The sequence below is a fragment of the Phasianus colchicus genome, chromosome 36, assembly GCF_987193195.1.
Source record: "Phasianus colchicus chromosome 36, bPhaCol1.hap1.1, whole genome shotgun sequence".
NCBI classification, from domain to species: domain Eukaryota; kingdom Metazoa; phylum Chordata; class Aves; order Galliformes; family Phasianidae; genus Phasianus; species Phasianus colchicus.
In genome coordinates, this window is record NC_143471.1 from 787,091 (window position 1) to 848,038 (window position 60,948).

Below are 60,948 nucleotides of genomic sequence, written 5' to 3' on the forward strand. Positions count from 1 at the left end.
CCAATAAACGCCATTTGCCGTCCACCACATTGGTGTCAGCGAGCTGATGGACCGAGCGACCTGGGATTGGTCGCCGTGCCGTTCCCGAACCGGGTCGCCACGCCTACGATAGGCAACACCACCTCAGCAGCAAGGAGCCCGTGGCCAAACTCCCGTCCCTGCAGAGGCAGAAGGGCAGAGCTTTGGCCTCTGCCGCACACCGCGGCACTGACCTGCGGGACGTCGCTTCTCCAAGCTGCCAATATCCAGAGGAAGGCTCCAGCTGTGGGGGACATCAGTCGGGACAGGCCATTAGTTTGCTCAGAGCGCTGTGAGCCCCGCAGCCCCGTTTTCCTCCTCCAGACCCAGCGGGGACACGCCGTGCGGGACAGTCCCGCTCCCCAGCTCTGCTGGGGTGGCTTTGGGTGGGGAACGCTCACCAGAAAGCACTGCTAGAAGCAGGACGGGGCTCCTCCTTCCCCTCTCTTGGGCGACGCCTTGCCTAAGGGAGAGATCAGACAGCGGTTATCACGGCCCAGAGCGGGAGCAGGGCTGTGCCCACGGCAGGGGATTTGGGGCCGCCCGGCTGCAGAAAGCCCGGCAGCACGCGCTGCTCCTGGCTTCCCCTCCCTGCATTCTGGGCCCTGCCGCACCCACCTGCCCAGCTTGTGAAGGGGGAAGTGAGAATAGCCTCTGCTGAGGTCTAGGAAACCCGAAATCCCAGTGTTAGCACTGGAAGCCGCTGGAGAGGAGGAGGTAAAACTGAAATATGATGTTAGTAGTTTATGTAACGATGAGAGTTTGGAAAGCGAAAAGTTTGGGAAGGACACAGGCTGAGGAAGGCAAGGATGAGCAGGGTGTGACAGGGATGTAGAGGTGAGCGATATGGAGGAAAAACAAACAAACAAAAAACTGATTGAGAAACAGAGATGGTAAGGAAGTTGGGGATAACAGCAGCTGTTACTGTCGCAGCACTAGAGTAGGGCGTAGGACCCAGGGATCCACTCAGAGATAGGGGGGTGGGGGGGCTGGAAGAGCCCGGGGAGGGCTCTGCCCCACTGCAATGAAAGTAATGTGTGAATTACTGAGAAAGAGGGAACCGCCTCTGGTTGCAAAAATGAAGGATGGGAATTTGGGAAGTTTACCCTAGCAGATCCACTGGTTAAATTACAGCTAGGGAAGCAGAATAAAGAGGTAAAGAGATTAAATTCAGTAGAGACAATTGAAGCTAAGTGTCAAGCAAGACCAATTGATGGAAAATTTTAAGTCTGGCTTTAACACAAACTGGGAAAAGCAATGTTGTACCCATAGAAGTTAGGTAAATCCTAAATCAGGTATACACAGGATTGTAGGCATCAGGAATGCCTGGCAGAGCCAAAAATGCAGCCCAATAAAAGTTAAGTTAAAGACGGGAGCCAGCCCAACCAGGGTAAAGCAGTGCCCTTTGAGGATACAAGACTGTAGGAGGATAAAAGAAATAATAAATAACTTTATGAATTTTGGATTATTAATTGGATAGAAATCCAACTAGAACACCCCAATCTTGCAAATGAAAAATTGGATGGCAAGAGCTATAGTTTGGTACAAGATTTGAGGGCAATTAATAGAAATGTTGAATATATACAACCAGTGGTGTATATCTTTATTAACCAAGTTAAGGAATAAGTAGGTGGGGTTTACCGTTCTGGATTTGAAGTACACCTTTTTCTGCCTGGTTTTGCCAAAGAAAGTCTAAAATTATTTGCCTTTGAATAGGAAAACTCCAATAAGGGAAGAAGAAAATAATAATAATAATAATAATAATAATAATAATAATAATAATAATAATAATAATAATTTAAACAAAATAATAATAAAGATATAAGAAAACCTAGAGAGTGTTACATAGGGTTGTGAGAACAGCCCAGTGATTTTTGAGAACTGGTCAACTCGTGAGCCTGAGATTTGGGTTCCTCCATCTCACAGTGGAACTTTACTGCAGTACGTGGATGCCACAGTAACCAAGGAGGACTGTGTACAGTGGACTGTGAGTTTGCTGAATTTCTTGATTTAAATGGCTATCAAGTTTCTCAACAGAAAGCACAACTGATCAAAGAGAAGGAAGCAATTTGCTGAACACCCAGAACACCAATGCAGAGCTGCCTCCAAGTCAGCAGTGTGCACTGCATGGAGGCTGTCTGTGCCAGTTGGTCAGACCTACAGGAGGAACCGTTGGACAACGCTGAGGATTCCTGGATTCATCGACAGAAGCAGTTTTGTGAGACAAGGAAACTGTAAGGCAGGACATGCAGCAACTGCTACTGATAAGGTAACTGAAGCAAAACCATCACCTGTGGGGACTTCCGCTCAGAAGGCTGAAATAACTGCCTTGACAAGAACCTTAAACATATGGACAGATGCTAAATATGCTTTTGGGGTGGTACCCACTCATGGTACCATCTGCAAAGAGCGAGGTTTTCTTACACACATGGAAAACAAATTCGGCATGATGTAAATCTACCAAAGAGCAGCATGGCTGTTATACATTGTAAAGGACAGCAGAAGAGTGACACTGTACAGGAAACTGGGAATATGATGGTGGATCAGGGGGCAGAACAGGCAGCTGAAGGAAAAGAAATTGGTGAACTGGCTTTAATTCCAGACAGTAAACTTAAAATACCTGAACCTTAATCAGAACCTATAAGATATTGTAGAGAGGATAGGAATCTAATTAATGATTTAGAAGGGAAGAGAGCAAGCTGACAGGTGGGTGCATACCCAGATGGACACATTGCTGTGCCCTTTATTATTTTATAGAAATCGGTTCTAAGGGAACATAATAAAACATATGGGGGTACAGACATCAGAAAGTAACTGTACAATCCTAGTACCAGGAACAGGGTGCAAGTGGGGCTTGTTGGGAAAGAGAATCTTTTAGGACAACAATTGTAAATTGATTTTTTTCAGAACTGCCAGGAAAAAGGAGGGTTTCGGTATATGCTGGTTCTAAGAAATACCCTTTTCAGGATGGCCAGAAGCATTCCCTTGCAGGACCAATAAAGCCAAAGAAATAACCAAGGTATTGCTGCAGGAGATTATACCAAGGTTTGGATGTCCTGCAACAATACCTTCAACCAGGGAACTCACTTTACTGCAGAGATTGTCCAATAGGTCAGTAAGCATTGGGAATAAATTGGAATTAAATCGCAGGTTGTAAAACTGGGCCAGGAAGCTGGACTACCCTGCCCACAGTTGTTGCCTTTGGCTCTCCTTAGGAAACCTAGAGCCAAAGAGGGGTTAAGTCTTTCAAAATACGGTACAAAAGGCCTTATGTTGTACAAACAGGATCTCTACCCAGGTAGGGAGTGAAATACCGAGCATGTGGTAAGTCTACAAGACTAGCGTCAGGAAATAGAGAAACTGGTTCTAGGAACTAGAGCCCAAGGCCTTGACGGCTTGATCCCTCAAATACAATGGGAACTGAAGTCAGCTGGACCCTTAAAATTGTGAATCCAGAGACAGTAATGTGGGCTCTTATAATTGTTAGAAATGTTAATTTGATTAAGTGCAGCATTTGATGTAAATGCTTATGTATCTCTGGTGGAAAACATCATTGCAAAGTGTACTTGTATCAGTAATTGTTTGGTATGTGGGCTCTGTACATAGGTGTATATATGTATATTTTGTCTTACACGTTGCAAGAAGATCCTGCACGAGATCAAACCAGAGAACAAGGCATGGCATGCCTGAGGAAGCGCCTGAAGAAGATGGTCCGACCACAGTGGACTGCGAGGAGAAAGGACCCCTCCGGCTAACAATTAAGAAAAATGGATAAACTGTGCATTGTAATTAACCCCATAAGATTTGCTTTAGCCTGGGAAGGTAGTAGCTACTCGGGCAGTGGCCCAAAATTTTAACCTAACAAATTGTTGGATATGTACGGCCCTCCCCAGAGCAGGGGGGGTGCCAGTCTATGGGGTAGTAGCGCTTAATTGGACAATTCCAAATTGGGTGCAACATGGGGAATGTAAGTATGGAATAGAGGATAAATTACAAAAGGGCCCCAAGTTTGATCTGTTGATTATTAATTCCTCTAAATCTATCTTTGTGGATAGGGAAAATTAGTGTGAAAGTCGGGTGGTGAAATTTAACAGGTATAGGATGTAGCTGGGAGTATGGGAATTCGAGAACAGTATCAGGACTCAACGAAACTACAAGGTGGAAGCAGGGCATAGGGTGCGATCCTAGCACAAGTGAAAATTCATCTTGGCCTACAGATAAGAATGTACTTGGGATTGTGAGAACGGGAACGTCTTTTACCCAACAAGAGGGTACGTCTAATCCATGCAGATTACCTTATGGATACTGGTGGTTATGTGGGGATGGGCAGGCACAAAAAGCACTGCCTCCCAATTGCATTGGAACATGCTCTGCAGGATACTTGGTACCTCAGACCACGGTGCATAAGGAAATACCACGGGGACTCTTGAGAACATCCTGGAGACGGGTGAGAAGAGTACTAAATCCTTTGGTGGAAAAACCCACTGGTTTCCACAGCTTTGTGAGATGGCTCATCCCATCTCTTGGAGTAAGTGAGCTGGAGAAAGCAATTGTTAATATTTCAGCCACTCTAAAGGTAATAGAGAACGCTACTGCTGATGCAGTCAAAGCATTACAAGTTGAGATTTCAATGCTTAGTAAGGTTGTATTACAAAATAGAATGGCATTGGATCTCCTAACAGCCAAAGAGGGAGGGGTTCGTGTGATAATTAATCAGAGTTGTTGTGCTTATGTAGATAAGACTCAAGGGATAGAGACTGATCTACAGGCAATATGGGAGCACACTAAATTACTTCATCAGGTAACGAGGGATGATAGCTCATTAGGATTCACAGAATTGTGGGAAAAGCTTACCAGCTGGTTACCTAACTTTGCGTGGCTAAAGCAACTCTCTGTGGCTTGTATTATTATAATCATCTTGCTCTGTTTATGTGTGTTGCAATGAGATGTGCATTATGGATATGTAAAACTTCTGGGGATAGTTATGAGGAATGGAAAAAGCACAAGCTAAGGCAGAGAGTGGAAAGCGGGAGTTATTTCAAAACTTCCCTTTTCCCGAATGGAGCAATTTAGCAAAAGAATTTGCTAGGTTCAAGAAAAAGGGGGGAATTGAGTAAGGAGAGGACAAGATAAGGATTAACTCTTGTTTAGGAATGTAGCTAAGCAGGATGTGTGGTCAGATAAGAAGAGGACATCTGGAAACTGTTGCAACATTACACAAGGAATGGGTCAGGATCGGAATACTTCTGTCAGAGACAATGGGTCTTCTCACCATCAAAGGAGACCCCCACTGCTCATGGCGATAAGTCAGGAATGTCATGAATATGGATGCGAATTCCACTGATGGTCTATTCCTTCGGCCTGTATCTGTACCAAGCTTCTTCCTTACATTGGGCAAGATAGGTGGAAATATCCCCCTTGCACCCCGTGCCCGCGCAGCACTGATTAAAACGTACCTGCTTCATAATCTCACTTCGGCTTGTGGAGTCTGATTCCGCGAGTCAACCTTGTCAGAGAACGAAATCAGCTTCGCCAGACAGGACCTGCCTTCAGGAACCCGTGCTGACCGGGCCCGACCCTGTGCGAGCACAAGAACGACTGCTCAGAGCAGCAGCTGTGCAGCAACACCAACGGCACGAGAAAGCAACGCTGAGAGCCAAGGACATCTCCAGAAGGAAGAGAAAAGCGAGTCAAGTAAGCCGTGCCACGGCCGCGTGATAATGACCTGCAGGGCCGATTCTGCTCCCCATCCCTACCCAGCAGCACGAGGGGCTGCGTGCCCAGGGAACAACCAGCAAAGCCTGCAGGCAAAGAAGGCGCTGAGCACCTCAGCCTGATCCTGATCCTGATCTGCCCGACCCCTCCCCACCTCCCCAGGAGATCCCCGAGGGCTCTCCGTTCCCCCCCTCCCATCTTCCTCGCCCCCCGCTGCCCCTCGAGCCCCACTCGGGCTTCAGGCCGCGCGTGCGGGCCGCGTTGCCATGGCGACGGCGCGCCCTGCCTCCGTGCGGCGCGTGCAGCCGTCCCCGCGGCGACGGCGCATGCGTGACGGCGTCTCCATGCCGACGGCGCCTGAGCGCGCCCGCGCCGCTCCGCGGTTGTGGCTGCGGCGCCGCCCCCGGCCCCGGCCCCGGCCCCGGCCCCGGCCCGGCCGAGTGACGTCATCACGCTGCGACCCGAGCAGCCGGCCACGCGGAAGTCGTGCCGGGTCCCGCACCGCTCCGGCGCCGCGGGGCACCTCGGGGCTCCGAGCGCCGCCTCGGCTCCTACAGGTGGGTGATCGGGGGGCAGCGGGCCGGGCTTAAGGTGCTGGGGGGCCGCGTGCTGCTCTGCCTCGGCCCCGCGGCGTCTCTGCGGTGCTCGGGGCTTCCGCTCGGCGGGGGCCGCTGCCCTGTGTCTCCCCGCCTCCCCCAGCCCGTGTATTTCGCTGCCCTCCGCCCCTCCCCCCGCTGCTGATCGCCCACCCCCCCAGTCCCTCTGTGTCACTGCCGGGGTTACACCCTCTCCCCGTTCCCCCCTCCCCTCCAGTTCCCCCATTCTGATCGCTATAGTCCTCTTCCACCCCTCTCTCCGTGCCGTCCCCATTCTGACCCCCAAGGTCCCCTTGACTGTCCCCGACCCCCCCGCTCAATCCCTCGTCCCTCCCCATTCTGATCCCCAGTGTCCCTCCCCCCCCTACTCATTCTGTTCCCTAGATTCCCCCCCCTTTCCCAGTCCCCTCTGTCTGACCCATAGAATCCCCTCTCCTCCCCCCAGGTACCCCCACTCCATTTCCCCCATTCTGATCCCTAGAGTCTCCAACCACGCCCCAGTCCCCTGTATTTGACTGCCAAGGTCCCCTGTCCTCCCTTCTCCCCCCACCTCCTCACCCCTTTTTCTGACCCCTGTACCCCCCCGTGCGCTCTTCCCTGACCCCTGGAGTCCGTTCCCCCATTTTGACTTCTAGTCCCCCCAGTCGGACACCTTTTGTGTCCCATAGAAGCCCCTCACAACTCCTGGCTCTCCTCTCCCACTACTCCGTCTGCCCTCAGATGTCCTTTCTGCCTCGTAGAGACTCTGTTCACCTCTTTCCCCCACACAAGCCACTAAGTTCCCCCCAGACTCTCTTTCAACACCACTGAGACCTCATTCCCCTCTTTCCCCCTGCCCAGTGTCCCCCTAAGGTCTGTCCCCAGACTCCCTTTACACAGCATGGAAGCCTCAGTAACCCCTGTTTTCCTCCCACAGCCTCTCCTATCCACTCCTGGAGTCGTGCAGAAGAATCTGGAGATGTCCTAGAAGGGTCTGGGGGTGCGCAGGGGGTCCCCCGGTGGGTGCTGGGGGTCTTTGGATTCATACAGAAGGGTCTGGAGATGTCTTGGAGGGGTCTTGGAGTTGTCCAGGGGGTCCCCAGGATGGTCCTGGAGGTCCATTGAAGGATCAGGAAGCTCCCAGGATGTGTCCAGGAGCTCTGAGGAGCCACTGGGATGTCCCAGTAGAGTCTGGTAGGGTCCAGGGAGTTCTCATGTGGGTCTGATGTTCTCCAGTGGTCCTGGAGTCATCCAGAAGGGTCTGGGGATGTTCCAGAATGGTCCTGTAGGGTCTAGGGAGTTCTCAGGTGGGTTCAAAGGGTCCTGTTGTCTTCTGGAAGGGTCTGGAGATGTTTCAGAGTTGTCTTGTGGTGTCCAGGAAGGTCCTGGAGTCATCCAGAAGGGTTGGAGATGTCCCAGAGGGGTCTCTGGGAGACCAGTGTGTCCCCAGGGGTTCCCGGAGTCCGGCAGAGGTCTCCAATGGGGATTTTGAGGACAACCTCACATAGCGACACGTTCTCGCTCTGCTTTGTCTCCGTGGGATCGCCCCCAAAAATGTCTGCTTCCCTTAAAATCAGTACTGTGTCAATTTAGTTGTATTTTTTTCCGCACTTCCTTTCAGAAATGGATGGTTCTCACCAAATCCCCGTGCAAAGCCCCACGGAAACATCTCCCCCCAGGGCCTCAGGGTGACACCGGGACAACCGCCCGTCCCCGAAGTTCTGAAGTTCTCACTGTCACTGTAACCATGGAACCTGGGGCCGTACCAACCCGTCTACCTCGAGAGCCCCATCAGCGCTCTGCAGCTCCTGGAGCCGGGTGATGCTGTCACCCTGGCTGTCTATGACCGTCCCACGCTGTCCCCCCTGCCATGGTGGCACAACTGCAGCGCGGTGCCATCCTCATTGAAGAGGTGACGAGGAGAGGTACAGGGAGGGGGTCTGGGGACAGTCGGGGACACGTGGGGTCTGGTGTGGGTGTGACATGGGGTCGCTGGTGTCACTGTGGTTGGGTGTCACCTTCACTGGACGATATTGGGTGTCTCTGAGTGTCACTGCCTTCAGGTGGGCCGGGCTTAAGGTGCTGGGGGGCCGCGTGCTGCTCTGCCTCGGCCCCGCGGCATCTCTGCGGTGCTCGGGGCTTCCGCTCGGCGGGGGCCGCTGTATTTGACTGCCAAGGTCCCCTGTCCTCCCTTCTCCCCCTTTTTCTGACCCCTGTACCCCCCTGTGTGCTCCTTCCTTACCCCTGGAGTCCTTTCCCCCATTTGACTTCTAGTCCCCCCCAGTCGGACACCTTTTGTGTCCCATAGAAGCCCCTCACAACTCCTGGCTCTCCTGTCCCACTCCTCCCTTTGCCCCCAGATGTCCTTCCTGCCTCATAGAGAGTCTGTTCACCTCTTTTCCCCACACAACCACAGGGCCAAAGGGTGTGCCCTATTGCTATAGGGGGTGGGATATGGGATTGGGATTGACAGGTGGGAGATGGGGTTGGGATGTGGGATTGGGAATGAGGTTTGGAATTGGAATTGGCATGTTGGATGTGGGATTGGGATGTGAAATTTAGGATTGGGGTGTGAGGATGTGGATATGGGATGGATACGGGATGAGTTTAGGATGGAGATGGGATCAATATGGGAAGAACATGGGATGGATTGGGGATGGGATATAGATATGGGATGGGACTGGGATGAGAATGCATTGGGGTAAGTATATGGAATGGACATGGGATGGATGTGCGGATACGGATTTGGGATAGATATGGATATGGGGTACGGGATGGGGATAGGATGTTGGGGTCAGGTAATGACATGACAACAGTACAGCGCGGACAATTGTGGTGGTACTTTCTATTTATTGGCACAGCACAGCCTGGAAAGCCCCGGCTGATGCCAGCAGTGGTTCTCTGGCCTGCAGATGATGCCCCCAAACCCACACGCCGGGGGTGCTCCCACCTCCTGACTGATGGTGGAGAGAAGTGGGAGGGCAGAGGTGATGCTGGGGGGGGCGGGGGGAAGAGGGGAGCTCAGGGGCCTGCTGTGCCTGTCCTACTTCCCCCAGGCAGTGGTTTTACAGGTGTTGCATGGTGCCCCCCCCATGGGTGCCGCTCCCACCTCTTGATGGATGACAGAGAGGAGTGGGAGGGCAGAGGTGGTGCTTTGCTGGGGGGCTGGGGGCTGCAGGGCCTGGTATCCTTCTCCCTGGCATTCTGGGTGGTTTTCTGGGTGTTGGATAATGCCCCCAAACTGGGTGTTGGATAATGCCCCCAAACTGACAACCTGGAGGGACCGCTCCCGACCCCTGAAGGATGGATGTTGCTGGGGGACGGGGGTTGGTGTTGATGCCCCCGCTCTGCAGAGCCTGGGCTGGTGGGCTGTGGGGGCCGCGGCAGGGGCAGCAGAGCCCGGCTGCTGTCAGGCCTGGCAGGGGCCGCCCTGGTGGTGCCATGCGGCCGCTGGGCAGTGGTCGTGATTATTGCCTTTTAAGAAATCTCTGCTGTCTTTTACAAATTTCCATGAATTTCCACTTGGTACACACAGGTGTGTTCTGCGTTTCCCCAGTTGCTCCGCACCTCCAATTTGACACGGCCGAAGGCTTTGCGGGGCTCCTCCTGCCAACACAAAGAGGAGAGGCTTCGTGACGCACATGGGAAGAGCCACGGCGCATCCGCACAGCTCCCTTTGCCAGCTGCCCAACTCTGGCTTGCTCTGCTCCGCTCCCTGGGCTGCCGGGGGATGCCAGAATGGCACTGCTGATGGAGGAAGGCAGCTGCACTGCTCCCTCCCACCAGCAATCGCCGCTCCACACCCACAGGGAGACAGTTTCCCTCCCACAGCGCCTTCCTGTGCTGCTCTCTCTGCCCTAGCAGAAAGAATAATTGCTTCCAAATTGCTGGGCTGCCTCGTCTGTCTTCCCCGTAGGAGTCAGCCGCGTTGGAGAACAGAGCAGAGCCTGGCTGATCAGGCAAACCCTTTCTTGCCAGGACTTGCAGGCAGCCCGGCCTTCCTGCCTGGCAGCCTGGCGCACGCGCTTGCCGTACCTGCACGTGGAAGGTCTGGGCGATGTCTCCGTCCACGTCATAAACGAATAACCCCAGGAGAGTTTCACTTTCATCCTCATCCAGTCCCTGAAAGGCAAGAGATGATTTCGGTCACATTTAGGCAGGCAGTGTGAAAAGGAACCCGTCGAGGCCAAAGGTGGGAGCCCTTCCCCCCTCCTCGGTTCTGGCAGGATTGGAGCACAAAGGAGGGTGAAGCTAAGTCGGGGCACGTGGAGCAATAGCTCCTAGCTGCTCGGCCACGAAGAGCAGCAGAGGCCTCCAGAGATGTGTAACCACCCCGAGGGTCTCCGTCCCTTGGGCAGGATGCCGCGCTCTGCAGCAGCCCACCACAGCTCTCTGGGAGCTGCCACCGCTATGGGGTCTTCTGGGGCTCTATGCCAAAGCTTTTCCCCGGGGCCCTCCAGAAGAAGCAGCAGGCAGAGACTTACCAAGACAGCAAACTCTCTGGGGGCACTGCTGACTTCCCCGGAGGGAGAGACCGCCTTGGAGATGTGCCAGATGGTGAAAGCTGTGGGCCAGATTTTCTCCGGCAGCCGGATGACCACGTGGCCCCGAGATCCTTGGAAAGCCCAGCAGTTGCCAGGAGAAATATCGGGCTGAAATGAGAAAGACGCGTCTCTCAGCGCTGAGGCAAAGAGCCGCCAGAGCTGGCTGTTGGGCAAGGAGCACAGAGCTTGCCTTCTCTGTGGGCTGCTGTTCTCCTCGTAATGCAATGCTAGTCAAGGGACGGTAGGGGAATGTGCAAAGGTTTGGACAACAGCTCTGGAGTCAACCGCCTTTCCCTGCTCGCCCAGAGCCAGCAGGGCAGCCCTCCCAGCATCTGTCGGCCCATCACCTATCTATAACCCATCCATCACCCATCGGCCGTAGCGCTGGTGCCAGTAATGTGGGGAAGAGTGTGGGCTGAGCAGTGCAGCTGGGCCAAGGAAATTGCTGCGCGCTTGCTCCTGCAGCCAGAAGGCAAGGCAGTGAACACACAGCCACCATTTCTCCTGCCATACCTTCAAGAGCGTCTCGGGAGGCTTGGCGGCGGAAAAGAGTGGAGAAAGCCAGCGGTTCTTCCAGCCTTTCCCACCAAAGCTCTTGGATGTCCTCTCTGCATCAACAGTGGCACCTGAAATAAGGATGGGAAGACGTGCACTGGGGCAGCCCAGAGATGAGCTGAAGGAGTGAATGCTCATTCCTGAAGCTCTGGGTGGGGCTCTGCGGTGCAAAATCCCTCCCGCTGTGTCTGGGAACTGTTGAGTCCCAGCCTGAGCCACTGATTGTGCACCTGGGGAAAGGAGCCGCTCAGCCCTAGGAGCACAGGTGAAGGCTTTTTAAGTTCTCAGAGAGGGGAGATTCAGATGGGATGTCAGGAGGAAATTCTTGACCGGCAGTGGGCGGAGAGGCCCTGCAATGTGCTACCCACAGAAGCCATGGATGGAAGCCATGGATGGAAGCCCCATTCCTGGAGGCGATGGAGACCAGGTGGGATGGGGCCCTGAGCACCTGATGGAAAGGGTGGCAGCCCTGTCAACGGCAGGCAGTTGGACTGGGATGCTCTGTAAGGTCCCCTCAGACCTCAGCCACTCTGAAACTCTATGAGATAACTCTGACAGAAAGCAGAGCTTGGCAGGTGTTGGGGAGTGCCAGACGCAAAGCTGAGGGCAGTGAAGCTGTCCGTCTGTCTACATACCCATGGTTTCCAGAGCCCAGTTGGGCATCCAGACGCCGTTTTCCATGACTTTCTCAATGGCGTGCTGTGTCAGCTGCAGAATTTCCTGGCAACAAATAGGGAATGGAGAGACAGCAGTGAGCACAGATGCAGAGGAGATCGGTGTGAGCAGGGAGTCCTATCCAAAAGCTAGGGGAGGGCTCCATGTCTTTCCAGAAATCCGGCAAGACCTTCCACAAAGCGTGCCTTGATGAGCCGCGGGACTCCAGAGCCACAACAAAGATGGACCTTGGGCTCTGCCTGACCCCCCTGCTGCCAGCCTCGTGCCATCTCCAGAACAGCCTGGGCAGCCAGAGCACAGAGCTGTCTCTGGCAAGGGCTGAGAGCAAACAGGAGGGAGCAGCACCATTACCTCTCTTCAATCCATTGATCCCGTTCTCTTGGAGGACATCAAGCACTGACTGGATAATCAGGTCCTTCCCGGACGATAGCTGAGTTTTTCACGTTCAGCTCCCGCCTCTTCCCCGCCAGCCAAACCGGTGAGCTCCTGAAGGCAAAGGCAAAGAGTCTTGTTCGGCACTGCTCAGCCCGCAGCTCAAAGCTCCATTGCCACGAGGTGAAGGGTCCTGGGGCTTTGTGCCCTTCCTTATCCCCCAGCCCCTTTCATTCCTTCGCTTTGCCCAGGGCTGCCTTCCCCCGTACGGATGGCAAAGGCTGGAGCCCTGGACACGAGGCGAAGGCGTGCCAAGAGCGCGCAGCCAGCTGAGGCCACGCTACAGACAAGGTGCGGGGCAAGGAAGCGTTCTTACCCCAGAGACGGGAGCTCACGCACAGGCTCTGCTGACGCCACCTGGAAGAGAAAGGCATTCCATGGCAGGAAGTGCACGGAGCATGGCCAGGGCTTCCAAAGGAGCTTCCCAGGGAACTGCTGGCAGAATTTCCTGCTGCTTCCCAGCGGTTTGCAGAGCAGCGCTGCCCAAAGTCGGGCTCTTAAGCCCTCTCCGTGCTGCAGAGCATCTGCTGCTTCTCCGTTTGCTTTCCCAGCCCCTCCACACTCCCCAGTGCCAGGGATGGGCCAAAGGCCCATTCTTCTCACGCGCTGCCGCCTTCAGCCCGAGCTCCGAGCTGGGCACTGGGAAGGTGCTTCCACACCCGAAGCGCACCCTGCTGCCAAGGCGACCCCAGCCCGGCTCAAGGTCCGCCCTCCACCTGTAGGTAGTGAGGGTCTGGCGCCCGGAAGATATCGCGTTGTACAGGAAGACAGGGTCCCTCTCCTGATAGCCGATAGCGTTCAGTGCCCAGGTGATATAAGGCCGTTTTTCCCGCCAATAAACGCCATTTGCCGTCTACCACATTGGTGTCAGCGAGCTGATGGACCGAGCAACCTGGGATTGGTCGCCGTGCCGTTCCCGAACCAGGTCGCCACGCCTACGATAGGCAATAAGTGGTGCCGAAACCCGGGATTGTCACCTGGATGGGTGAACGGCAGCCGGAGCGGCCGGACCAGCCTGGCGGGGAAGACGCTCCCGGACCAACAAGGAGGATGGAAGTCCTTGTGAAGGTCGTATCACAGTTAGATAAGCGGTGGGGTATCGATCGTAAGCCCAAAGATTTTACTCTCACTATTGCGAGGCTTTTGCAAATGAGGGTCATTGACCAGCTGGTGGATATTCTCCACCCCGAAGTGTGGGGTAAGCGCACTAAAGCGTTAACTGAGGAGACGATGTCCTCGGGCTGTGAGAGAAGCCTAGAGTCGTGGGGGAGAGTCGTGCGGGCCCTGCGCAGGGCCATGCAGGAGCGGGAGACCTGGAGGGCGGTGGAGAGCCGTTTGTTGGCCACCCCGGGACTGGGAGTCGGGGCGGCCACGCGGACTTTGCACCCCTCTGACGGTGATGATGACATGTCCTCTCAGTCGAACCCCGACCCGCCCACGGGTTCTGTCCACGGAGGGACAGAAACGAGCGAAGTCCTTCTGGGGTGGGTTAATCGAGGAGGCCAGGGCTGCCGCGGGGAAATCAGAGCCCGAGGAAGTGTGGGCTCGACCGCCCCCCTATGCGCCCCAAGATGGCGCCGAGCCAGAAGAGGGAGGGCGGGGGGAGGACGCCCTTGGCGGGAACATCGAGGAGGTGTTAGATAAAGGCGGTGGGAGCGACCGGGAAGGTGAGGGCAGCGTGAGTGAAGGGTGGAAAGCCAATCAGAGCGGCCGTCTGAAGAAATGCCGCTGTGGGGCGAACATCCCGCCGAGCAGAGGGCGGGACGAACCAAGAGGGAGGGAACGGCCTGCCCGCAAGGGAGGCGGGCGGGGCCGGAGCCTAACAAAGAGGTACGGGAAACCGGAAGTGGCCGCTCAGTCGGGCTCTGACTCCGGATCAGACAGTGGCTGGGACGAGTGGTTCGCAATTAAACTCAGAGGAGGAGGGAATGAATACGAACAGAGTTAAGAGCCGAAATATTCCCATCCAAATTAAAGAGAAACCGCGAGGGGGCGAAATCCCTCTTACAGACTGGAGGAAAATAAAGATTGCATGCGCCGACTGGGCCCCATCGGCCGCACTAGCGTTCCCGGTCCGGGTGATGGATGGGGGACAGAGGGTCCACTCGCCGATAAACCCTAGGGATATACAAGCAATTGTTAAGGCAATTGCAGATAAAGGGCTTCACTCAGCTATGGTCTCCACCCTTATAGATGGTGTTGTTGGGGGCTCCCATTTGACAAAAAACAAACCTGTAGACTAATTTTTGACGGAGCCCTGCCGTTAAAATTGTTAAGCCATCGCCATGGTCCACCATAAGACAAAATGAAAGGGAGAGCTTTACACAATTTGTAGATTGCCTCCAGGCAGCAGTCGACTCCTCGACCCTGCCCGCGGAAGCGAAAGGCCCGGTTGCCACCAAGGCAGCCCACAAGAGCGCGCCGCTACCAGAAGTCCACGGAGCTGCTGATCCGCAAGCTTCCCTTCCAGCGCCTGGTGTGCGAGATCACGCAGGACTCCAAGACCGACCTGCGCTTCCAGAGCCCGGCCGTAGGCAAGCGAGGCCTACCTGGTGGGGCTCTTCGAGGACATCCAGCTCACCCAGCGCACCCGTGGGGAGCGCGCCTGAGGCCGCAGCTCATCCCCCTTTTCTTCCTATTAGAAAAGACTAACATCATGTTGGTAGAGCACCAACAACTGTTATAAGAATGTTCTTGTTCAGAGCACCTTATGTTTTCTATTCGAGTTTTCTATTGAAGATTGTTTTATTCAAGTTTTCTACTGAAGATTGTTATCTATTGTTATATTTTACCTAATTTAATTGTGCATAGGGAGGGGGGAAATGTAGGTAGTGAGGGTCTGGCGCCCGGAAGATATCGCGTTGTATGGGAAGACAGGGTCCCTCTCCCGATAGCCGATAGCGTTCAGTGCCCAGGTGATGTAAGGCCGTTTTTCCTGCCAATAAACGCCATTTGCCGTCCACCACATTGGTGTCAGCGAGCTGATGGACCGAGCGACCTGGGATTGGTCGCCGTGCCGTTCCCGAACCGGGTCGCCACGCCTACGATAGGCAACACCACCTCAGCAGCAAGGAGCCCGTGGCCAAACTCCCGTCCCTGCAGAGGCAGAAGGGCAGAGCTTTGGCCTCTGCCGCACACCGCGGCACTGACCTGCGGGACGTCGCTTCTCCAAGCTGCCAATATCCAGAGGAAGGCTCCAGCTGTGGGGGACATCAGTCGGGACAGGCCATTAGTTTGCTCAGAGCGCTGTGAGCCCCGCAGCCCCGTTTTCCTCCTCCAGACCCAGCGGGGACACGCCGTGCGGGACAGTCCCGCTCCCCGGCTCTGCTGGGGTGGCTTTGGGTGGGGAACGCTCACCAGAAAGCACTGCTAGAAGCAGGACGGGGCTCCTCCTTCCCCTCTCTTGGGCAACGCCTTGCCTAAGGGAGAGATCAGACAGCGGTTATCACGGCCCAGAGCGGGAGCAGGGCTGTGCCCACGGCAGGGGATTTGGGGCCGCCCGGCTGCAGAAAGCCCGGCAGCACGCGCTGCTCCTGGCTTCCCCTCCCTGCATTCTGGGCCCTGCCGCACCCACCTGCCCAGCTTGTGAAGGGGGAAGTGAGAATAGCCTCTGCTGAGGTCTAGGAAACCCGAAATCCCAGTGTTAGCACTGGAAGCCGCTGGAGAGGAGGAGGTAAAACTGAAATATGATGTTAGTAGTTTATGTAACGATGAGAGTTTGGAAAGCGAAAAGTTTGGGAAGGACACAGGCTGAGGAAGGCAAGGATGAGCAGGGTGTGACAGGGATGTAGAGGTGAGCGATATGGAGGAAAAACAAACAAACAAAAAACTGATTGAGAAACAGAGATGGTAAGGAAGTTGGGGATAACAGCAGCTGTTACTGTCGCAGCACTAGAGTAGGGCGTAGGACCCAGGGATCCACTCAGAGATAGGGGGGTGGGGGGGCTGGAAGAGCCCGGGGAGGGCTCTGCCCCACTGCAATGAAAGTAATGTGTGAATTACTGAGAAAGAGGGAACCGCCTCTGGTTGCAAAAATGAAGGATGGGAATTTGGGAAGTTTACCCTAGCAGATCCACTGGTTAAATTACAGCTAGGGAAGCAGAATAAAGAGGTAAAGAGATTAAATTCAGTAGAGACAATTGAAGCTAAGTGTCAAGCAAGACCAATTGATGGAAAATTTTAAGTCTGGCTTTAACACAAACTGGGAAAAGCAATGTTGTACCCATAGAAGTTAGGTAAATCCTAAATCAGGTATACACAGGATTGTAGGCATCAGGAATGCCTGGCAGAGCCAAAAATGCAGCCCAATAAAAGTTAAGTTAAAGACGGGAGCCAGCCCAACCAGGGTAAAGCAGTGCCCTTTGAGGATACAAGACTGTAGGAGGATAAAAGAAATAATAAATAACTTTATGAATTTTGGATTATTAATTGGATAGAAATCCAAATAGAACACCCCAATCTTGCAAATGAAAAATTGGATGGCAAGAGCTATAGTTTGGTACAAGATTTGAGGGCAATTAATAGAAATGTTGAATATATACAACCAGTGGTGTATATCTTTATTAACCAAGTTAAGGAATAAGTAGGTGGGGTTTACCGTTCTGGATTTGAAGTACACCTTTTTCTGCCTGGTTTTGCCAAAGAAAGTCTAAAATTATTTGCCTTTGAATAGGAAAACTCCAATAAGGGAAGAAGGAAATAATAATAATAATAATAATAATAATAATAATAATAATAATAATAATAATAATAATTTAAACAAAATAATAATAAAGATATAAGAAAACCTAGAGAGTGTTACATAGGGTTGTGAGAACAGCCCAGTGATTTTTGAGAACTGGTCAACTCGTGAGCCTGAGATTTGGGTTCCTCCATCTCACAGTGGAACTTTACTGCAGTACGTGGATGCCACAGTAACCAAGGAGGACTGTGTACAGTGGACTGTGAGTTTGCTGAATTTCTTGATTTAAATGGCTATCAAGTTTCTCAACAGAAAGCACAACTGATCAAAGAGAAGGAAGCAATTTGCTGAACACCCAGAACACCAATGCAGAGCTGCCTCCAAGTCAGCAGTGTGCACTGCATGGAGGCTGTCTGTGCCAGTTGGTCAGACCTACAGGAGGAACCGTTGGACAACGCTGAGGATTCCTGGATTCATCGACAGAAGCAGTTTTGTGAGACAAGGAAACTGTAAGGCAGGACATGCAGCAACTGCTACTGATAAGGTAACTGAAGCAAAACCATCACCTGTGGGGACTTCCGCTCAGAAGGCTGAAATAACTGCCTTGACAAGAACCTTAAACATATGGACAGATGCTAAATATGCTTTTGGGGTGGTACCCACTCATGGTACCATCTGCAAAGAGCGAGGTTTTCTTACACACATGGAAAACAAATTCGGCATGATGTAAATCTACCAAAGAGCAGCATGGCTGTTATACATTGTAAAGGACAGCAGAAGAGTGACACTGTACAGGAAACTGGGAATATGATGGTGGATCAGGGGGCAGAACAGGCAGCTGAAGGAAAAGAAATTGGTGAACTGGCTTTAATTCCAGACAGTAAACTTAAAATACCTGAACCTTAATCAGAACCTATAAGATATTGTAGAGAGGATAGGAATCTAATTAATGATTTAGAAGGGAAGAGAGCAAGCTGACAGGTGGGTGCATACCCAGATGGACACATTGCTGTGCCCTTTATTATTTTATAGAAATCGGTTCTAAGGGAACATAATAAAACATATGGGGGTACAGACATCAGAAAGTAACTGTACAATCCTAGTACCAGGAACAGGGTGCAAGTGGGGCTTGTTGGGAAAGAGAATCTTTTAGGACAACAATTGTAAATTGATTTTTTTCAGAACTGCCAGGAAAAAGGAGGGTTTCGGTATATGCTGGTTCTAAGAAATACCCTTTTCAGGATGGCCAGAAGCATTCCCTTGCAGGACCAATAAAGCCAAAGAAATAACCAAGGTATTGCTGCAGGAGATTATACCAAGGTTTGGATGTCCTGCAACAATACCTTCAACCAGGGAACTCACTTTACTGCAGAGATTGTCCAATAGGTCAGTAAGCATTGGGAATAAATTGGAATTAAATCGCAGGTTGTAAAACTGGGCCAGGAAGCTGGACTACCCTGCCCACAGTTGTTGCCTTTGGCTCTCCTTAGGAAACCTAGAGCCAAAGAGGGGTTAAGTCTTTCAAAATACGGTACAAAAGGCCTTATGTTGTACAAACAGGATCTCTACCCAGGTAGGGAGTGAAATACCGAGCATGTGGTAAGTCTACAAGACTAGCGTCAGGAAATAGAGAAACTGGTTCTAGGAACTAGAGCCCAAGGCCTTGACGGCTTGATCCCTCAAATACAATGGGAACTGAAGTCAGCTGGACCCTTAAAATTGTGAATCCAGAGACAGTAATGCGGGCTCTTATAATTGTTAAATGTTAATTTGATTAAGTGCAGCATTTGATGTAAATGCTTATGTATCTCTGGTGGAAAACATCATTGCAAAGTGTACTTGTATCAGTAATTGTTTGGTATGTGGGCTCTGTACATAGGTGTATATATGTATATTTTGTCTTACACGTTGCAAGAAGATCCTGCACGAGATCAAACCAGAGAACAAGGCATGGCATGCCTGAGGAAGCGCCTGAAGAAGACGGTCCGACCACAGTGGACTGCGAGGAGAAAGGACCCCTCCGGCTAACAATTAAGAAAAATGGATAAACTGTGCATTGTAATTAACCCCATAAGATTTGCTTTAGCCTGGGAAGGTAGTAGCTACTCGGGCAGTGGCCCAAAATTTTAACCTAACAAATTGTTGGATATGTACGGCCCTCCCCAGAGCAGGGGGGGTGCCAGTCTATGGGGTAGTAGCGCTTAATTGGACAATTCCAAATTGGGTGCAACATGGGGAATGTAAGTATGGAATAGAGGATAAATTACAAAAGGGCCCCAAGTTTGATCTGTTGATTATTAATTCCTCTAAATCTATCTTTGTGGATAGGGAAAATTAGTGTGAAAGTCGGGTGGTAAAATTTAACAGGTATAGGATGTAGCTGGGAGTATGGGAATTCGAGAACAGTATCAGGACTCAACGAAACTACAAGGTGGAAGCAGGGCATAGGGTGCGATCCTAGCACAAGTGAAAATTCATCTTGGCCTACAGATAAGAATGTACTTGGGATTGTGAGAACGGGAACGTCTTTTACCCAACAAGAGGGTACGTCTAATCCATGCAGATTACCTTATGGATACTGGTGGTTATGTGGGGATGGGCAGGCACGAAAAGCACTGCCTCCCAATTGCATTGGAACATGCTCTGCAGGATACTTGGTACCTCAGACCACGGTGCATAAGGAAATACCACGGGGACTCTTGAGAACATCCTGGAGACGGGTGAGAAGAGTACTAAATCCTTTGGTGGAAAAACCCACTGGTTTCCACAGCTTTGTGAGATGGCTCATCCCATCTCTTGGAGTAAGTGAGCTGGAGAAAGCAATTGTTAATATTTCAGCCACTCTAAAGGTAATAGAGAACGCTACTGCTGATGCAGTCAAAGCATTACAAGTTGAGATTTCAATGCTTAGTAAGGTTGTATTACAAAATAGAATGGCATTGGATCTCCTAACAGCCAAAGAGGGAGGGGTTCGTGTGATAATTAATCAGAGTTGTTGTGCTTATGTAGATAAGACTCAAGGGATAGAGACTGATCTACAGGCAATATGGGAGCACACTAAATTACTTCATCAGGTAACGAGGGATGATAGCTCATTAGGATTCACAGAATTGTGGGAAAAGCTTACCAGCTGGTTACCTAACTTTGCGTGGCTAAAGCAACTCTCTGTGGCTTGTATTATTATAATCATCTTGCTCTGTTTATGTGTGTTGCAATGAGATGTGCATTATGGATATGTAAAACTTCTGGGGATAGTTATGAGGAATGGAAAAAGCACAAGCTAAGGCAGAGAGTGGAAAGCGGGAGTTATTTCAAAACTTCCCTTTTCCCGAATGGAGCAATTTAGCAAAAGAATTTGCTAGGTTCAAGAAAAAGGGGGGAATTGAGTAAGGAGAGGACAAGATAAGGATTAACTCTTGTTTAGGAATGTAGCTAAGCAGGATGTGTGGTCAGATAAGAAGAGGACATCTGGAAACTGTTGCAACATTACACAAGGAATGGGTCAGGATCGGATTACTTCTGTCAGAGACAATGGGTCTTCTCACCATCAAAGGAGACCCCCACTGCTCATGGCGATAAGTCAGGAATGTCATGAATATGGATGCGAATTCCACTGATGGTCTATTCCTTCGGCCTGTATCTGTACCAAGCTTCTTCCTTACATTGGGCAAGATAGGTGGAAATATCCCCCTTGCACCCCGTGCCCGCGCAGCACTGATTAAAACGTACCTGCTTCATAATCTCACTTCGGCTTGTGGAGTCTGATTCCGCGAGTCAACCTTGTCAGAGAACGAAATCAGCTTCGCCAGACAGGACCTGCCTTCAGGAACCCGTGCTGACCGGGCCCGACCCTGTGCGAGCACAAGAACGACTGCTCAGAGCAGCAGCTGTGGAGCAACACCAACGGCACGAGAAAGCACCGCTGAGAGCCAAGGACATCTCCAGAAGGAAGAGAAAAGCGAGTCAAGTAAGCCGTGCCACGGCCGCGTGATAATGACCTGCAGGGCCGATTCTGCTCCCCATCCCTACCCAGCAGCACGAGGGGCTGCGTGCCCAGGGAACAACCAGCAAAGCCTGCAGGCAAAGAAGGCGCTGAGCACCTCAGCCTGATCCTGATCCTGATCTGCCCGACCCCTCCCCACCTCCCCAGGAGATCCCCGAGGGCTCTCCGTTCCCCCCCTCCCATCTTCCTCGCCCCCCGCTGCCCCTCGAGCCCCACTCGGGCTTCAGGCCGCGCGTGCGGGCCGCGTTGCCATGGCGACGGCGCGCCCTGCCTCCGTGCGGCGCGTGCAGCCGTCCCCGCGGCGACGGCGCATGCGTGACGGCGTCTCCATGCCGACGGCGCCTGAGCGCGCCCGCGCCGCTCCGCGGTTGTGGCTGCGGCGCCGCCCCCGGCCCCGACCCCGGCCCGGCCGAGTGACGTCATCACGCTGCGACCCGAGCAGCCAGCCACGCGGAAGTCGTGCCGGGTCCCGCACCGCTCCGGCGCCGCGGGGCACCTCGGGGCTCCGAGCGCCGCCTCGGCTCCTACAGGTGGGTGATCGGGGGGCAGCGGGCCGGGCTTAAGGTGCTGGGGGGCCGCGTGCTGCTCTGCCTCGGCCCCGCGGCGTCTCTGCGGTGCTCGGGGCTTCCGCTCGGCGGGGGCCGCTGCCCTGTGTCTCCCCGCCTCCCCCAGCCCGTGTATTTCGCTGCCCTCCGCCCCTCCCCCCGCTGCTGATCGCCCACCCCCCCAGTCCCTCTGTGTCACTGCCGGGGTTACACCCTCTCCCCGTTCCCCCCTCCCCTCCAGTTCCCCCATTCTGATCGCTATAGTCCTCTTCCACCCCTCTCTCCGTGCCGTCCCCATTCTGACCCCCAAGGTCCCCTTGACTGTCCCCGACCCCCCCGCTCAATCCCTCGTCCCTCCCCATTCTGATCCCCAGTGTCCCTCCCCCCCCTACTCATTCTGTTCCCTAGATTCCCCCCCTTTCCCAGTCCCCTCTGTCTGACCCATAGAATCCCCTCTCCTCCCCCCAGGTACCCCCACTCCATTTCCCCCATTCTGATCCCTAGAGTCTCCAACCACGCCCCAGTCCCCTGTATTTGACTGCCAAGGTCCCCTGTCCTCCCTTCTCCCCCCACCTCCTCACCCCTTTTTCTGACCCCTGTACCCCCCCGTGTGCTCTTCCCTGACCCCTGGAGTCCGTTCCCCCATTTTGACTTCTAGTCCCCCCTGTCGGACACCTTTTGTGTCCCATAGAAGCCCCTCACAACTCCTGGCTCTCCTCTCCCACTACTCCGTCTGCCCTCAGATGTCCTTTCTGCCTCGTAGAGACTCTGTTCACCTCTTTCCCCCACACAAGCCACTCAGTTCCCCCCAGACTCTCTTTCAACACCACTGAGACCTCATTCCCCTCTTTCCCCCTGCCCAGTGTCCCCCTAAGGTCTGTCCCCAGACTCCCTTTACATAGCATGGAAGCCTCAGTAACCCCTGTTTTCCTCCCACAGCCTCTCCTATCCACTCCTGGAGTCGTGCAGAAGAATCTGGAGATGTCCTAGAAGGGTCTGGGGGTGCGCAGGGGGTCCCCCGGTGGGTGCTGGGGGTCTTTGGATTCATACAGAAGGGTCTGGAGATGTCTTGGAGGGGTCTTGGAGTTGTCCAGGGGGTCCCCAGGATGGTCCTGGAGGTCCATTGAAGGATCAGGAAGCTCCCAGGATGTGTCCAGGAGCTCTGAGGAGCCACTGGGATGTCCCAGTAGAGTCTGGTAGGGTCCAGGGAGTTCTCATGTGGGTCTGATGTTCTCCAGAAGGGTCCTGGAGTCATCCAGAAGGGTCTGGGGATGTTCCAGAATGGTCCTGTAGGGTCTAGGGAGTTCTCAGGTGGGTTCAAAGGGTCCTGTTGTCTTCTGGAAGGGTCTGGAGATGTTTCAGAGTTGTCTTGTGGTGTCCAGGAAGGTCCTGGAGTCATCCAGAAGGGTTGGAGATGTCCCAGAGGGGTCTCTGGGAGACCAGTGTGTCCCCAGGGGTTCCCGGAGTCCGGCAGAGGTCTCCAATGGGGATTTTGAGGACAACCTCACATAGCGACACGTTCTCGCTCTGCTTTGTCTCCGTGGGATCGCCCCCAAAAATGTCTGCTTCCCTTAAAATCAGTACTGTGTCAATTTAGTTGTATTTTTTTCCGCACTTCCTTTCAGAAATGGATGGTTCTCACCAAATCCCCGTGCAAAGCCCCACGGAAACATCTCCCCCCAGGGCCTCAGGGTGACACCGGGACAACCGCCCGTCCCCGAAGTTCTGAAGTTCTCACTGTCACTGTAACCATGGAACCTGGGGCCGTACCAACCCGTCTACCTCGAGAGCCCCATCAGCGCTCTGCAGCTCCTGGAGCCGGGTGATGCTGTCACCCTGGCTGTCCATGACCGTCCCACGCTGTCCCCCCTGCCATGGTGGCACAACTGCAGCGCGGTGCCATCCTCATTGAAGAGGTGACGAGGAGAGGTACAGGGAGGGGGTCTGGGGACAGTCGGGGACACGTGGGGTCTGGTGTGGGTGTGACATGGGGTCGCTGGTGTCACTGTGGTTGGGTGTCACCTTCACTGGACGATATTGGGTGTCTCTGAGTGTCACTGCCTTCAGGTGGGCCGGGCTTAAGGTGCTGGGGGGCCGCGTGCTGCTCTGCCTCGGCCCCGCGGCATCTCTGCGGTGCTCGGGGCTTCCGCTCGGCGGGGGCCGCTGTATTTGACTGCCAAGGTCCCCTGTCCTCCCTTCTCCCCCTTTTTCTGACCCCTGTACCCCCCTGTGTGCTCCTTCCTTACCCCTGGAGTCCTTTCCCCCATTTGACTTCTAGTCCCCCCCAGTCGGACACCTTTTGTGTCCCATAGAAGCCCCTCACAACTCCTGGCTCTCCTGTCCCACTCCTCCCTTTGCCCCCAGATGTCCTTCCTGCCTCATAGAGAGTCTGTTCACCTCTTTTCCCCACACAACCACAGGGCCAAAGGGTGTGCCCTATTGCTATAGGGGGTGGGATATGGGATTGGGATTGACAGGTGGGAGATGGGGTTGGGATGTGGGATTGGGAATGAGGTTTGGAATTGGAATTGGCATGTTGGATGTGGGATTGGGATGTGAAATTTAGGATTGGGGTGTGAGGATGTGGATATGGGATGGATACGGGATGAGTTTAGGATGGAGATGGGATCAATATGGGAAGAACATGGGATGGATTGGGGATGGGATATAGATATGGGATGGGACTGGGATGAGAATGCATTGGGGTAAGTATATGGAATGGACATGGGATGGATGTGCGGATACGGATTTGGGATAGATATGGATATGGGGTACGGGATGGGGATAGGATGTTGGGGTCAGGTAATGACATGACAACAGTACAGCGCGGACAATTGTGGTGGTACTTTCTATTTATTGGCACAGCACAGCCTGGAAAGCCCCGGTTGATGTCAGCCATAGTTCTCTGGCTGGCAGATGATGCCCCCAAACCCACACGCCGGGGGTGCTCCCACCTCCTGACTGATGGTGGAGAGAAGTGGGAGGGCAGAGGTGATGCTGGGGGGGGCAGGGGGAAGAGGGGAGCTCAGGGGCCTGCTGTGCCTGTCATACTTCCCCCAGGCAGTGGTTTTACAGGTGTTGCATGGTGCCCCCCCCATGGGTGCCGCTCCCACCTCTTGATGGATGACAGAGAGGAGTGGGAGGGCAGAGGTGGTGCTTTGCTGGGGGCTGCAGGGCCTGGTATCCTTCTCCCTGGCATTCTGGGTGGTTTTCTGGGTGTTGGATAATGCCCCCAAACTGGGTGTTGGATAATGCCCCCAAACTGACAACCTGGAGGGACCGCTCCCGACCCCTGAAGGATGGATGGTGCTGGGGGACGGGGGTTGGTGTTGATGCCCCCGCTCTGCAGAGCCTGGGCTGGTGGGCTGTGGGGGCCGCGGCAGGGGCAGCAGAGCCCGGCTGCTGTCAGGCCTGGCAGGGGCCGCCCTGGTGGTGCCATGCGGCCGCTGGGCAGTGGTCGTGATTATTGCCTTTTAAGAAATCTCTGCTGTCTTTTACAAATTTCCATGAATTTCCACTTGGTACACACAGGTGTGTTCTGCGTTTCCCCAGTTGCTCCGCACCTCCAATTTGACACGGCCGAAGGCTTTGCGGGGCTCCTCCTGCCAACACAAAGAGGAGAGGCTTCGTGACGCACATGGGAAGAGCCACGGCGCATCCGCACAGCTCCCTTTGCCAGCTGCCCAACTCTGGCTTGCTCTGCTCCGCTCCCTGGGCTGCCGGGGGATGCCAGAATGGCACTGCTGATGGAGGAAGGCAGCTGCACTGCTCCCTCCCACCAGCAATCGCCGCTCCACACCCACAGGGAGACAGTTTCCCTCCCACAGCGCCTTCCCGTGCTGCTCTCTCTGCCCTAGCAGAAAGAATAATTGCTTCCAAATTGCTGGGCTGCCTCGTCTGTCTTCCCCGTAGGAGTCAGCCGCGTTGGAGAACAGAGCAGAGCCTGGCTGATCAGGCAAACCCTTTCTTGCCAGGACTTGCAGGCAGCCCGGCCTTCCTGCCTGGCAGCCTGGCGCACGCGCTTGCCGTACCTGCACGTGGAAGGTCTGGGCGATGTCTCCGTCCACGTCATAAACGAATAACCCCAGGAGAGTTTCACTTTCATCCTCATCCAGTCCCTGAAAGGCAAGAGATGATTTCGGTCACATTTAGGCAGGCAGTGTGAAAAGGAACCCGTCGAGGCCAAAGGTGGGAGCCCTTCCCCCCTCCTCGGTTCTGGCAGGATTGGAGCACAAAGGAGGGTGAAGCTAAGTCGGGGCACGTGGAGCAATAGCTCCTAGCTGCTCGGCCACGAAGAGCAGCAGAGGCCTCCAGAGATGTGTAACCACCCCGAGGGTCTCCGTCCCTTGGGCAGGATGCCGCGCTCTGCAGCAGCCCACCACAGCTCTCTGGGAGCTGCCACCGCTATGGGGTCTTCTGGGGCTCTATGCCAAAGCTTTTCCCCGGGGCCCTCCAGAAGAAGCAGCAGGCAGAGACTTACCAAGACAGCAAACTCTCTGGGGGCACTGCTGACTTCCCCGGAGGGAGAGACCGCCTTGGAGATGTGCCAGATGGTGAAAGCTGTGGGCCAGATTTTCTCCGGCAGCCGGATGACCACGTGGCCCCGAGATCCTTGGAAAGCCCAGCAGTTGCCAGGAGAAATATCGGGCTGAAATGAGAAAGACGCGTCTCTCAGCGCTGAGGCAAAGAGCCGCCAGAGCTGGCTGTTGGGCAAGGAGCACAGAGCTTGCCTTCTCTGTGGGCTGCTGTTCTCCTCGTAATGCAATGCTAGTCAAGGGACGGTAGGGGAATGTGCAAAGGTTTGGACAACAGCTCTGGAGTCAACCGCCTTTCCCTGCTCGCCCAGAGCCAGCAGGGCAGCCCTCCCAGCATCTGTCGGCCCATCACCTATCTATAACCCATCCATCACCCATCGGCCGTAGCGCTGGTGCCAGTAATGTGGGGAAGAGTGTGGGCTGAGCAGTGCAGCTGGGCCAAGGAAATTGCTGCGCGCTTGCTCCTGCAGCCAGAAGGCAAGGCAGTGAACACACAGCCACCATTTCTCCTGCCATACCTTCAAGAGCGTCTCGGGAGGCTTGGCGGCGGAAAAGAGTGGAGAAAGCCAGCGGTTCTTCCAGCCTTTCCCACCAAAGCTCTTGGATGTCCTCTCTGCATCAACAGTGGCACCTGAAATAAGGATGGGAAGACGTGCACTGGGGCAGCCCAGAGATGAGCTGAAGGAGTGAATGCTCATTCCTGAAGCTCTGGGTGGGGCTCTGCGGTGCAAAATCCCTCCCGCTGTGTCTGGGAACTGTTGAGTCCCAGCCTGAGCCACTGATTGTGCACCTGGGGAAAGGAGCCGCTCAGCCCTAGGAGCACAGGTGAAGGCTTTTTAAGTTCTCAGAGAGGGGAGATTCAGATGGGATGTCAGGAGGAAATTCTTGACCGGCAGTGGGCGGAGAGGCCCTGCAATGTGCTACCCACAGAAGCCATGGATGGAAGCCATGGATGGAAGCCCCATTCCTGGAGGCGATGGAGACCAGGTGGGATGGGGCCCTGAGCACCTGATGGAAAGGGTGGCAGCCCTGTCAACGGCAGGCAGTTGGACTGGGATGCTCTGTAAGGTCCCCTCAGACCTCAGCCACTCTGAAACTCTATGAGATAACTCTGACAGAAAGCAGAGCTTGGCAGGTGTTGGGGAGTGCCAGACGCAAAGCTGAGGGCAGTGAAGCTGTCCGTCTGTCTACATACCCATGGTTTCCAGAGCCCAGTTGGGCATCCAGACGCCGTTTTCCATGACTTTCTCAATGGCGTGCTGTGTCAGCTGCAGAATTTCCTGGCAACAAATAGGGAATGGAGAGACAGCAGTGAGCACAGATGCAGAGGAGATCGGTGTGAGCAGGGAGTCCTATCCAAAAGCTAGGGGAGGGCTCCATGTCTTTCCAGAAATCCGGCAAGACCTTCCACAAAGCGTGCCTTGATGAGCCGCGGGACTCCAGAGCCACAACAAAGATGGACCTTGGGCTCTGCCTGACCCCCCTGCTGCCAGCCTCGTGCCATCTCCAGAACAGCCTGGGCAGCCAGAGCACAGAGCTGTCTCTGGCAAGGGCTGAGAGCAAACAGGAGGGAGCAGCACCATTACCTCTCTTCAATCCATTGATCCCGTTCTCTTGGAGGACATCAAGCACTGACTGGATAATCAGGTCCTTCCCGGACGATAGCTGAGTTTTTCACGTTCAGCTCCCGCCTCTTCCCCGCCAGCCAAACCGGTGAGCTCCTGAAGGCAAAGGCAAAGAGTCTTGTTCGGCACTGCTCAGCCCGCAGCTCAAAGCTCCATTGCCACGAGGTGAAGGGTCCTGGGGCTTTGTGCCCTTCCTTATCCCCCAGCCCCTTTCATTCCTTCGCTTTGCCCAGGGCTGCCTTCCCCCGTACGGATGGCAAAGGCTGGAGCCCTGGACACGAGGCGAAGGCGTGCCAAGAGCGCGCAGCCAGCTGAGGCCACGCTACAGACAAGGTGCGGGGCAAGGAAGCGTTCTTACCCCAGAGACGGGAGCTCACGCACAGGCTCTGCTGACGCCACCTGGAAGAGAAAGGCATTCCATGGCAGGAAGTGCACGGAGCACGGCCAGGGCTTCCAAAGGAGCTTCCCAGGGAACCGCTGGCAGAATTTCCTGCTGCTTCCCAGCGGTTTGCAGAGCAGCGCTGCCCAAAGTCGGGCTCTTAAGCCCTCCCCGTGCTGCAGAGCATCTGCTGCTTCTCCGTTTGCTTTCCCAGCCCCTCCACACTCCCCAGTGCCAGGGATGGGCCAAAGGCCCATTCTTCTCACGCGCTGCCGCCTTCAGCTCGAGCTCCGAGCTGGGCACTGGGAAGGTGCTTCCACACCCGAAGCGCACCCTGCTGCCAAGGCGACCCCAGCCCGGCTCAAGGTCCGCCCTCCACCTGTAGGTAGTGAGGGTCTGGCGCCCGGAAGATATCGCGTTGTACAGGAAGACAGGGTCCCTCTCCCGATAGCCGATAGCGTTCAGTGCCCAGGTGATATAAGGCCGTTTTTCCCGCCAATAAACGCCATTTGCCGTCTACCACATTGGTGTCAGCGAGCTGATGGACCGAGCGACGTGGGATTGGTCGCCGTGCCGTTCCCGAACCAGGTCGCCACGCCTACGATAGGCAATAAGTGGTGCCGAAACCCGGGATTGTCACCTGGATGGGTGAACGGCAGCCGGAGCGGCCGGACCAGCCTGGCGGGGAAGACGCTCCCGGACCAACAAGGAGGATGGAAGTCCTTGTGAAGGTCGTATCACAGTTAGATAAGCGGTGGGGTATCGATCGTAAGCCCAAAGATTTTACTCTCACTATTGCGAGGCTTTTGCAAATGAGGGTCATTGACCAGCCGGTGGATATTCTCCACCCCGAAGTGTGCGGTAAGCGCACTAAAGCGTTAACTGAGGAGACGATGTCCTCGGGCTGTGAGAGAAGCCTAGAGTCGTGGGGGAGAGTCGTGCGGGCCCTGCGCAGGGCCATGCAGGAGCGGGAGACCTGGAGGGCGGTGGAGAGCCGTTTGTTGGCCACCCCGGGACTGGGAGTCGGGGCGGCCACGCGGACTTTGCACCCCTCTGACGGTGATGATGACATGTCCTCTCAGTCGAACCCCGACCCGCCCACGGAGGGACAGAAACGAGCGAAGTCCTTCTGGGGTGGGTTAATCGAGGAGGCCAGGGCTGCCGCGGGGAAATCAGAGCCCGAGGAAGTGTGGGCTCGACCGCCCCCCTATGCGCCCCAAGATGGCGCCGAGCCAGAAGAGGGAGGGCGGGGGGAGGACGCCCTTGGCGGGAACATCGAGGAGGTGTTAGATAAAGGCGGTGGGAGCGACCGGGAAGGTGAGGGCAGCGTGAGTGAAGGGTGGAAAGCCAATCAGAGCGGCCGTCTGAAGAAATGCCGCTGTGGGGCGAACATCCCGCCGAGCAGAGGGCGGGACGAACCAAGAGGGAGGGAACGGCCTGCCCGCAAGGGAGGCGGGCGGGGCCGGAGCCTAACAAAGAGGTACGGGAAACCGGAAGTGGCCGCTCAGTCGGGCTCTGACTCCGGATCAGACAGTGGCTGGGACGAGTGGTTCGCAATTGACTTAAACTCAGAGGAGGAGGGAATGAATACGAACAGAGTTAAGAGCCGAAATATTCCCATCCAAATTAAAGAGAAACCGCGAGGGGGCGAAATCCCTCTTACAGACTGGAGGAAAATAAAGATTGCATGCGCCGACTGGGCCCCATCGGCCGCACTAGCGTTCCCGGTCCGGGTGATGGATGGGGGACAGAGGGTCCACTCGCCGATAAACCCTAGGGATATACAAGCAATTGTTAAGGCAATTGCAGATAAAGGGCTTCACTCAGCTATGGTCTCCACCCTTATAGATGGTGTTGTTGGGGGAGACGATATGCTCCCATTTGACAAAAAACAAACCTGTAGACTAGTTTTTGACGGAGCCCTGCAGCCCACAAGAGCGCGCCGGCCACAGGCGGCGTGACCACAGTGGTGCTGTGCAAGATCCGCCGCTACCAGAAGTCCACGGAGCTGCTGATCCGCAAGCTTCCCTTCCAGCGCCTGGTGTGCGAGATCACGCAGGACTCCAAGACCGACCTGCGCTTCCAGAGCCCGGCCGTAGGCAAGCGAGGCCTACCTGGTGGGGCTCTTCGAGGACATCCAGCTCACCCAGCGCACCCGTGGGGAGCGCGCCTGAGGCCGCAGCTCATCCCCCTTTTCTTCCTATTAGAAAAGACTAACATCATGTTGGTAGAGCACCAACAACTGTTATAAGAATGTTCTTGTTCAGAGCACCTTATGTTTTCTATTCGAGTTTTCTATTGAAGATTGTTTTATTCAAGTTTTCTACTGAAGATTGTTATCTATTGTTATATTTTACCTAATTTAATTGTGCATAGGGAGGGGGGAAATGTAGGTAGTGAGGGTCTGGCGCCCGGAAGATATCGCGTTGTATGGGAAGACAGGGTCCCTCTCCCGATAGCCAATAGCGTTCAGTGCCCAGGTGATGTAAGGCCGTTTTTCCTGCCAATAAACGCCATTTGCCGTCCACCACATTGGTGTCAGCGAGCTGATGGACCGAGCGACCTGGGATCGGTCGCCGTGCCGTTCCCGAACCGGGTCGCCACGCCTACGATAGGCAACACCACCTCAGCAGCAAGGAGCCCGTGGCCAAACTCCCGTCCCTGCAGAGGCAGAAGGGCAGAGCTTTGGCCTCTGCCGCACACCGCGGCACTGACCTGCGGGACGTCGCTTCTCCAAGCTGCCAATATCCAGAGGAAGGCTCCAGCTGTGGGGGACATCAGTCGGGACAGGCCATTAGTTTGCTCAGAGCGCTGTGAGCCCCGCAGCCCCGTTTTCCTCCTCCAGACCCAGCGGGGACACGCCGTGCGGGACAGTCCCGCTCCCCGGCTCTGCTGGGGTGGCTTTGGGTGGGGAACGCTCACCAGAAAGCACTGCTAGAAGCAGGACGGGGCTCCTCCTTCCCCTCTCTTGGGCAACGCCTTGCCTAAGGGAGAGATCAGACAGCGGTTATCACGGCCCAGAGCGGGAGCAGGGCTGTGCCCACGGCAGGGGATTTGGGGCCGCCCGGCTGCAGAAAGCCCGGCAGCACGCGCTGCTCCTGGCTTCCCCTCCCTGCATTCTGGGCCCTGCCGCACCCACCTGCCCAGCTTGTGAAGGGGGAAGTGAGAATAGCCTCTGCTGAGGTCTAGGAAACCCGAAATCCCAGTGTTAGCACTGGAAGCCGCTGGAGAGGAGGAGGTAAAACTGAAATATGATGTTAGTAGTTTATGTAACGATGAGAGTTTGGAAAGCGAAAAGTTTGGGAAGGACACAGGCTGAGGAAGGCAAGGATGAGCAGGGTGTGACAGGGATGTAGAGGTGAGCGATATGGAGGAAAAACAAACAAACAAAAAACTGATTGAGAAACAGAGATGGTAAGGAAGTTGGGGATAACAGCAGCTGTTACTGTCGCAGCACTAGAGTAGGGCGTAGGACCCAGGGATCCACTCAGAGATAGGGGGGTGGGGGGGCTGGAAGAGCCCGGGGAGGGCTCTGCCCCACTGCAATGAAAGTAATGTGTGAATTACTGAGAAAGAGGGAACCGCCTCTGGTTGCAAAAATGAAGGATGGGAATTTGGGAAGTTTACCCTAGCAGATCCACTGGTTAAATTACAGCTAGGGAAGCAGAATAAAGAGGTAAAGAGATTAAATTCAGTAGAGACAATTGAAGCTAAGTGTCAAGCAAGACCAATTGATGGAAAATTTTAAGTCTGGCTTTAACACAAACTGGGAAAAGCAATGTTGTACCCATAGAAGTTAGGTAAATCCTAAATCAGGTATACACAGGATTGTAGGCATCAGGAATGCCTGGCAGAGCCAAAAATGCAGCCCAATAAAAGTTAAGTTAAAGACGGGAGCCAGCCCAACCAGGGTAAAGCAGTGCCCTTTGAGGATACAAGACTGTAGGAGGATAAAAGAAATAATAAATAACTTTATGAATTTTGGATTATTAATTGGATAGAAATCCAAATAGAACACCCCAATCTTGCAAATGAAAAATTGGATGGCAAGAGCTATAGTTTGGTACAAGATTTGAGGGCAATTAATAGAAATGTTGAATATATACAACCAGTGGTGTATATCTTTATTAACCAAGTTAAGGAATAAGTAGGTGGGGTTTACCGTTCTGGATTTGAAGTACACCTTTTTCTGCCTGGTTTTGCCAAAGAAAGTCTAAAATTATTTGCCTTTGAATAGGAAAACTCCAATAAGGGAAGAAGGAAATAATAATAATAATAATAATAATAATAATAATAATAATAATAATAATAAAGATATAAGAAAACCTAGACAGTGTTACATAGGGTTGTGAGAACAGCCCAGTGATTTTTGAGAACTGGTCAACTCGTGAGCCTGAGATTTGGGTTCCTCCATCTCACAGTGGAACTTTACTGCAGTACGTGGATGCCACAGTAACCAAGGAGGACTGTGTACAGTGGACTGTGAGTTTGCTGAATTTCTTGATTTAAATGGCTATCAAGTTTCTCAACAGAAAGCACAACTGATCAAAGAGAAGGAAGCAATTCGCTGAACACCCAGAACACCAATGCAGAGCTGCCTCCAAGCCAGCAGTGTGCACTGCATGGAGGCTGTCTGTGCCAGTTGGTCAGACCTACAGGAGGAACCGTCGGACAACGCTGAGGATTCCTGGATTCATCGACAGAAGCAGTTTTGTGAGACAAGGAAACTGTAAGGCAGGACATGCAGCAACTGCTACTGACAAGGTAACTGAAGCAAAACCATCACCTGTGGGGACTTCCGCTCAGAAGGCTGAAATAACTGCCTTGACAAGAACCTTAAACATATGGACAGATGCTAAATATGCTTTTGGGGTGGTACCCACTCATGGTACCATCTGCAAAGAGCGAGGTTTTCTTACACACATGGAAAACAAATTCGGCATGATGTAAATCTACCAAAGAGCAGCATGGCTGTTATACATTGTAAAGGACAGCAGAAGAGTGACACTGTACAGGAAACTGGGAATATGATGGTGGATCAGGGGGCAGAACAGGCAGCTGAAGGAAAAGAAATTGGTGAACTGGCTTTAATTCCAGACAGTAAACTTAAAATACCTGAACCTTAATCAGAACCTATAAGATATTGTAGAGAGGATAGGAATCTAATTAATGATTTAGAAGGGAAGAGAGCAAGCTGACAGGTGGGTGCATACCCAGATGGACACATTGCTGTGCCCTTTATTATTTTATAGAAATCGGTTCTAAGGGAACATAATAAAACATATGGGGGTACAGACATCAGAAAGTAACTGTACAATCCTAGTACCAGGAACAGGGTGCAAGTGGGGCTTGTTGGGAAAGAGAATCTTTTAGGACAACAATTGTAAATTGATTTTTTTCAGAACTGCCAGGAAAAAGGAGGGTTTCGGTATATGCTGGTTCTAAGAAATACCCTTTTCAGGATGGCCAGAAGCATTCCCTTGCAGGACCAATAAAGCCAAAGAAATAACCAAGGTATTGCTGCAGGAGATTATACCAAGGTTTGGATGTCCTGCAACAATACCTTCAACCAGGGAACTCACTTTACTGCAGAGATTGTCCAATAGGTCAGTAAGCATTGGGAATAAATTGGAATTAAATCGCAGGTTGTAAAACTGGGCCAGGAAGCTGGACTACCCTGCCCACAGTTGTTGCCTTTGGCTCTCCTTAGGAAACCTAGAGCCAAAGAGGGGTTAAGTCTTTCAAAATACGGTACAAAAGGCCTTATGTTGTACAAACAGGATCTCTACCCAGGTAGGGAGTGAAATACCGAGCATGTGGTAAGTCTACAAGACTAGCGTCAGGAAATAGAGAAACTGGTTCTAGGAACTAGAGCCCAAGGCCTTGACGGCTTGATCCCTCAAATACAATGGGAACTGAAGTCAGCTGGACCCTTAAAATTGTGAATCCAGAGACAGTAATGCGGGCTCTTATAATTGTTAAATGTTAATTTGATTAAGTGCAGCATTTGATGTAAATGCTTATGTATCTCTGGTGGAAAACATCATTGCAAAGTGTACTTGTATCAGTAATTGTTTGGTATGTGGGCTCTGTACATAGGTGTATATATGTATATTTTGTCTTACACGTTGCAAGAAGATCCTGCACGAGATCAAACCAGAGAACAAGGCATGGCATGCCTGAGGAAGCGCCTGAAGAAGATGGTCCGACCACAGTGGACTGCGAGGAGAAAGGACCCCTCCGGCTAACAATTAAGAAAAATGGATAAACTGTGCATTGTAATTAACCCCATAAGATTTGCTTTAGCCTGGGAAGGTAGTAGCTACTCGGGCAGTGGCCCAAAATTTTAACCTAACAAATTGTTGGATATGTACGGCCCTCCCCAGAGCAGGGGGGGTGCCAGTCTATGGGGTAGTAGCGCTTAATTGGACAATTCCAAATTGGGTGCAACATGGGGAATGTAAGTATGGAATAGAGGATAAATTACAAAAGGGCCCCAAGTTTGATCTGTTGATTATTAATTCCTCTAAATCTATCTTTGTGGATAGGGAAAATTAGTGTGAAAGTCGGGTGGTGAAATTTAACAGGTATAGGATGTAGCTGGGAGTATGGGAATTCGAGAACAGTATCAGGACTCAACGAAACTACAAGGTGGAAGCAGGGCATAGGGTGCGATCCTAGCACAAGTGAAAATTCATCTTGGCCTACAGATAAGAATGTACTTGGGATTGTGAGAACGGGAACGTCTTTTACCCAACAAGAGGGTACGTCTAATCCATGCAGATTACCTTATGGATACTGGTGGTTATGTGGGGATGGGCAGGCACGAAAAGCACTGCCTCCCAATTGCATTGGAACATGCTCTGCAGGATACTTGGTACCTCAGACCACGGTGCATAAGGAAATACCACGGGGACTCTTGAGAACATCCTGGAGACGGGTGAGAAGAGTACTAAATCCTTTGGTGGAAAAACCCACTGGTTTCCACAGCTTTGTGAGATGGCTCATCCCATCTCTTGGAGTAAGTGAGCTGGAGAAAGCAATTGTTAATATTTCAGCCACTCTAAAGGTAATAGAGAACGTTACTGCTGATGCAGTCAAAGCATTACAAGTTGAGATTTCAATGCTTAGTAAGGTTGTATTACAAAATAGAATGGCATTGGATCTCCTAACAGCCAAAGAGGGAGGGGTTCGTGTGATAATTAATCAGAGTTGTTGTGCTTATGTAGATAAGACTCAAGGGATAGAGACTGATCTACAGGCAATATGGGAGCACACTAAATTACTTCATCAGGTAACGAGGGATGATAGCTCATTAGGATTCACAGAATTGTGGGAAAAGCTTACCAGCTGGTTACCTAACTTTGCGTGGCTAAAGCAACTCTCTGTGGCTTGTATTATTATAATCATCTTGCTCTGTTTATGTGTGTTGCAATGAGATGCATTATGGATATGTAAAACTTCTGGGGATAGTTATGAGGAATGGAAAAAGCACAAGCTAAGGCAGAGAGTGGAAAGCGGGAGTTATTTCAAAACTTCCCTTTTCCCGAATGGAGCAATTTAGCAAAAGAATTTGCTAGGTTCAAGAAAAAGGGGGGAATTGAGTAAGGAGAGGACAAGATAAGGATTAACTCTTGTTTAGGAATGTAGCTAAGCAGGATGTGTGGTCAGATAAGAAGAGGACATCTGGAAACTGTTGCAACATTACACAAGGAATGGGTCAGGATCGGATTACTTCTGTCAGAGACAATGGGTCTTCTCACCATCAAAGGAGACCCCCACTGCTCATGGCGATAAGTCAGGAATGTCATGAATATGGATGCGAATTCCACTGATGGTCTATTCCTTCGGCCTGTATCTGTACCAAGCTTCTTCCTTACATTGGGCAAGATAGGTGGAAATATCCCCCTTGCACCCCGTGCCCGCGCAGCACTGATTAAAACGTACCTGCTTCATAATCTCACTTCGGCTTGTGGAGTCTGATTCCGCGAGTCAACCTTGTCAGAGAACGAAATCAGCTTCGCCAGACAGGACCTGCCTTCAGGAACCCGTGCTGACCGGGCCCGACCCTGTGCGAGCACAAGAACGACTGCTCAGAGCAGCAGCTGTGCAGCAACACCAACGGCACGAGAAAGCAACGCTGAGAGCCAAGGACATCTCCAGAAGGAAGAGAAAAGCGAGTCAAGTAAGCCGTGCCACGGCCGCGTGATAATGACCTGCAGGGCCGATTCTGCTCCCCATCCCTACCCAGCAGCACGAGGGGCTGCGTGCCCAGGGAACAACCAGCAAAGCCTGCAGGCAAAGAAGGCGCTGAGCACCTCAGCCTGATCCTGATCCTGATCCTGATCTGCCCGACCCCTCCCCACCTCCCCAGGAGATCCCCGAGGGCTCTCCGTTCCCCCCCTCCCATCTTCCTCGCCCCCCGCTGCCCCTCGAGCCCCACTCGGGCTTCAGGCCGCGCGTGCGGGCCGCGTTGCCATGGCGACGGCGCGCCCTGCCTCCGTGCGGCGCGTGCAGCCGTCCCCGCGGCGACGGCGCATGCGTGACGGCGTCTCCATGCCGACGGCGCCTGAGCGCGCCCGCGCCGCTCCGCGGTTGTGGCTGCGGCCCCGGCCCCGGCCCCGGCCCCGGCCCCGGCCCGGCCGAGTGACGTCATCACGCTGCGACCCGAGCAGCCGGCCACGCGGAAGTCGTGCCGGGTCCCGCACCGCTCCGGCGCCGCGGGGCACCTCGGGGCTCCGAGCGCCGCCTCGGCTCCTACAGGTGGGTGATCGGGGGGCAGCGGGCCGGGCTTAAGGTGCTGGGGGGCCGCGTGCTGCTCTGCCTCGGCCTCGCGGCGTCTCTGCGGTGCTCGGGGCTTCCGCTCGGCGGGGGCCGCTGCCCTGTGTCTCCCCGCCTCCCCCAGCCCGTGTATTTCGCTGCCCTCCGCCCCTCCCCCCGCTGCTGATCGCCCACCCCCCCAGTCCCTCTGTGTCACTGCCGGGGTTACACCCTCTCCCCGTTCCCCCCTCCCCTCCAGTTCCCCCATTCTGATCGCTATAGTCCTCTTCCACCCCTCTCTCCGTGCCGTCCCCATTCTGACCCCCAAGGTCCCCTTGACTGTCCCCGACCCCCCCGCTCAATCCCTCGTCCCTCCCCATTCTGATCCCCAGTGTCCCTCCCCCCCCTACTCATTCTGTTCCCTAGATTCCCCCCCCTTTCCCAGTCCCCTCTGTCTGACCCATAGAATCCCCTCTCCTCCCCCCAGGTACCCCCACTCCATTTCCCCCATTCTGATCCCTAGAGTCTCCAACCACGCCCCAGTCCCCTGTATTTGACTGCCAAGGTCCCCTGTCCTCCCTTCTCCCCCCACCTCCTCACCCCTTTTTCTGACCCCTGTACCCCCCCGTGCGCTCTTCCCTGACCCCTGGAGTCCGTTCCCCCATTTTGACTTCTAGTCCCCCCCAGTCGGACACCTTTTGTGTCCCATAGAAGCCCCTCACAACTCCTGGCTCTCCTCTTCCACTACTCCGTCTGCCCTCAGATGTCCTTTCTGCCTCGTAGAGACTCTGTTCACCTCTTTCCCCCACACAAGCCACTCAGTTCCCCCCAGACTCTCTTTCAACACCACTGAGACCTCATTCCCCTCTTTCCCCCTGCCCAGTGTCCCCCTAAGGTCTGTCCCCAGACTCCCTTTACACAGCATGGAAGCCTCAGTAACCCCTGTTTTCCTCCCACAGCCTCTCCTATCCACTCCTGGAGTCGTGCAGAAGAATCTGGAGATGTCCTAGAAGGGTCTGGGGGTGCGCAGGGGGTCCCCCGGTGGGTGCTGGGGGTCTTTGGATTCATACAGAAGGGTCTGGAGATGTCTTGGAGGGGTCTTGGAGTTGTCCAGGGGGTCCCCAGGATGGTCCTGGAGGTCCATTGAAGGATCAGGAAGCTCCCAGGATGTGTCCAGGAGCTCTGAGGAGCCACTGGGATGTCCCAGTAGAGTCTGGTAGGGTCCAGGGAGTTCTCATGTGGGTCTGAGTGGTCCTGGAGTCATCCAGAAGGGTCTGGGGATGTTCCAGAATGGTCCTGTAGGGTCTAGGGAGTTCTCAGGTGGGTTCAAAGGGTCCTGTTGTCTTCTGGAAGGGTCTGGAGATGTTTCAGAGTTGTCTTGTGGTGTCCAGGAAGGTCCTGGAGTCATCCAGAAGGGTTGGAGATGTCCCAGAGGGGTCTCTGGGAGACCAGTGTGTCCCCAGGGGTTCCCGGAGTCCGGCAGAGGTCTCCAATGGGGATTTTGAGGACAACCTCACATAGCGACACGTTCTCGCTCTGCTTTGTCTCCGTGGGATCGCCCCCAAAAATGTCTGCTTCCCTTAAAATCAGTACTGTGTCAATTTAGTTGTATTTTTTTCCGCACTTCCTTTCAGAAATGGATGGTTCTCACCAAATCCCCGTGCAAAGCCCCACGGAAACATCTCCCCCCAGGGCCTCAGGGTGACACCGGGACAACCGCCCGTCCCCGAAGTTCTCACTGTCACTGTAACCATGGAACCTGGGGCTGTACCAACCCGTCTACCTCGAGAGCCCCATCAGCGCTCTGCAGCTCCTGGAGCCGGGTGATGCTGTCACCCTGGCTGTCCATGACCGTCCCACGCTGTCCCCCCTGCCATGGTGGCACAACTGCAGCGCGGTGCCATCCTCATTGAAGAGGTGACGAGGAGAGGTACAGGGAGGGGGTCTGGGGACAGTCGGGGACACGTGGGGTCTGGTGTGGGTGTGACATGGGGTCGCTGGTGTCACTGTGGTTGGGTGTCACCTTCACTGGACGATATTGGGTGTCTCTGAGTGTCACTGCCTTCAGGTGGGCCGGGCTTAAGGTGCTGGGGGGCCGCGTGCTGCTCTGCCTCGGCCCCGCGGCATCTCTGCGGTGCTCGGGGCTTCCGCTCGGCGGGGGCCGCTGTATTTGACTGCCAAGGTCCCCTGTCCTCCCTTCTCCCCCTTTTTCTGACCCCTGTACCCCCCTGTGTGCTCCTTCCTTACCCCTGGAGTCCTTTCCCCCATTTGACTTCTAGTCCCCCCCAGTCGGACACCTTTTGTGTCCCATAGAAGCCCCTCACAACTCCTGGCTCTCCTGTCCCACTCCTCCCTTTGCCCCCAGATGTCCTTCCTGCCTCGTAGAGAGTCTGTTCACCTCTTTTCCCCACACAACCACAGGGCCAAAGGGTGTGCCCTATTGCTATAGGGGGTGGGATATGGGATTGGGATTGACAGGTGGGAGATGGGGTTGGGATGTGGGATTGGGAATGAGGTTTGGAATTGGAATTGGCATGCTGGATGTGGGATTGGGATGTGAAATTTAGGATTGGGGTGTGAGGATGTGGATATGGGATGGATACGGGATGAGTTTAGGATGGAGATGGGATCAATATGGGAAGAACATGGGATGGATTGGGGATGGGATATAGATATGGGATGGGACTGGGATGAGAATGCATTGGGGTAAGTATATGGAATGGACATGGGATGGATGTGCGGATACGGATTTGGGATAGATATGGATATGGGGTACGGGATGGGGATAGGATGTTGGGGTCAGGTAATGACATGACAACAGTACAGCGCGGACAATTGTGGGGGTACTTTCTATTTATTGGCACAGCACAGCCTGGAAAGCCCCGGTTGATGTCAGCCATAGTTCTCTGGCTGGCAGATGATGCCCCCAAACCCACACGCCGGGGGTGCTCCCACCTCCTGACTGATGGTGGAGAGAAGTGGGAGGGCAGAGGTGATGCTGGGGGGGGCAGGGGGAAGAGGGGAGCTCAGGGGCCTGCTGTGCCTGTCCTACTTCCCCCAGGCAGTGGTTTTACAGGTGTTGCATGGTGCCCCCCCCATGGGTGCCGCTCCCACCTCTTGATGGATGACAGAGAGGAGTGGGAGGGCAGAGGTGGTGCTTTGCTGGGGGCTGCAGGGCCTGGTATCCTTCTCCCTGGCATTCTGGGTGGTTTTCTGGGTGTTGGATAATGCCCCCAAACTGGGTGTTGGATAATGCCCCCAAACTGACAACCTGGAGGGACCGCTCCCGACCCCTGAAGGATGGATGGTGCTGGGGGACGGGGGTTGGTGTTGATGCCCCCGCTCTGCAGAGCCTGGGCTGGTGGGCTGTGGGGGCCGCGGCGGGGGCAGCAGAGCCCGGCTGCTGTCAGGCCTGGCAGGGGCCGCCCTGGTGGTGCCATGCGGCCGCTGGGCAGTGGTCGTGATTATTGCCTTTTAAGAAATCTCTGCTGTCTTTTACAAATTTCCATGAATTTCCACTTGGTACACACAGGTGTGTTCTGCGTTTCCCCAGTTGCTCCGCACCTCCAATTTGACACGGCCGAAGGCTTTGCGGGGCTCCTCCTGCCAACACAAAGAGGAGAGGCTTCGTGACGCACATGGGAAGAGCCACGGCACATCCGCACAGCTCCCTTTGCCAGCTGCCCAACTCTGGCTTGCTCTGCTCCGCTCCCTGGGCTGCCGGGGGATGCCAGAATGGCACTGCTGATGGAGGAAGGCAGCTGCACTGCTCCCTCCCACCAGCAATCGCCGCTCCACACCCACAGGGAGACAGTTTCCCTCCCACAGCGCCTTCCTGTGCTGCTCTCTCTGCCCTAGCAGAAAGAATAATTGCTTCCAAATTGCTGGGCTGCCTCGTCTGTCTTCCCCGTAGGAGTCAGCCGCGTTGGAGAACAGAGCAGAGCCTGGCTGATCAGGCAAACCCTTTCTTGCCAGGACTTGCAGGCAGCCCGGCCTTCCTGCCTGGCAGCCTGGCGCATGCGCTTGCCGTACCTGCACGTGGAAGGTCTGGGCGATGTCTCCGTCCACGTCATAAACGAATAACCCCAGGAGAGTTTCACTTTCATCCTCATCCAGTCCCTGAAAGGCAAGAGATGATTTCGGTCACATTTAGGCAGGCAGTGTGAAAAGGAAACCGTCGAGGCCAAAGGTGGGAGCCCTTCCCCCCTCCTCGGTTCTGGCAGGATTGGAGCACAAAGGAGGGTGAATCTAATTTGGGGCACGTGGAGCAATAGCTCCTAGCTGCTCGGCCACGAAGAGCAGCAGAGGCCTCCAGAGATGTGTAACCACCCTGAGGGTCTCCGTCCCTTGGGCAGGATGCCGCGCTCTGCAGCAGCCCACCACAGCTCTCTGGGAGCTGCCACCGCTATGGGGTCTTCTGGGGCTCTATGCCAAAGCTTTTCCCCGGGGCCCTCCAGAAGAAGCAGCAGGCAGAGACTTACCAAGACAGCAAACTCTCTGGGGGCACTGCTGACTTCCCCGGAGGGAGAGACCGCCTTGGAGATGTGCCAGATGGTGAAGGCTGTGGGCCAGATTTTCTCCGGCAGCCGGATGACCACGTGGCCCCGAGATCCTTGGAAAGCCCAGCAGTTGCCAGGAGAAATATCGGGCTGAAATGAGAAAGACGCGTCTCTCAGCGCTGAGGCAAAGAGCCGCCAGAGCTGGCTGTTGGGCAAGGAGCACAGAGCTTGCCTTCTCTGTGGGCTGCTGTTCTCCTCGTAATGCAATGCTAGTCAAGGGACGGGAGGGGAATGTGCAAAGGTTTGGACAACAGCTCTGGAGTCAACCGCCTTTCCCTGCTCGCCCAGAGCCACAGGGCAGCCCTCCCAGCATCTGTCGGCCCATCACCTATCTATAACCCATCCATCACCCATCGGCCGTAGCGCTGGTGCCAGTAATGTGGGGAAGAGTGTGGGCTGAGCAGTGCAGCTGGGCCAAGGAAATTGCTGCGCGCTTGCTCCTGCAGCCAGAAGGCAAGGCAGTGAACACACAGCCACCATTTCTCCTGCCATACCTTCAAGAGCGTCTCGGGAGGCTTGGCGGCGGAAAAGAGTGGAGAAAGCCAGCGGTTCTTCCAGCCTTTCCCACCAAAGCTCTTGGATGTCCTCTCTGCATCAACAGTGGCACCTGAAATAAGGATGGGAAGACGTGCACTGGGGCAGCCCAGAGATGAGCTGAAGGAGTGAATGCTCATTCCCCGAAGCTCTGGGTGGGGCTCTGCGGTGCAAAATCCCTCCCGCTGTGTCTGGGAACTGTTGAGTCCCAGCCTGAGCCACTGATTGTGCACCTGGGGAAAGGAGCCGCTCAGCCCTAGGAGCACAGGTGAAGGCTTTTTAAATTCTCAGAGAGGGGAGATTCAGATGGGATGTCAGGAGGAAATTCTTGACCGGCAGTGGGCGGAGAGGCCCTGCAATGTGCTACCCACAGAAGCCATGGATGGAAGCCATGGATGGAAGCCCCATTCCTGGAGGCGATGGAGACCAGGTGGGATGGGGCCCTGAGCACCTGATGGAAAGGGTGGCAGCCCTGTCAACGGCAGGCAGTTGGACTGGGATGCTCTGTAAGGTCCCCTCAGACCTCAGCCACTCTGAAACTCTATGAGATAACTCTGACAGAAAGCAGAGCTTGGCAGGTGTTGGGGAGTGCCAGACGCAAAGCTGAGGGCAGTGAAGCTGTCCGTCTGTCTACATACCCATGGTTTCCAGAGCCCAGTTGGGCATCCAGACGCCGTTTTCCATGACTTTCTCAATGGCGTGCTGTGTTAGCCGCAGAATTTCCTGGCAACAAATAGGGAAAGGAGAGACAGCAGTGAACACAGATGCAGGAGGAGATCGGTGTGAGCAGGGAGTCCTATCCAAAAGCTAGGGGAGGGCTCCATGTCTTTCCAGAAATCCGGCAAGACCTTCCACAAAGCGTGCCTTGATGAGCCACGGGACTCCAGAGCCAAAACAAAGATGGAGCTTTGGCACTGCCTTACCCCCCTGCTGCCAGCCTCGTGCCATCTCCAGAACAGCCTGGGCAGCCAGAGCACAGAGCTGTCTCTGGCAAGGGCTGAGAGCAAACAGGAGGGAGCAGCACCTTTACCTCTCTCTTCAATCCATTGATCCCGTTCTCTTGGAGGACGTCAAGCACTGACTGGAGAATCAGGTCTTTCCCGGCCGACAGCTGAGTTTTCACGTTCAGCTCCCGCCTCTTCCCCTCCAGCCAAACCGGTGAGCTCCTGAAGGCAAAGGCAAAGAGTCTTGTTCGGCACTGCTCAGCCCGCAGCTCAAAGCTCCATTGCCATGAGGTGAAGGGTCCTGGGGCTTTGTGCCCTTCCTTATCCCCCAGCCCCTTTCATTCCTTCGCTTTGCCCAGGGCCGCCTTCCCCCGTACGGATGGCAAAGGCTGGAGCCCTGGGCACGAGGCGAAGGCGTGCCAAGAGCGCGCAGCCAGCTGAGGCCACGCTACGGACCAGGTGCAGGGCAAGGAAGTGTTCTTACCCCAGGGACGGGAGCTCACGCACAGCCTCTGCTGAAGCCACCTGGAAGAGAAAGGCATTCCATGGCAGGAAGCGCACGGAGCACGGCCAGGGCTTCCAAAGGAGCTTCCCAGGGAACCGCTGGCAGAATTTCCTGCTGCTTCCCAGCGGTTTGCAGAGCAGCGCTGCCCAAAGTCGGGCTCTTAAGCCCTCCCCGTGCTGCAGAGCATCTGCTGCTTCTCCGTTTGCTTTCCCAGTCCCTCCAGACTCCCCAGTGCCAGGGATGGGCCAAAGGCCCATTCTTCCCACGCGCTGCCGCCTTCAGCCCAAGCTCCGAGCTGGGCACCGGGAAGGTGCTTCCAGACCGAAGCCCACTCTGCTGCCAAGGCGACCCCAGCTCGGCTCAAGGTCCGCCCTCTGCCTCAGCAGTGAGGAGCCCGTGGCCAAACTCCCGTCCCTGCAGAGGCAGAAGGGCAGAGCTTTGGCCTCCGCCGCACACCGCGGCACTGACCTGCGGGACGTCGCTTCTCCAAGCTGCCAATATCCAGAGGAAGGCTCCAGCTGTGGGGGACATCAGTCGGGACAGGCCGTTAGTTTGCTCAGACCGCTCCGAGCCCCGCAGCCTCATTTTCCTCCTCCAGACACAGCGGGGACACGCCGTGCGGGACAGTCCCGCTCCCCAGCTCTGCTGGGGTGGCTTTGGGTGGGGAACGCTCACCAGAAAGCACTGCTAGAAGCAGGACGGGGCTCCTCCTTCCCCTCTCTTGGGCGACGCCTTGCCTAAGGGAGAGATCAGACAGCGGTTATCACGGCCCAGAGCGGGAGCAGGGCTGTGCCCACGGCAGGGGATTTGAGGCCGCCTGGCTGCAGAAAGCCCGGCAGCACGCGCTGCTCCTGGCTTCCCCTCCCTGCATTCTGGGCCCTGCCGCACCCACCTGCCCAGCTGGGCTGGCATTTTGGCACCTTCACTCCAGCAGACACAGGGAACAGCTCGCTCTCCTCCCAGGACACGAGCACCTCTTCCCACTCGCCTGCTCTGCAATCCTGGCGGGACTGCACTGCTGCACAGCTCTGCGGCGTGGCTGAGTAGGACGGTGGGTTCTGATGTCATAATAGCTGACAGCTGCCGAGGCCGAGGGACGCCTTCTAGGCCCTCCCAGGGCGTGCCCAGGAGGCACAGAGCCCATGGCTGTGAGCCCAGCCCGGGGTGAAATTGCCAGAAACACCTCCGAGCGCAGAGAGGAGCCGCGGTGAGGATGTCTGTGCTGTTGCACAGCTGCTCCCATCCTGGGCACGGACAGGCTGAGTGCTCCTGGCTGTGAAAGTCACAGACTCATGGAATGCCTGGTGTTGAAAAGGACTACGATGCTCATCCAGTCCCAACCCCCTGCTGTGTGCAGGTCGCCAACCAGCAGAGCAGGCTGTTTAGAGCCACATCCAGCCTGGCCTCGAACGCCTGCAGGGATGGTGCATCCACAGCCTCCTTGGGCAAGCTGTCCCAGTGCCTCCACGCCCTCCAAGTAAAAAACTTCCTCCTAATACCCAACCTAAGTCTGCTGTCTCAGTTTAAGCCCATTCCCCCTTGTCCTATCACCATCTGCTCACAAACAGCCGTTCCCCCTCCTGTTCATACGCTCCCTTCACGCACGGGAAGGCCACAGTCAGGTCTCCCCAGAGCCTTCTCTTCTCCAGGCTAAACAAGCCGAGCAGAGGAGGACAATCACCTCCCTCTCCCTGCTGGCCCCCCCTTTTTTCATGCAGCCCAGCACACAGTTGGCTGCAAGCGCACGCTGCTGGCCCGCGGCCAGCTTCTCATCCACCAGGACCCCCGAGTCCTTCTCCGCAGGGCTGCTCTCCAGCAGATCTTCCCCCAGTCTGTACCAGTACCTGGCATTGCCCCGACCCGATGCAGCACGCTGCCCTCGGCCTTATTGAACCTCATTAGGTTTTCGTGAGCCCACTTCTCCAGCCTGTCCGGGACCCCCTGGATGGCTTCCCTTCCCCCTGCCATCTCAATCACACCGCTCAGCTGGGTGTCATCGCAAACCTGCTGAGGATGCACTCGATGCCATCGTCTGTCACTGATGAAGTTGTTGAAGAGCACCGCTCCCAGGACCGACCCCTGAGGGACACCGGGGACTTCAGCGGACAGCCACGATTTTGCAGATATGATGGAGAGTGGCTCGGCGACCACATCAGCCATCTCTTTCCGAACCCTGGGATGGGTATCATCCGCTCCCCCGGCCTTACAGACCTTCAGTTCCATGAGAAGCTCTGGACTTGTTCCGCTGTTACAGCGGGACGGAATCCGCTCCTCTCACCCACACTGAGGGCTTCGGGGTCCTGGCAGCCGTGGGGAGGAGCCTGACCAGCAGTGAGGAGTGAGGCAAAGCTCTTATTGCGCACCTCAGCTTTTCCCATGTCGGAGGAAGCCAGTTCTCCGTCCTCACTTATCAGAGGGGGAACGCTCTCCTCTCCTGCCTGTGTGCCTGCAGAACCCCTTGTCATTTTCACATCCCTCACCAAGTTCAGCTCCACCTGTGCCTTGGCTTTCCTAATCCTATCCCTGCACACACACACAGCAGCGCCGTGGCAATTTGCAGAGCTTAACTTGGAGTTCCATCACATGTTGTGTTTTTGCACTCAGACGTTACCGGCTGCCGAGCGGAGCGGCTGATGAGGCCATAGTGAGCTTTTTTCCTAACAGTGTGTGGGACCTGAGGAAAATGTCCTTGCACATTTTGAGGCAAAAGATAAAAGTATTCTACTGGGACTGCGGTGCTTCTCGTGAGGCACAATCATGGAGGCAGAAGGGAGAAGTATTCCTTTGTGACCCGTGCAAAGTTATTGAGGAGGAACGAGGCTGTTCTCCCACTAAGGCTGGAACAGAAGGTTTTGGAACTGTCGCTCATGGATTCCTTTTGCTAAACTCACACGTTGGTTCTTAAACTGATGTGCTAATGCCTGATGCCGGACAGAGCACCCCGCATCAATGCCTCCTTTGCCTTTGAGGATTACGATGTTCATATTGTTGGAAATATCCAAATCACTTATCAGTGTCTTTGATAAAGCAGACTTTATTCGCAATTGCAGCGGCAGGATCCCACCAGCAGCAGCGTGCACAGAAAGCAGCCTTACATCTTTTATGCCCTATTACCTATCTCTGTTATTCTCTCTACTATCCCTACTGCTTATCTCTTTCTCCCCTGGTTCCTCATTGGCTGAGTACTTCAGGATCACAACCTTCCTGACGCTCAGCTGAACACACGGATGCTGGACAAACGTGAATTTTTGCCAGCTCAGCATGGATTGCTGATTATTTAACTTCTCACACCTGCTCACTCAACACTCGGTCATTGTTTCTGGACATCTGCTCGTCCTTGCATAGAGATAAGCTGGGAAGGAGGATAGAGGGGAGTATCCTGATGCCTGCCCGTTGCATCCCATCCCCGGAGCTCTGCCCTCCCCCAGTCGCTCCCCCAGTTCCCCAGCAGATCCCTGAGGGCTCTCCGTTCCCCCCACACTCTTCTTCTCCTTCAACCTTACTGCCCCACGAGCCCCACTCGGGCTTCAGGCCCTATGCAACCGCCTCACCCCCCCACATCCCCATCCCAGGGTATTTCACTGCCTTCCCCCCCACCCCCACCACGGGTGGCCCACAACCCCCCGCGTCCCTCAGTCTGACCCCCGGGGTTACACTCTCCCCCCTCTCCCCCACCTCCAATTCCCCCATTCTCATCTATGGAGTCCTCTTCCACCCCTCCCTCCCCTCAGTTGTTTCCTCCATCAGTGTCTTCCCCATTCTGACCCCCAGGGTGCCCTGTCTGACCCCCGACCCCCTGTTCCTTCCTCAGTCCCCCACTCTGATCCCCTGTGTCCCCTTTCTTGCCCCCCCATGTGTCTTCCCATTTTGTCCCCTAGATACATCTCCCCCAGTCCCCTCTGACACCCAGAATTCCCCATCCCCCCAAGAATCCCCACTCCAACTCCCCCATTCTGATCCGTAGTCTCCTCCTGTCCCCCAGTCCCCTCACTTTGCCACCCCAGGCCTCCTGTCTTCCCTTACTCCCCCCCAATCCTGACCCCCTTTTCTGACCCCTAGAGTCCCCTGTACCCCCCATGCCCTCCTTCCTGACCTCGGGAGTCTGTTCCCCCATTTTGACCCCCAATATTCCCCAACTGGACCCCCTTTATGTCCCATACATGACAACAGTACAGCGCGGACAATTGTGGTGGTACTTTCTATTTATTGGCACAGCACAGCCTGGAAAGCCCCGGCTGATGCCAGCAGTGGTTCTCTGGCCTGCAGATGATGCCCCCAAACCCACACGCCGGGGGTGCTCCCACCTCCTGACTGATGGTGGAGAGAAGTGGGAGGGCAGAGGTGATGCTGGGGGGGGCGGGGGGAAGAGGGGAGCTCAGGGGCCTGCTGTGCCTGTCCTACTTCCCCCAGGCAGTGGTTTTACAGGTGTTGCATGATGCCCCCCCCATGGGTGCCGCTCCCACCTCTTGATGGATGACAGAGAGGAGTGGGAGGGCAGAGGTGGTGCTTTGCGGGGGGGCTGGGGGCTGCAGGGCCTGGTATCCTTCTCCCTGGCATTCTGGGTGGTTTTCTGGGTGTTGGATAATGCCCCCAAACTGACAACCTGGAGGGACCGCTCCCGACCCCTGAAGGATGGATGGTGCTGGGGGACGGGGGTTGGTGTTGATGCCCCCGCTCTGCAGAGCCTGGGCTGGTGGGCTGTGGGGGCCGCGGCGGGGGCAGCAGAGCCCGGCTGCTGTCAGGCCTGGCAGGGGCCGCCCTGGTGGTGCCATGCGGCCGCTGGGCAGTGGTCGTGATTATTGCCTTTTAAGAAATCTCTGCTGTCTTTTACAAATTTCCATGAATTTCCACTTGGTACACACAGGTGTGTTCTGCGTTTCCCCAGTTGCTCCGCACCTCCAATTTGACACGGCCGAAGGCTTTGCGGGGCTCCTCCTGCCAACACAAAGAGGAGAGGCTTCGTGACGCACATGGGAAGAGCCACGGCGCATCCGCACAGCTCCCTTTGCCAGCTGCCCAACTCTGGCTTGCTCTGCTCCGCTCCCTGGGCTGCCGGGGGATGCCAGAATGGCACTGCTGATGGAGGAAGGCAGCTGCACTGCTCCCTCCCACCAGCAATCGCCGCTCCACACCCACAGGGAGACAGTTTCCCTCCCACAGCGCCTTCCCGTGCTGCTCTCTCTGCCCTAGCAGAAAGAATAATTGCTTCCAAATTGCTGGGCTGCCTCGTCTGTCTTCCCCGTAGGAGTCAGCCGCGTTGGAGAACAGAGCAGAGCCTGGCTGATCAGGCAAACCCTTTCTTGCCAGGACTTGCAGGCAGCCCGGCCTTCCTGCCTGGCAGCCTGGCGCACGCGCTTGCCGTACCTGCACGTGGAAGGTCTGGGCGATGTCTCCGTCCACGTCATAAACGAATAACCCCAGGAGAGTTTCACTTTCATCCTCATCCAGTCCCTGAAAGGCAAGAGATGATTTCGGTCACATTTAGGCAGGCAGTGTGAAAAGGAACCCGTCGAGGCCAAAGGTGGGAGCCCTTCCCCCCTCCTCGGTTCTGGCAGGATTGGAGCACAAAGGAGGGTGAAGCTAAGTCGGGGCACGTGGAGCAATAGCTCCTAGCTGCTCGGCCACGAAGAGCAGCAGAGGCCTCCAGAGATGTGTAACCACCCCGAGGGTCTCCGTCCCTTGGGCAGGATGCCGCGCTCTGCAGCAGCCCACCACAGCTCTCTGGGAGCTGCCACCGCTATGGGGTCTTCTGGGGCTCTATGCCAAAGCTTTTCCCCGGGGCCCTCCAGAAGAAGCAGCAGGCAGAGACTTACCAAGACAGCAAACTCTCTGGGGGCACTGCTGACTTCCCCGGAGGGAGAGACCGCCTTGGAGATGTGCCAGATGGTGAAGGCTGTGGGCCAGATTTTCTCCGGCAGCCGGATGACCACGTGGCCCCGAGATCCTTGGAAAGCCCAGCAGTTGCCAGGAGAAATATCGGGCTGAAATGAGAAAGACGCGTCTCTCAGCGCTGAGGCAAAGAGCCGCCAGAGCTGGCTGTTGGGCAAGGAGCACAGAGCTTGCCTTCTCTGTGGGCTGCTGTTCTCCTCGTAATGCAATGCTAGTCAAGGGACGGGAGGGGAATGTGCAAAGGTTTGGACAACAGCTCTGGAGTCAACCGCCTTTCCCTGCTCGCCCAGAGCCACAGGGCAGCCCTCCCAGCATCTGTCGGCCCATCACCTATCTATAACCCATCCATCACCCATCGGCCGTAGCGCTGGTGCCAGTAATGTGGGGAAGAGTGTGGGCTGAGCAGTGCAGCTGGGCCAAGGAAATTGCTGCGCGCTTGCTCCTGCAGCCAGAAGGCAAGGCAGTGAACACACAGCCACCATTTCTCCTGCCATACCTTCAAGAGCGTCTCGGGAGGCTTGGCGGCGGAAAAGAGTGGAGAAAGCCAGCGGTTCTTCCAGCCTTTCCCACCAAAGCTCTTGGATGTCCTCTCTGCATCAACAGTGGCACCTGAAATAAGGATGGGAAGACGTGCACTGGGGCAGCCCAGAGATGAGCTGAAGGAGTGAATGCTCATTCCCGAAGCTCTGGGTGGGGCTCTGCGGTGCAAAATCCCTCCCGCTGTGTCTGGGAACTGTTGAGTCCCAGCCTGAGCCACTGATTGTGCACCTGGGGAAAGGAGCCGCTCAGCCCTAGGAGCACAGGTGAAGGCTTTTTAAGTTCTCAGAGAGGGGAGATTCAGATGGGATGTCAGGAGGAAATTCTTGACCGGCAGTGGGCGGAGAGGCCCTGCAATGTGCTACCCACAGAAGCCATGGATGGAAGCCATGGATGGAAGCCCCATTCCTGGAGGCGATGGAGACCAGGTGGGATGGGGCCCTGAGCACCTGATGGAAAGGGTGGCAGCCCTGTCAACGGCAGGCAGTTGGACTGGGATGCTCTGTAAGGTCCCCTCAGACCTCAGCCACTCTGAAACTCTATGAGATAACTCTGACAGAAAGCAGAGCTTGGCAGGTGTTGGGGAGTGCCAGACGCAAAGCTGAGGGCAGTGAAGCTGTCCGTCTGTCTACATACCCATGGTTTCCAGAGCCCAGTTGGGCATCCAGACGCCGTTTTCCATGACTTTCTCAATGGCGTGCTGTGTCAGATGCAGAATTTCCTGGCAACAAATAGGGAATGGAGAGACAGCAGTGAGCACAGATGCAGAGGAGATCGGTGTGAGCAGGGAGTCCTATCCAAAAGCTAGGGGAGGGCTCCATGTCTTTCCAGAAATCCGGCAAGACCTTCCACAAAGCGTGCCTTGATGAGCCGCGGGACTCCAGAGCCACAACAAAGATGGACCTTGGGCTCTGCCTGACCCCCCTGCTGCCAGCCTCGTGCCATCTCCAGAACAGCCTGGGCAGCCAGAGCACAGAGCTGTCTCTGGCAAGGGCTGAGAGCAAACAGGAGGGAGCAGCACCTTTACCTCTCTCTTCAATCCATTGATCCCGTTCTCTTGGAGGACGTCAAGCACTGACTGGAGAATCAGGTCTTTCCCGGCCGACAGCTGAGTTTTCACGTTCAGCTCCCGCCTCTTCCCCTCCAGCCAAACCGGTGAGCTCCTGAAGGCAAAGGCAAAGAGTCTTGTTCGGCACTGCTCAGCCCGCAGCTCAAAGCTCCATTGCCATGAGGTGAAGGGTCCTGGGGCTTTGTGCCCTTCCTTATCCCCCAGCCCCTTTCATTCCTTCGCTTTGCCCAGGGCCGCCTTCCCCCGTACGGATGGCAAAGGCTGGAGCCCTGGGCACGAGGCGAAGGCGTGCCAAGAGCGCGCAGCCAGCTGAGGCCACGCTACGGACCAGGTGCAGGGCAAGGAAGTGTTCTTACCCCAGGGACGGGAGCTCACGCACAGCCTCTGCTGAAGCCACCTGGAAGAGAAAGGCATTTGATGGCAGGAAGCGCACGGAGCACGGCCAGGGTTTCTGAAGGAGCTTCCCAGGGAACCGCTGGCAGAATTTCCTGCTGCTTCCCAGCGGTTTGCAGAGCAGCACTGCCCAAAGTCGGGCTCTTAAGCCCTCCCCGTGCTGCAGAGCATCTGCTGCTTCTCCGTTTGCTTTCCCAGTCCCTCCAGACTCCCCAGTGCCAGGGATGGGCCAAAGGCCCATTCTTCCCACGCGCTACCGCCTTCAGCCCAAGCTCCGAGCTGGGCACCGGGAAGGTGCTTCCAGACCGAAGCCCACCCTGCTGCCAAGGCGACCCCAGCCCGGCTCAAGGTCCGCCCTCCGCCTCAGCAGTGAGGAGCCCGTGGCCAAACTCCCGTCCCTGCAGAGGCAGAAGGGCAGAGCTTTGGCCTCTGCCGCACACCGCGGCACTGACCTGCGGGACGTCGCTTCTCCAAGCTGCCAATATCCAGAGGAAGGCTCCAGCTGTTGGGGACATCAGTCGGGACAGGCCATTAGTTTGCTCAGGGTGCTGTGAGCCCCGCAGCCCCGTTTTCCTCCTCCAGACCCAGCGGGGACACGCCGTGCGGGACAGTCCCGCTCCCCAGCTCTGCTGGGGTGGCTTTGGGTGGGGAACGCTCACCAGAAAGCACTGCTAGAAGCAGGACGGGGCTCCTCCTTCCCCTCTCTTGGGCGACGCCTTGCCTAAGGGAGAGATCAGACAGCAGTTATCACGGCCCAGAGCGGGAGCAGGGCTGTGCCCACGGCAGGGGATTTGAGGCCGCCTGGCTGCAGAAAGCCCGGCAGCACGCGCTGCTCCTGGCTTCCCCTCCCTGCATTCTGGGCCCTGCCGCACCCACCTGCCCAGCTGGGCTGGCATTTTGGCACCTTCACTCCAGCAGACACAGGGAACAGCTCGCTCTCCTCCCAGGACACGAGCACCTCTTCCCACTCGCCTGCTCTGCAATCCTGGCGGGACTGCACTGCTGCACAGCTCTGCGGCGTGGCTGAGTAGGACGGTGGGTTCTGATGTCATAATAGCTGACAGCTGCCGAGGCCGAGGGACGCCTTCTAGGCCCTCCCAGGGCGTGCCCAGGAGGCACAGAGCCCATGGCTGTGAGCCCAGCCCGGGGTGAAATTGCCAGAAACACCTCCGAGCGCAGAGAGGAGCCGCGGTGAGGATGTCTGTGCTGTTGCACAGCTGCTCCCATCCTGGGCACGGACAGGCTGAGTGCTCCTGGCTGTGAAAGTCACAGACTCATGGAATGCCTGGTGTTGAAAAGGACTACGATGCTCATCCAGTCCCAACCCCCTGCTGTGTGCAGGTCGCCAACCAGCAGAGCAGGCTGTTTAGAGCCACATCCAGCCTGGCCTCGAACGCCTGCAGGGATGGTGCACCCACAGCCTCCTTGGGCAAGCTGTCCCAGTGCCTCCACGCCCTCCAAGTAAAAAACTTCCTCCTAATACCCAACCTAAGTCTGCTGTCTCAGTTTAAGCCCATTCCCCCTTGTCCTATCACCATCTGCTCACAAACAGCCGTTCCCCCTCCTGTTCATACGCTCCCTTCACGCACGGGAAGGCCACAGTCAGGTCTCCCCAGAGCCTTCTCTTCTCCAGGCTAAACAAGCCGAGCAGAGGAGGACAATCACCTCCCTCTCCCTGCTGGCCCCCCCTTTTTTCATGCAGCCCAGCACACAGTTGGCTGCAAGCGCACGCTGCTGGCCCGCGGCCAGCTTCTCATCCACCAGGACCCCCGAGTCCTTCTCCGCAGGGCTGCTCTCCAGCAGATCTTCCCCCAGTCTGTACCAGTACCTGGCATTGCCCCGACCCGATGCAGCACGCTGCCCTCGGCCTTATTGAACCTCATTAGGTTTTCGTGAGCCCACTTCTCCAGCCTGTCCGGGACCCCCTGGATGGCTTCCCTTCCCCCTGCCATCTCAATCACACCGCTCAGCTGGGTGTCATCGCAAACCTGCTGAGGATGCACTCGATGCCATCGTCTGTCACTGATGAAGTTGTTGAAGAGCACCGCTCCCAGGACCGACCCCTGAGGGACACCGGGGACTTCAGCGGACAGCCACGATTTTGCAGATATGATGGAGAGTGGCTCGGCGACCACATCAGCCATCTCTTTCCGAACCCTGGGATGGGTATCATCCGCTCCCACGGCCTTACAGACCTTCAGTTCCATGAGAAGCTCTGGACTTGTTCCGCTGTTACAGCGGGACGGAATCCGCTCCTCTCACCCACACTGAGGGCTTCGGGGTCCTGGCAGCCGTGGGGAGGAGCCTGACCAGCAGTGAGGAGTGAGGCAAAGCTCTTATTGCGCACCTCAGCTTTTCCCATGTCGGAGGAAGCCAGTTCTCCGTCCTCACTTATCAGAGGGGGAACGCTCTCCTCTCCTGCCTGTGTGCCTGCAGAACCCCTTGTCATTTTCACATCCCTCACCAAGTTCAGCTCCACCTGTGCCTTGGCTTTCCTAATCCTATCCCTGCACACACACACAGCAGCGCCGTGGCAATTTGCAGAGCTTAACTTGGAGTTCCATCACACGTTGTGTTTTTGCACTCAGACGTTACCGGCTGCCGAGCGGAGCGGCTGATGAGGCCATAGTGAGCTTTTTTCCTAACAGTGTGTGGGACCTGAGGAAAATGTCCTTGCACATTTTGAGGCAAAAGATAAAAGTATTCTACTGGGACTGCGGTGCTTCTCGTGAGGCACAATCATGGAGGCAGAAGGGAGAAGTATTCCTTTGTGACCCGTGCAAAGTTATTGAGGAGGAACGAGGCTGTTCTCCCACTAAGGCTGGAACAGAAGGTTTTGGAACTGTCGCTCATGGATTCCTTTTGCTAAACTCACACGTTGGTTCTTAAACTGATGTGCTAATGCCTGATGCCGGACAGAGCACCCCGCATCAATGCCTCCTTTGCCTTTGAGGATTACGATGTTCATATTGTTGGAAATATCCAAATCACTTATCAGTGTCTTTGATAAAGCAGACTTTATTCGCAATTGCAGTGGCAGGATCCCACCAGCAGCAGCGTGCACAGAAAGCAGCCTTACATCTTTTATGCCCTATTACCTATCTCTGTTATTCTCTCTACTATCCCTACTGCTTATCTCTTTCTCCCCTGGTTCCTCATTGGCTGAGTACTTCAGGATCACAACCTTCCTGACGCTCAGCTGAACACACGGATGCTGGACAAACGTGAATTTTTGCCAGCTCAGCATGGATTGCTGATTATTTAACTTCTCACACCTGCTCACTCAACACTCGGTCATTGTTTCTGGACATCTGCTCGTCCTTGCATAGAGATAAGCTGGGAAGGAGGATAGAGGGGAGTATCCTGATGCCTGCCCGTTGCATCCCATCCCCGGAGCTCTGCCCTCCCCCAGTCGCTCCCCCAGTTCCCCAGCAGATCCCTGAGGGCTCTCCGTTCCCCCCACACTCTTCTTCTCCTTCAACCTTACTGCCCCACGAGCCCCACTCGGGCTTCAGGCCCTATGCAACCGCCTCACCCCCCCACATCCCCATCCCAGGGTATTTCACTGCCTTCCCCCCCACCCCCACCACGGGTGGCCCACAACCCCCCGCGTCCCTCAGTCTGACCCCCGGGGTTACACTCTCCCCCCTCTCCCCCACCTCCAATTCCCCCATTCTCATCTATGGAGTCCTCTTCCACCCCTCCCTCCCCTCAGTTGTTTCCTCCATCAGTGTCTTCCCCATTCTGACCCCCAGGGTGCCCTGTCTGACCCCCGACCCCCTGTTCCTTCCTCAGTCCCCCACTCTGATCCCCTGTGTCCCCTTTCTTGCCCCCCCATGTGTCTTCCCATTTTGTCCCCTAGATACATCTCCCCCAGTCCCCTCTGACACCCAGAATTCCCCATCCCCCCAAGAATCCCCACTCCAACTCCCCCATTCTGATCCGTAGTCTCCTCCTGTCCCCCAGTCCCCTCACTTTGCCACCCCAGGCCTCCTGTCTTCCCTTACTCCCCCCCAATCCTGACCCCCTTTTCTGACCCCTAGAGTCCCCTGTACCCCCCATGCCCTCCTTCCTGACCTCGGGAGTCCGTTCCCCCATTTTGACCCCCAATATTCCCCAACTGGACCCCCTTTATGTCCCATACATGACAACAGTACAGCGCGGACAATTGTGGTGGTACTTTCTATTTATTGGCACAGCACAGCCTGGAAAGCCCCGGCTGATGCCAGCAGTGGTTCTCTGGCCTGCAGATGATGCCCCCAAACCCACACGCCGGGGGTGCTCCCACCTCCTGACTGATGGTGGAGAGAAGTGGGAGGGCAGAGGTGATGCTGGGGGGGGCGGGGGGAAGAGGGGAGCTCAGGGGCCTGCTGTGCCTGTCCTACTTCCCCCAGGCAGTGGTTTTACAGGTGTTGCATGATGCCCCCCCCATGGGTGCCGCTCCCACCTCTTGATGGATGACAGAGAGGAGTGGGAGGGCAGAGGTGGTGCTTTGCGGGGGGGCTGGGGGCTGCAGGGCCTGGTATCCTTCTCCCTGGCATTCTGGGTGGTTTTCTGGGTGTTGGATAATGCCCCCAAACTGACAACCTGGAGGGACCGCTCCCGACCCCTGAAGGATGGATGGTGCTGGGGGACGGGGGTTGGTGTTGATGCCCCCGCTCTGCAGAGCCTGGGCTGGTGGGCTGTGGGGGCCGCGGCGGGGGCAGCAGAGCCCGGCTGCTGTCAGGCCTGGCAGGGGCCGCCCTGGTGGTGCCATGCGGCCGCTGGGCAGTGGTCGTGATTATTGCCTTTTAAGAAATCTCTGCTGTCTTTTACAAATTTCCATGAATTTCCACTTGGTACACACAGGTGTGTTCTGCGTTTCCCCAGTTGCTCCGCACCTCCAATTTGACACGGCCGAAGGCTTTGCGGGGCTCCTCCTGCCAACACAAAGAGGAGAGGCTTCGTGACGCACATGGGAAGAGCCACGGCGCATCCGCACAGCTCCCTTTGCCAGCTGCCCAACTCTGGCTTGCTCTGCTCCGCTCCCTGGGCTGCCGGGGGATGCCAGAATGGCACTGCTGATGGAGGAAGGCAGCTGCACTGCTCCCTCCCACCAGCAATCGCCGCTCCACACCCACAGGGAGACAGTTTCCCTCCCACAGCGCCTTCCCGTGCTGCTCTCTCTGCCCTAGCAGAAAGAATAATTGCTTCCAAATTGCTGGGCTGCCTCGTCTGTCTTCCCCGTAGGAGTCAGCCGCGTTGGAGAACAGAGCAGAGCCTGGCTGATCAGGCAAACCCTTTCTTGCCAGGACTTGCAGGCAGCCCGGCCTTCCTGCCTGGCAGCCTGGCGCACGCGCTTGCCGTACCTGCACGTGGAAGGTCTGGGCGATGTCTCCGTCCACGTCATAAACGAATAACCCCAGGAGAGTTTCACTTTCATCCTCATCCAGTCCCTGAAAGGCAAGAGATGATTTCGGTCACATTTAGGCAGGCAGTGTGAAAAGGAACCCGTCGAGGCCAAAGGTGGGAGCCCTTCCCCCCTCCTCGGTTCTGGCAGGATTGGAGCACAAAGGAGGGTGAAGCTAAGTCGGGGCACGTGGAGCAATAGCTCCTAGCTGCTCGGCCACGAAGAGCAGCAGAGGCCTCCAGAGATGTGTAACCACCCTGAGGGTCTCTGTCCCTTGGGCAGGATGCCGCGCTCTGCAGCAGCCCACCACAGCTCTCTGGGAGCTGCCACCGCTATGGGGTCTTCTGGGGCTCTATGCCAAAGCTTTTCCCCGGGGCCCTCCAGAAGAAGCAGCAGGCAGAGACTTACCAAGACAGCAAACTCTCTGGGGGCACTGCTGACTTCCCCGGAGGGAGAGACCGCCTTGGAGATGTGCCAGATGGTGAAAGCTGTGGGCCAGATTTTCTCCGGCAGCCGGATGACCACGTGGCCCCGAGATCCTTGGAAAGCCCAGCAGTTGCCAGGAGAAATATCGGGCTGAAATGAGAAAGACGCGTCTCTCAGCGCTGAGGCAAAGAGCCGCCAGAGCTGGCTGTTGGGCAAGGAGCACAGAGCTTGCCTTCTCTGTGGGCTGCTGTTCTCCTCGTAATGCAATGCTAGTCAAGGGACGGGAGGGGAATGTGCAAAGGTTTGGACAACAGCTCTGGAGTCAACCGCCTTTCCCTGCTCGCCCAGAGCCAGCAGGGCAGCCCTCCCAGCATCTGTCGGCCCATCACCTATCTATAACCCATCCATCACCCATCGGCCGTAGCGCTGGTGCCAGTAATGTGGGGAAGAGTGTGGGCTGAGCAGTGCAGCTGGGCCAAGGAAATTGCTGCGCGCTTGCTCCTGCAGCCAGAAGGCAAGGCAGTGAACACACAGCCACCATTTCTCCTGCCATACCTTCAAGAGCGTCTCGGGAGGCTTGGCGGCAGAAAAGAGTGGAGAAAGCCAGCGGTTCTTCCAGCCTTTCCCACCAAAGCTCTTGGATGTCCTCTCTGCATCAACAGTGGCACCTGAAATAAGGATGGGAAGACGTGCACTGGGGCAGCCCAGAGATGAGCTGAAGGAGTGAATGCTCATTCCTGAAGCTCTGGGTGGGGCTCTGCGGTGCAAAATCCCTCCCGCTGTGTCTGGGAACTGTTGAGTCCCAGCCTGAGCCACTGATTGTGCACCTGGGGAAAGGAGCCGCTCAGCCCTAGGAGCACAGGTGAAGGCTTTTTAAGTTCTCAGAGAGGGGAGATTCAGATGGGATGTCAGGAGGAAATTCTTGACCGGCAGTGGGCGGAGAGGCCCTGCAATGTGCTACCCACAGAAGCCATGGATGGAAGCCCCATTCCTGGAGGCGATGGAGACCAGGTGGGATGGGGCCCTGAGCACCTGATGGAAAGGGTGGCAGCCCTGTCAACGGCAGGCAGTTGGACTGGGATGCTCTGTAAGGTCCCCTCAGACCTCAGCCACTCTGAAACTCTATGAGATAACTCTGACAGAAAGCAGAGCTTGGCAGGTGTTGGGGAGTGCCAGACGCAAAGCTGAGGGCAGTGAAGCTGTCCGTCTGTCTACATACCCATGGTTTCCAGAGCCCAGTTGGGCATCCAGACGCCGTTTTCCGTGACTTTCTCAATGGCGTGCTGTGTCAGCTGCAGAATTTCCTGGCAACAAATAGGGAATGGAGAGACAGCAGTGAGCACAGATGCAGAGGAGATCGGTGTGAGCAGGGAGTCCTATCCAAAAGCTAGGGGAGGGCTCCATGTCTTTCCAGAAATCCGGCAAGACCTTCCACAAAGCGTGCCTTGATGAGCCGCGGGACTCCAGAGCCACAACAAAGATGGACCTTGGGCTCTGCCTGACCCCCCTGCTGCCAGCCTCGTGCCATCTCCAGAACAGCCTGGGCAGCCAGAGCACAGAGCTGTCTCTGGCAAGGGCTGAGAGCAAACAGGAGGGAGCAGCACCATTACCTCTCTTCAATCCATTGATCCCGTTCTCTTGGAGGACATCAAGCACTGACTGGATAATCAGGTCCTTCCCGGACGATAGCTGAGTTTTTCACGTTCAGCTCCCGCCTCTTCCCCGCCAGCCAAACCGGTGAGCTCCTGAAGGCAAAGGCAAAGAGTCTTGTTCGGCACTGCTCAGCCCGCAGCTCAAAGCTCCATTGCCACGAGGTGAAGGGTCCTGGGGCTTTGTGCCCTTCCTTATCCCCCAGCCCCTTTCATTCCTTCGCTTTGCCCAGGGCTGCCTTCCCCCGTACGGATGGCAAAGGCTGGAGCCCTGGACACGAGGCGAAGGCGTGCCAAGAGCGCGCAGCCAGCTGAGGCCACGCTACAGACAAGGTGCGGGGCAAGGAAGCGTTCTTACCCCAGAGACGGGAGCTCACGCACAGGCTCTGCTGACGCCACCTGGAAGAGAAAGGCATTCCATGGCAGGAAGTGCACGGAGCACGGCCAGGGCTTCCAAAGGAGCTTCCCAGGGAACCGCTGGCAGAATTTCCTGCTGCTTCCCAGCGGTTTGCAGAGCAGCGCTGCCCAAAGTCGGGCTCTTAAGCCCTCCCCGTGCTGCAGAGCATCTGCTGCTTCTCCGTTTGCTTTCCCAGCCCCTCCACACTCCCCAGTGCCAGGGATGGGCCAAAGGCCCATTCTTCTCACGCGCTGCCGCCTTCAGCCCGAGCTCCGAGCTGGGCACTGGGAAGGTGCTTCCACACCCGAAGCGCACCCTGCTGCCAAGGCGACCCCAGCCCGGCTCAAGGTCCGCCCTCCACCTGTAGGTAGTGAGGGTCTGGCGCCCGGAAGATATCGCGTTGTACAGGAAGACAGGGTCCCTCTCCCGATAGCCGATAGCGTTCAGTGCCCAGGTGATATAAGGCCGTTTTTCCCGCCAATAAACGCCATTTGCCGTCTACCACATTGGTGTCAGCGAGCTGATGGACCGAGCGACCTGGGATTGGTCGCCGTGCCGTTCCCGAACCAGGTCGCCACGCCTACGATAGGCAATAAGTGGTGCCGAAACCCGGGATTGTCACCTGGATGGGTGAACGGCAGCCGGAGCGGCCGGACCAGCCTGGCGGGGAAGACGCTCCCGGACCAACAAGGAGGATGGAAGTCCTTGTGAAGGTCGTATCACAGTTAGATAAGCGGTGGGGTATCGATCGTAAGCCCAAAGATTTTACTCTCACTATTGCGAGGCTTTTGCAAATGAGGGTCATTGACCAGCTGGTGGATATTCTCCACCCCGAAGTGTGGGGTAAGCGCACTAAAGCGTTAACTGAGGAGACGATGTCCTCGGGCTGTGAGAGAAGCCTAGAGTCGTGGGGGAGAGTCGTGCGGGCCCTGCGCAGGGCCATGCAGGAGCGGGAGACCTGGAGGGCGGTGGAGAGCCGTTTGTTGGCCACCCCGGGACTGGGAGTCGGGGCGGCCACGCGGACTTTGCACCCCTCTGATGGTGATGATGACATGTCCTCTCAGTCGAACCCCGACCCGCCCACGGAGGGACAGAAACGAGCGAAGTCCTTCTGGGGTGGGTTAATCGAGGAGGCCAGGGCTGCCGCGGGGAAATCAGAGCCCGAGGAAGTGTGGGCTCGACCGCCCCCCTATGCGCCCCAAGATGGCGCCGAGCCAGAAGAGGGAGGGCGGGGGGAGGACGCCCTTGGCGGGAACATCGAGGAGGTGTTAGATAAAGGCGGTGGGAGCGACCGGGAAGGTGAGGGCAGCGTGAGTGAAGGGTGGAAAGCCAATCAGAGCGGCCGTCTGAAGAAATGCCGCTGTGGGGCGAACATCCCGCCGAGCAGAGGGCGGGACGAACCAAGAGGGAGGGAACGGCCTGCCCGCAAGGGAGGCGGGCGGGGCCGGAGCCTAACAAAGAGGTACGGGAAACCGGAAGTGGCCGCTCAGTCGGGCTCTGACTCCGGATCAGACAGTGGCTGGGACGAGTGGTTCGCAATTGACTTAAACTCAGAGGAGGAGGGAATGAATACGAACAGAGTTAAGAGCCGAAATATTCCCATCCAAATTAAAGA

General features: G+C 55.6%; 6 protein-coding genes and 5 pseudogenes across 6 annotated transcripts; 3 read left to right on the plus strand and 8 right to left on the minus strand.

Moving 5' to 3' along the window:
* The first annotated feature begins 4,102 nt into the window (after positions 1-4,102).
* LOC149913529 (endogenous retrovirus group V member 2 Env polyprotein-like) lies at positions 4,103-5,511 on the plus strand (annotated as a pseudogene).
* Positions 5,512-9,793: 4,282 nt separating this feature from the next.
* LOC149913530 (sperm-associated antigen 4 protein-like) lies at positions 9,794-12,070 on the minus strand. The gene is made up of 5 exons (XM_090129415.1): positions 12,043-12,070; positions 11,366-11,478; positions 10,793-10,960; positions 10,344-10,430; positions 9,794-9,914 (listed from the first exon to the last, which is right to left on the minus strand). Exons 1-5 carry the CDS (start codon positions 12,068-12,070, stop codon positions 9,807-9,809), a joined length of 504 nt encoding a protein of 167 aa, XP_089985541.1. The 3' UTR covers positions 9,794-9,806.
* A 129-nt stretch (positions 12,071-12,199) lies between these two features.
* Positions 12,200-12,919, minus strand: LOC149913531 (uncharacterized; annotated as a pseudogene).
* Positions 12,920-19,555: 6,636 nt separating this feature from the next.
* LOC149913532 (endogenous retrovirus group V member 2 Env polyprotein-like) lies at positions 19,556-21,223 on the plus strand (annotated as a pseudogene).
* Positions 21,224-25,209: 3,986 nt separating this feature from the next.
* LOC149913533 (sperm-associated antigen 4 protein-like) lies at positions 25,210-27,501 on the minus strand. Its single transcript, XM_090129416.1, has 5 exons — positions 27,474-27,501; positions 26,797-26,909; positions 26,224-26,391; positions 25,775-25,861; positions 25,210-25,345 (listed from the first exon to the last, which is right to left on the minus strand). The coding sequence occupies exons 1-5, from the start codon at positions 27,499-27,501 to the stop codon at positions 25,238-25,240; spliced, it is 504 nt and encodes a 167-aa protein (XP_089985542.1). The 3' UTR covers positions 25,210-25,237.
* Positions 27,502-27,630: 129 nt separating this feature from the next.
* Positions 27,631-28,414, minus strand: LOC149913534 (uncharacterized; annotated as a pseudogene).
* Positions 28,415-28,926: 512 nt separating this feature from the next.
* Positions 28,927-35,720, plus strand: LOC116241578 (uncharacterized). The gene is given in 4 exon segments (XM_090129330.1): positions 28,927-29,416; positions 30,211-30,509; positions 34,589-34,827; positions 34,829-35,720. Coding segments are annotated over 4 exon segments (1,920 nt in total).
* Positions 35,721-40,509: 4,789 nt separating this feature from the next.
* Positions 40,510-44,557, minus strand: LOC149913535 (SUN domain-containing protein 2-like). The gene is made up of 10 exons (XM_090129345.1): positions 44,477-44,557; positions 44,260-44,321; positions 44,041-44,102; positions 43,564-43,589; positions 43,166-43,301; positions 42,774-42,858; positions 42,096-42,208; positions 41,524-41,691; positions 41,075-41,161; positions 40,510-40,645 (listed from the first exon to the last, which is right to left on the minus strand). Exons 1-10 carry the CDS (start codon positions 44,494-44,496, stop codon positions 40,538-40,540), a joined length of 867 nt encoding a protein of 288 aa, XP_089985471.1. The 5' UTR covers positions 44,497-44,557; the 3' UTR covers positions 40,510-40,537.
* Positions 44,558-48,385: 3,828 nt separating this feature from the next.
* LOC149913536 (SUN domain-containing protein 2-like) lies at positions 48,386-52,429 on the minus strand. Its single transcript, XM_090129307.1, has 10 exons — positions 52,349-52,429; positions 52,132-52,193; positions 51,913-51,974; positions 51,436-51,461; positions 51,038-51,173; positions 50,647-50,731; positions 49,970-50,082; positions 49,398-49,565; positions 48,949-49,035; positions 48,386-48,519 (listed from the first exon to the last, which is right to left on the minus strand). The coding sequence occupies exons 1-10, from the start codon at positions 52,366-52,368 to the stop codon at positions 48,412-48,414; spliced, it is 867 nt and encodes a 288-aa protein (XP_089985433.1). The 5' UTR covers positions 52,369-52,429; the 3' UTR covers positions 48,386-48,411.
* A 3,828-nt stretch (positions 52,430-56,257) lies between these two features.
* Positions 56,258-58,534, minus strand: LOC149913537 (sperm-associated antigen 4 protein-like). Its single transcript, XM_090129461.1, has 5 exons — positions 58,507-58,534; positions 57,843-57,955; positions 57,270-57,437; positions 56,821-56,907; positions 56,258-56,391 (listed from the first exon to the last, which is right to left on the minus strand). The coding sequence occupies exons 1-5, from the start codon at positions 58,532-58,534 to the stop codon at positions 56,284-56,286; spliced, it is 504 nt and encodes a 167-aa protein (XP_089985587.1). The 3' UTR covers positions 56,258-56,283.
* A 129-nt stretch (positions 58,535-58,663) lies between these two features.
* Positions 58,664-59,383, minus strand: LOC149913538 (uncharacterized; annotated as a pseudogene).
* Between the last annotated feature and the right edge of the window lie 1,565 nt (positions 59,384-60,948).

Coding starts and splice junctions, on each gene's coding strand:
- LOC149913530 (XM_090129415.1), bottom strand. CDS start 12,070: ATGCCCAACTGGGCTCTGGAAACCATGG. Junction 10,961..11,365: donor CTCCCGAGACGCTCTTGAAG/GTATGGCAGGAG, acceptor TTCTCATTTCAG/CCCGATATTTCTCCTGGCAA. Junction 9,915..10,343: donor CCCAGACCTTCCACGTGCAG/GTACGGCAAGCG, acceptor TTGTGTTGGCAG/GAGGAGCCCCGCAAAGCCTT.
- LOC149913533 (XM_090129416.1), bottom strand. CDS start 27,501: ATGCCCAACTGGGCTCTGGAAACCATGG. Junction 26,910..27,473: donor CTGGGCTCTGGAAACCATGG/GTATGTAGACAG, acceptor TCCTTATTTCAG/GTGCCACTGTTGATGCAGAG. Junction 25,346..25,774: donor CCCAGACCTTCCACGTGCAG/GTACGGCAAGCG, acceptor TTGTGTTGGCAG/GAGGAGCCCCGCAAAGCCTT.
- LOC149913535 (XM_090129345.1), bottom strand. CDS start 44,496: ATGCCAGCCCAGCTGGGCAG. Junction 43,590..44,040: donor TCCCGCAGGTCAGTGCCGCG/GTGTGCGGCGGA, acceptor GCTTCAGCAGAG/GCTGTGCGTGAGCTCCCGTC. Junction 42,859..43,165: donor TCAATGGATTGAAGAGAGAG/GTAAAGGTGCTG, acceptor ATTTGTTGCCAG/GAAATTCTGCGGCTAACACA.
- LOC149913536 (XM_090129307.1), bottom strand. CDS start 52,368: ATGCCAGCCCAGCTGGGCAG. Junction 51,975..52,131: donor GCTTCTAGCAGTGCTTTCTG/GTGAGCGTTCCC, acceptor TGTCCCCAACAG/CTGGAGCCTTCCTCTGGATA. Junction 50,732..51,037: donor TCAATGGATTGAAGAGAGAG/GTAAAGGTGCTG, acceptor ATTTGTTGCCAG/GAAATTCTGCATCTGACACA.
- LOC149913537 (XM_090129461.1), bottom strand. CDS start 58,534: ATGCCCAACTGGGCTCTGGAAACCATGG. Junction 57,956..58,506: donor CTGGGCTCTGGAAACCATGG/GTATGTAGACAG, acceptor TCCTTATTTCAG/GTGCCACTGTTGATGCAGAG. Junction 56,392..56,820: donor CCCAGACCTTCCACGTGCAG/GTACGGCAAGCG, acceptor TTGTGTTGGCAG/GAGGAGCCCCGCAAAGCCTT.